This window comes from Xenopus laevis, chromosome 5S, assembly GCF_017654675.1.
Source record: "Xenopus laevis strain J_2021 chromosome 5S, Xenopus_laevis_v10.1, whole genome shotgun sequence".
Lineage (NCBI taxonomy): Eukaryota > Metazoa > Chordata > Amphibia > Anura > Pipidae > Xenopus > Xenopus laevis.
The window spans coordinates 142,381,657-142,437,590 of record NC_054380.1 but is presented as its reverse complement, the minus strand read 5'-3'; the positions used below and the strand labels follow the sequence as shown (position 1 = coordinate 142,437,590).

At 43.9% G+C, this 55,934-nt stretch overlaps 2 protein-coding genes across 5 annotated transcripts in view; both read right to left on the bottom strand.

Moving 5' to 3' along the window:
* Positions 1-960: 960 nt before the first annotated feature.
* mapre3.S (microtubule associated protein RP/EB family member 3 S homeolog) lies at positions 961-29,748 on the bottom strand. 4 transcript variants are annotated; one of them, NM_001089980.1, is given in 8 exon segments: positions 961-3,629; positions 3,901-4,053; positions 5,709-5,857; positions 6,146-6,347; positions 7,942-8,087; positions 8,331-8,461; positions 16,546-16,600; positions 26,136-26,159. In NM_001089980.1, coding segments are annotated over 6 exon segments (843 nt in total). In that variant the 5' UTR covers positions 8,455-8,461; positions 16,546-16,600; positions 26,136-26,159; the 3' UTR covers positions 961-3,560.
* A 7,530-nt stretch (positions 29,749-37,278) lies between these two features.
* Positions 37,279-55,934, bottom strand: part of dpysl5.S (dihydropyrimidinase like 5 S homeolog) — a 25,445-nt gene continuing 6,789 nt past the window's right edge. Inside the window, exons 2-13 of the mRNA XM_018266067.2 lie at positions 52,935-53,197; positions 47,700-47,858; positions 46,718-46,897; positions 46,428-46,496; positions 45,390-45,434; positions 44,439-44,514; positions 44,183-44,339; positions 43,717-43,858; positions 42,804-42,946; positions 42,382-42,589; positions 40,646-40,814; positions 37,279-39,830 (exon numbers count right to left, since the gene is read on the bottom strand). Of these exons, the coding sequence (XP_018121556.1) occupies positions 39,745-39,830; positions 40,646-40,814; positions 42,382-42,589; positions 42,804-42,946; positions 43,717-43,858; positions 44,183-44,339; positions 44,439-44,514; positions 45,390-45,434; positions 46,428-46,496; positions 46,718-46,897; positions 47,700-47,858; positions 52,935-53,195 (1,695 nt within the window). The 5' untranslated portion in view covers positions 53,196-53,197 and the 3' untranslated portion in view covers positions 37,279-39,744. The remainder of the gene's footprint in view (positions 39,831-40,645; positions 40,815-42,381; positions 42,590-42,803; positions 42,947-43,716; positions 43,859-44,182; positions 44,340-44,438; positions 44,515-45,389; positions 45,435-46,427; positions 46,497-46,717; positions 46,898-47,699; positions 47,859-52,934; positions 53,198-55,934) is intronic.

Here is a 55,934-nt window from a genome sequence, read left to right as displayed (position 1 = left end):
TGATTCCGTCTTGCATTGCTCACACAGAATGACAATTTTCCAGCACAAAGAGTAGGTATAGAGTTGCCACCTGGCTGGTATTTACTGGCCAGTAAAAATGATGCTTAATGCCAATGTTATTAATAGGGAAAAAACGGCAAGAATAAAGGAAGGCCGGTATTTTTTTCCAGAAAAGGTGGCAACCCTAGGTAGGTATTGGGTACATGGGTGAATAGAAATGAGGGGGTGGATCTATAGGTTTGCAGAGAGGGTTCAACACAAAGTTTCTGATCCATAGGAAATGTGAGTTAAATGTAAGGTCCTGTCTGTGTCTGTGCTGGAAGCTGATCTGAAGCTCAGAGATACAGTTACCGGCTTGTGGTTAAAATAACAATGAATTCTGATCAGATTTCCTTGTTGACTGCCAAGTACAGTGTATCAGTCTCGGCTTATGGCTTTGTGCCCGGCCCATACATCTATAAATGAAGAGTTAACCCACACTGGTGCCCAATCATTCGCTGCCATTCTGGTTATAGGATTGGTTCCGTATAAGTGGAATTGTGGGCTGGGGATACCTGCAAATGGGTGCCTGCTACAAAGTGCACTAACACCGGCACAATATTAGGTTAGAATATCCCATCAGCAGAGGGTCTCATTGGTGTGATGCGCCCCACTCACAACATGTTTTTGTTTTCCCCAGAGCCATACGGTCGGCCCATTGCCATCTGGCCCAGTGTGTTGGTGGCAAATCATGTCAAAATTGCCAAATGAGTATCTGGCTATCTACCTACACCCTAGGCTAATGTCTCTCTCTTCTGTTATGTCATTAAATCTACAAAAGCCCATCCAGTCAACCAATTCCCGTCATGCAAATATATCAGCCAGAACTGTCCGGCCAACATACCCCTATGAACTTGATTGTGTCCAGTACAACCTGCTGGTCACTGCTCAAAAACGCCGGATAAAAAACATCAGGCACAATTTTCAGGCACAAATGCAACACCTTTTTATTTTGATGGTATTGTTATTAACATGAAACTCAAGTTTATTGTGTTAGTTATTATGGGGGCACCCCCAGTGCTGCTTTGTCTACTCCATTCACAGCTTATTGATTTCAGCTTATGAGACCTCAGTTTCACATCATACAATGAACTGAAAAGATAAAAACGATTGACATACGAGAAATAAATATATTTTGGCCTCTCCTGAGGGCCGTGGCACAAGAGGAGCGGCGAGCGACGCTACAATTAGGTGCAGTCACAATGCGCAGCAGAATCATGATATTGTTTCCGTTGGATATTGTTTCCGTGCTACTGATATATTAGATAGATACATATAGGCAGCCTTTAAGCCAATTATCCTTGGCACCTGTAGGGGATCCTCTGCATTTTGTTGCCCTCAATCTCAATGCCCCATGTGCCACCACCCTGATCTTTCTGCAGCTACTGAGACCCTCTATGTATGGTTTAAAATTCACTAGCAAAGCAAAGTACTGCAGCCTCCTCTGCTGGCAAAACAACATTAACAATCAATAAATTAACAGAAAGACGACAATTTCCCAGTTTCACCCTCACAGAGGAGCCAAGGTTTGTGTGCAAAGGATCACTCGCTCAGCCGTCACACAGTCAAAACCCCTCCAGTACCAACTTGTGATCCAGTCGGAACCCCGACGACCGGTTGGATAAAGTGATAAAATATTAATTGAATGTATAAATAGCTTTAAAAAAATAATAAATTCGTATATTTTAAAGAAATGAGCCTCATAGGGCACCGCTAATACTTCCCGTCTGGTTGTTTCCAAGTAGGATTGTCTATAAACGAAACTTATTATCACTATAAAAATATAATATGAGTTCATCTAAAGCAAAATGCTCACATTTGCAGCCCAATCATATCCCTCCATGTAACGGGAATGGACTGTCTGAGGCTGAGTTTATGGCACAAGCTCCACTATGGTTTGTGTTGTTTGGGGTGGGGAACCTGGGAACAGAAAGTGCATGTAAAACCCATTCAAAAAAAAAAAAATATATATATATCCACTCTTAACTGGTCAGCCCTCCTGCTCTGGATGGGCCCACACGGCATGAGGAGACTCGGTGGCAGCAGGAAGGCTCTAATATATAATACAAGCAATAATGGCGGAAGGAGACATCAGGAGAGCATCAGGGTCAGACAGGAGTAGAGGTGGTGTATTTACCCAGGGTTCTGCTAGATGATGAGCAGCTCTACAGAGAACAATCTCATCTCGCCTGACTTGGATCGTCTACTTAAACTCTTTCAGCCTCGACTTGAAGAACTGCTTAGCAAGTATCCTCCAGTTCAGTGATCCCCAACTAGTAGCTTGTGAGCAACATGTTGCTCTATGACCCCTTGGATGTTGCCCCCAGTGGCCTCAAAGCAGGAGCTTGTTTTTGAATTCCAGGCTTGGAGGCAACTTTTAGTTGTATAAAAACCAGTTGTACTGCCAAACAGATCCTCAATGTAGGCTGACAATCCACATAGGGGCTACTAAATGGCCAATCACAGCCCTTATTTGGCACCCCGGGAACATTTTTCATGCTTGTGTTGCTCCCGTCTGAATGTTGCTCACGGGTTCTAAAGGTTGGGGATCCCTGCTCTAGTTCGATGACCTGGACTCCTGTAGATTTCGGAACAACCACTACAGCCCTGTGCTGCAAAACCAGATTATTATGAAGAGATTTCTGGTGTTTCGTTGTCTAGAGTAAGTTCTAAATGGAATATAAAGGAGGCTGTTTGATCACCATCTAGTTGGCACCTACAGAGCAACCGATGGGAGGTTTCCAAGATGGAATCTTGCAACACAGGAGGAAACCATCCCATGATAACATCAAGAAGCTCTGGAAAACTTCAGGGGTACCACATATAAATAAAATGTTAGCATCTTGGTGCTAGTGGACAGTATGATGGTTCCATGTTAGCCTCTTGTCAAAGAGGTTCTGTTTTTTTTACCCACTAGGATTGTGGTGAACTTATTCTAGATGCCACATAGGGTAAACCTACTGAGATGCCCTCTGGTGTTTGTCTTTCAGAGTTGATCCATGGGACAGGTCAACGTAAAGAAACAACAGTTTTGTAACCTGGGGTAGATACACCACCTCGCAAGTAAAGGTTGGAGGAGAAGGAGGGCCAAAAGGCCTTGTGTATATAAAAGGAAGACAGAGACGTACAGATATCATATGATCAGTAACCCCAGACTCCAACAGGCAGAAAAACTACCAAGGATATAAAACTCCCACGGGAAAAAGATTACCCTCCCGATAAAAGTATGAAGCTCCATGTTTAGCAAGCGTAAAAAGCCAACTCCAAAGAAACACCAACACCTCCCCATCCAGAGTTCCTATTGGATAGAAATGTCCGACTGGGCGAGACGCCTGCGCGACAGACACCCACAAAGCATCGGCTGTTTCTATGACGACGAATGGTGGTGCAGGAAGTGATCCCAAGCCCAAGGTGTCCTCTTCTCATGACTGATGGATAATGACAGGGAGGAGGATTTATATAGGATGCGGGGTGGGGGGGGGCAAGGAATAGGATGAAAAAAAGGGAGGAGAAAAGCCTTGTTAGTATTCATCTTGGTCCTCGGGCTGAAGTTCATCTTTCTCCTCATCATCCGGGGGAGCGAATCCTTCCTGCGCAAGACAGACAGACAGACAGGGAGTTTTAGGGTGAGGTCTTAATTGGATCAGCTGACACAAAGATTTAATACCATGGTGCAAATAAAGTCCACCTATTCACACTGACCAATCACTCGGGTTACTTACTCTGGGACATTTTAAACCCCTCTATCAGAACCTCCCTGGTGTCTAAGAATGATGCCTACGCTGGGGTGATTTCTGACATACAATGTAATTGGCCACAGAGGCCAGCTTGTATTCCAGGGGCCCCTAAGCTGAGACCCACCTCTGTGGCATAGAGGATGTCTATGATCTTGGAGAGGACCCCAACGTTCTCGCTGTCACTCTCCTGGCAGACCAGTTCAATGTCTCGCAGTTTGCTGAAGTAGAAGTCGCGCTCTTTCTCCAACCCGTCCACCGTCAGTTTCAGCTCCATCAACTACAATTGGACAGAACACAGAGACATAAGGCCCACCCCCATTCTATATTCCCTTATTTATTTTCCTTCCAAATAAAAACGATAGGTGAATGATAAACATAGGGCTGCTAAACACAAGGCATTTCCACTGGTGGCACAAAGATGCTGGGGTCATGCTCCAATTTTCTCACCAGAGCTTCTTTTTGGGGCATCCCTGGGTCCACACTTACTGGGGTCCCACAGGACAACAGTTGCAAGTAGGAAAATGGGGGAACAAAGTTTATAGTAGGGCAAGATGGAGTCAGCAGAAGAACATGGCAACAGTAGGATTAGATGAAAACAGTGATATTTTGTAGCAGGTACAACCAGGGCCACCATCAGTGGGTACATTTGTGCCGGGCCCAGGCCTAAAGAGGGGTCCGGCTGTGTTGCCCTTTGTGAATTAGCCGGGCCCCCTTGACAGTGCCGAAGCCGCCAAAAGACCCAAAGTCACGAAAGCAGCCTAAGGTAAGTTCCACTGAACACCAATGTGTTTTTTAATTTATAAAAACCCCTGGCCACCAAAGTATTATGTTAATACTATATAGGCCCCTGGCCACCAATGGGTTGTTTTTTTTTGTTTGGGGGGCCCTTGCGCCAATGCTTTTTTTTGTAACTTATAGGGGATGCCTTGGCGCCAGTTTTTTTTTATTTCAATTTTTAGGGGGGCCGTGCCCACTAATGTTTTTTTTAAAATGTTTATGTGGGACCCTGGCCGCCAATTTTTTTTCTTAAGTTATAATGGGGTCCTGGGGGGGAGGATTTACCATTTTACTGTGTTGTGTGGGGTGGGCAGGATTTGGGGTGGGACTTGGGGGCTGGGCTGAAATGGGTAGGGACCAGAGGGCACAGATCATTTTGTTGTACAGGGCCCTGTGATTTCTGATGGTGGCCCTGGGTCCAACAACATCTGAAGAGCCATAGGTTGGACAGTGCTTCTTTATGTAAATAATTAGGGTCCCACATGTTCTGCTTCCAACCATCTGTTCCCACCTATAGATGGAGCTGCTAAAATGTGAAGGTGAGGGCAACACTTGGGGGCCGATTCACTAAGGGTCGAATTTAGAAGTTAAAAATACTTCGAAATTCGACCCTCGGATTGAAATCCTTCGACTTCGAATATCGAAGTCGAAGGATTTAGCGCTGATCCTGCGATCGATCGATCGAAGGATTTTCCGTCCGATCGAACGATTAAATCCTTCGAATCGAACGATTCGAAGGATTTTAATCCAACGATCGAAGGAAAATCCTTCGATCAAAAAATCACAGGCAAGCCTATGGGGACCTTCCCCATAGGCTAACATTGACTTCGGTAGCTTTTAGCTGCCGAAGTAGGGGGTCGAAGTTTTTTTTAAAGGGGAAGTACTTCGACTATCGAATGGTCGAATAGTCGAACGATTTTTCGTTCGATTCGTTCGATTTCGTTCGACTTCGAACGAATTTAACCAATTCGATGGTCGAAGTACCCAAAAAATACTTCGAAATTCGAAGTATTTTTCATTCGAATCCTTCACTCGAGCTTAGTGAATCAGCCCCATGGTGTTTGTTAGTTATGACTAGTTCTCCCACTAGGGGTGCTCTCCAAAGACTTTGTTTTTCATGGAAAAAAACTAGGTATCCTCAGGTATCTGGCCCACCTGTTGGTTAAGCTCCACCACCTGCGAGTCCATGTCGTGCCCCCCATTTCTGATGATGGGTGGGTTTTTCCTCATGGGAGGGGCCGTGTTTTGCAACCGCACAGGGGCCTGAATGGTCTTGGGACCCGTAGGGGAAGTTCTTTGTGGGACTGCGAGAGGCAGAAGAGAAACACGTCATTCACTGCATACAAACACCTAATTACTATTGTGTAAATATGGAACACGTACATGAGACAGAGCAATACAATGAGCTGTGTGTATAACCCCTGGGAGACTCACTGAACCTACTCATCATCTTACACAACAATGTGGCACTATGGCAACTCCTACTGCTGAGCATTCAATAGTCTGGCAATAAAATCATTGGCACTACCCATACAGAGAATAAACTAGTGACCGGGCATCATGCTGATTGGCTGTATCAAGCATTACTATACCTGCTGTGCCAATGGGTTTCTTGGGCTTGATCAAACCGTGATCCCCAGGGTTAGGAGCGGGGGCCATGTCTTGCCCCTGTCTCGCCAGCAGCGGGTCGTACTCCTTCCCATCATAGTTGGCATCAAATAATTTCTTGAACCACTGGACAAACTCAAAGTTGTCCTGGAACTTCCCCTTTATTAACCTCTCTACTGGGATTATCTGCAAGAAATAAATATGTCACTTAAGAGAGAATGGGGTCTTACTGGTTCCAACAGCATACAGTCCTGGGGCCACTGGGGCTCTTCATCCATAATGTATGGTGTATGGACAATTTACGATTGGTTACACTGGAGAAGAGACAGTTAAGGGGGATATGATCACTATATATAAATATATAAGGGGGATATGATCACTATATATAAATATATAAGGGATATGATCACTATATATAAATATATACGGGATATGATCACTATATATATATATATATATATATAAGGGGGATATGATCACTATATATAAATATATAAGGGGATATGATCACTATATATAAATATATAAGGGGATATGATCACTATATATAAATATATAAGGGGATATGATCACAATATATAAATATATAAGGGATATGATCACTATATATAAATATATAAGGGGATATGATCACTATATATAAATATATAAGGGGATATGATCACAATATATAAATATATAAGGGGATATGATCACTATATATAAATATATAAGGGGATATGATCACTATATATAAATATATAAGGGGATATGATCACTATATATAAATATATAAGGGGGATATGATCACTATATATAAATATATAAGGGGATATGATCACTATATATAAATATATAAGGGGGATATGATCACTATATATAAATATATAAGGGGATATGATCACTATATATAAATATATAAGGGGGATATGATCACTATATATAAATATATAAGGGGATATGATCACTATATATAAATATATAAGGGGATATGATCACTATATATAAATATATAAGGGGGATATGATCACTATATATAAATATATAAGGGGGACTTGATCACTATATATAAATATATAAGGGGGATATGATCACTATATATAAATATATAAGGGGGACTTGATCACTATATATAAATATATAAGGGGATATGATCACTATATATAAATATATATGGGGGAAATGGTCACTATATATAAATATATAAGGGGGATATGATCACTATATATAAATATATAAGGGATATGATCACTATATATAAATATATAAGGGGGATATGATCACTATATATAAATATATAAGGGGATATGATCACTATATATAAATATATATGGGGGAAATGGTCACTATATATAAATATATAAGGGGATATGATCACTATATATAAATATATAAGGGGATATGATCACTATATATAAATATATAAGGGGATATGATCACTATATATATAAATATATAAGGGGATATGATCACTATATATACTGTATAAAGGAACCATACAATAAACTCAGATGCTTTATTCACCAGTAGCTCCTCCCAGCAGACAGGAGGGAGCCAATGAGATTAGAGGAGGGAAAGGGGTGTTACAGGCAGAGCTGGGAGTTGTAAATCAGTTGTACTGGCAGATACATTAGACAGGTACAAGGAAGGGTCTGATGCCTTTTAGTAAGAAAGTATTATTTCAGTGTATTGAGTGTGTCCTTATGTACACAAGCATATTGACAGTATAATGCACACTAGTAACACACTCAGGCACCAGTACAGTTGCTCCCATGCAGCTTCCCTCGCAATTGTCACCTACTTTGTCGACGCCCATTTTCTTGAAGGCCGCCTGTAAGACTTTGAAGTTTTGGATGGATTCGTGCTCCAGTTTGGCCTGGAATTTGACTCTCTTCAGAAGGATACAGCCTGGGAAGAGCATGTCCATGAACTGGCAGTAGGCAGCCCCTAGGGGGAGATCATCCATTAGTGAGATCTGATTGAAGAGGGGCCACGTGAAGGGGCAAAAGGTAATAAAGGGACAGTGATGGGTTGGAGGATTCGTTGAGTGAAGAACTTGCTGCAAGGTCAGAATTAGGGCAAGAAGCCCAGGGAACAAGTCAAAGGGGAGACATAATGGCGCTCACTTGATATCGTCTGCCTCCCCCCCCAGAAGGTAAAATAAGAAGCTGGGACACGAGGGCCACTCACCAGTGCAGAGTTGCTCAGTCTTGGTGTAGTTCAGCTGCAGGGAGTCGTTGACCCAGGCCAACATGTCATGGCGACTGAGGTTCTCGCCGCTGGTCATAGACGTGGAATAGACATTGACCGCCATCCCCCAACTGTTGGGAATAAAAGGGTGGAGTGAAATGAGGCACCACCCACTTCATTATTAATGTCTGTGGAACCACCAAATACTATTATAATCATTAGCACTGCCAATACCACACTCTGTTGTACCACTCGTCTCACCAGCACTCTGTGTGGCACTTCCCATCAGCACCACTGATCTCACTACCACTCCCGTGGCTCATCTCACTATTACACTCTGTGGTACATCGTTACATAGTTACATAGTTACATAGTAAAATTGGGTTGAAAAAAGACAAAGTCCATCAAGTTCAACCCCTCCAAATGAAAACCCAGCCCCATACACACACCCCTCCCTACTGTCACATAAATGATATATCCCCATATCTATACTAACTATAGAGTTTAGTATCACAATAGCCTTTGTATTATGTCTGTCCAAGAAATCATCCAAGTCCCTCTTATAGTCATTAACTGAATCATCACCCGGCAGTGCATTCCCCAACCTCACTGTCCTCACTGTGATGAACCCCCTACTCTGTTCCTTTAAATGAAACTTCTTTTCCTCTAGTCTGAAGGGGAGGCCTCTGGTACGTGATTCTCTTTATGGGTAAAAAGGTCCCCTGCTATTTGTCTATAATGTCCTCTAATGTACTTGTAAAGTCTAATCATGTCCCCTCACAAGCGCCTTTTTTCCCCCAGAGAAAACAACCCCAACCTTGTCAGTCTCCCCTCATAATTTAACTCTTCCCTCCCTCTAACCAGTTTAGTTGCACTTAGTCTCTGCACTCTCTCCAGCTCATTTATATCCCTCTTAAGGACTGGAGTCCAAAACTGCCCCCATACTCCAGATGAGGCCTCACCAGGGACCTATAAAGAGACACAATTAGGTTTCATCCCTTGAGTTAATGCCCTTTTTTATACAAGAACTTTATTTGCTTTAGTAGCCACAGAATGACACTGCCCAGAATTAGACAACTTGTTATCTACAAAGACCCCAAGATCCTTCTCATTTAAGGAAACTCCCAACACACTGCCATTTAGTGTAGAACTTGCATTTATATTATTTTTAGCAAAGTGCATAACCTGCATTTATCAACATTGAACCTCATTTTCCAGTTTGCTGCCCAGTACCACTGATCTCACTCCCGTGGCTCGTCTCACTATTACACTCTATGGTACCACTGATCTCACTATCACTCCCGTGGCTCATCTCACTATTACACTCATGTAATATGCAGTGAGGGGTTAGGGCCCAGCAGCAGGTAATACAGGAATGGAAACAAAAGAAAAGCACAATAATAAAACAATTACTGGAATCAGCAGGGCTCTATATACAGAGGCACCCAATCAATTCACTGATATTTGCACAGCCAATCACAATATCTGTGGCACTGTCCCTATTGTCCTGAGTCCTGTGTGGAACGACCGGTCCCATTACTAGAGATAAAGTAACGACACGAGTACCCGGAGCCCTGAATCACTTTGGGGAGGGAGTAGTAACTTTGCTCAGGCTAAATATGTCCAACAATATTCCCCCACCTATTTCTGCCATTAGAAACCCTTTCCCCATATCTGTTAGAGCTGAACAAAAGGATACGTTATACCCAGAAACACTAGAGGCCCCTATGCTGGGGAGATGAATTATTTATGGGGGGGGGGCAGAAGCTGCATCACAAGCTCTCTGGTTCTGCCCTTTGCCTCCCCACATCTAATCAATCATTAAATAGCCAATTAATAAATATCCAACTGATCATTAAATAGCCAATCAATAAATATTTAACTGATCATTAAATAGCCAATCAATAAATATTTAACTGATCATTAAATAGCCAATCAATAAATATTCAATCAATCATTAAATAGCCAATCAATAAATATCCAACTGATCATTAAATAGCCAATCAATAAATATCCAACTGATCATTAAATAACCAATCAATAAATATTCAATCAATCATTAAATAGCCAATCAATAAATATCCAACTGATCATTATATAGCAAATCAATAAATATCCAAACGATCATTAAATAGTCAATCATTATATATTCAATCATTAAATAGCCAATCAATAAATATCCAACTGATCATTAAATAGCCAATCAATAAATATCCAACTGATCATTAAATAGCCAATCAATAAATATCCAACTGATCATTAAATAGCCAATCAATAAATATTCAACCAATCATTAAATAGCCAATCAATAAATATCCAAACGATCATTAAATAGCCAATCAATAAATATTCAACCAATCATTAAATAGCCAATCAATAAATTTCCAACTGATCATTAAATAGCCAATCAATAAATATTCAACCAATCATTAAATAGCCAATCAATAAATATCCAAATGATCATTAAATAGCCAATCAATAAATATTCAACCAATCATTAAATAGCCAATCAATAAATATTCAACCAATCATTAAATAGCCAATCAATAAATATCCAAACGATCATTAAATAGCCAATCAATAAATATTCAACCAATCATTAAATAGCCAATGAATAAATATCCAACTGATCATTAAATAGCCAATCAATAAATATCCAACTGATCATTAAATAGCCAATCAATAAATATCCAACTGATCATTAAATAGCCAATCAATAAATATTCAACTGATCATTAAATAGCCAATCAATAAATATTCAACTGATCATTAAATAGCCAATCAATAAATATCCAACTGATCATTAAATAGCCAATCAATATTCAACTGATCATTAAATAGCCAATCAATGAATATCCAACTGATCATTAAATAGCCAATCAATGAATATCCAACTGATCATTAAATAGCCAATCAATAAATATCCAACTGATCATTAGCCAATCAATAAATATACAACTGATCATTAAATAGCCAATCAATAAATAGATAATAATGATTTCGCAAGATGCCACCAAGATCCTAAATCTTTCCTCTCACAATGTCACATATTGTCTCCTGTCTCTACTGATCTGTTGGCTGCACCCCCCAAACCCTGACACTCCCCTCCTCGTACCCCCAGTTCTCTCTGTATTACACTCCCCCCCTGGCACCCCCAGTACACCCCCTGCTCCCTCCCTAATACACTCACTGTTAGATGGAGGAGTGTTGGCCAAACAGAGCACAAAGGGTTAAACGGTATCATAAATTCTCTGCATTAATATCACTATCACAAAATAACTACAACTCCCAGCAGCTCTTGAAAGGCACAGGGGGGGCTGCAGTCTCACCACCACTAATTTGTGCAGTTTTATTTTCTCAGTATGGGGGCCCCTCGCAGCTAAATGGGCCCCTGGGCAGCTCACCTGTAGCAACGCTCCTCCCTGACCACATGTTTCCTGAAGGGAATGATTTGCTGCTGGTCTGGGATGCGGAGCCTGCGGGAGGGCAGGATTGGGGCCGGCATGACTGGCCAGTACTCTGGGAATCAGCCGCCAGTTGGGTGGGAATCAGGCTGGCATTCAGAGCAGACAGTTGGGTGGGAATGGCCGGCATTCAGAGCAGGCAGTTGGGTGGGAATGGCCGGCATTCAGAGCAGGCAGTTGGGTGGGAATGGCCGGCATTCAGAGCAGGCAGTTGGGTGGGAATGGCCGGCATTCAGAGCAGGAGAAGACTGGTACCTGAAGCAGCTCAGCACATCCAACCTCCTCCCTCCCATAGACATTAATTAGTAATTAGATGCTGATCTATAGTAAGGAGATGATGATTTATAGCAGTGCTGTCCAATTTATATGGTACCGAGGGCCGGAATTTTTCTAATCTACGTGGTGGAGGGCCGATAATGGAAGACAGTGTTAGCCACTCCCTGTTTTAGACCACACCCACTTTAAACCACACCTATGTAACCGCAAGACCAGATTGAGCACAGGAGCTCCTCAAGGATGTGTCCTCAGGCCGTTGTTGTACACATTGCTGACACATGACTGCACAACTAGACACAGCTCAAACCACATCATCAAGTTCGCCGATGACACAACTGTGGTGGGGCTCATCAACCACAACAACGAGTCGGGGTACAGAGATGAGGTTCAGCAGCTGGGGGTCTGGTGCAGTGAGAACAACTTGTCACTGAATGTGGATAAAACGAAAGAGATGATTGTCGACTTCAGGAGAACTCTCCCTGCTCACACACCACTCAACATCAACGGCTTCACAGTAGAGACAGTAAAGAACAGCAAAATCCTGGGAGTCCACATCTCTGATGACCTCACCGCAGTATTAAAGCCCGAACAACCAGGCGAAAGCTTTTTTCAGCAACTATCAGACTCCTCAACATTCCAGACTCACCTGATCTCCTCCCTACTTATCATATCACAGGGGAAGGATTGAAGGTCCATTGAAAATTGAAGGTCCATTGGTCTTCCTAATTGTAAAAGGAGGATTTTGACTTGGGTTCTGTTTTTAAGACTGGTATGGTGTCTGGATGTCTTCTCTCTGATTGTCAGTTCCATTCGGTGAGGACACTATATTTTTTGGTGCTGTTTATATGAGGAGGCTGCAGGATTGTGGGCTTGAGAGTGTTCCTTTACCATTACCATATCATTTACAGCAAGTCCATAGCCTACACAGATAATGTCACTCTGGTAATATCAAAACTTGAGGAGGAGGAGGGAGGGGAATGTTTTAGAGTGCATTAAAAGTTATTCTGAGGCATCAGGGTCTCGGATCAACCAGGAGAAAGCTTTTGGGGCTCTTGGGGGGGAACCAAGCTTGGAGAAAATCCCAGTAGACCCAGGTTTAGTTTAGAGTTCTGGGGGTTACATTTTTGAAGGGAGACCTTACAAAGGCAAATAGGGAAGACAACTGAATGCAGGTCAGGCAAAGGTTCAGTAGTGGAAGCAACAGAAGATGGCCAATGGAGAAAGTATTGACATAAGACTTTTTGGTTCCACTTTTTCTCTTTCTGTTGCTAAAATCTCTCTATGCCCGGATCTAAAGTCTAGTCTTCCAGAGGCTTTGGGGGGGGGGGGGTAGGTTCAAGCCAGTAAAAAGGGGGATCACATTCATGCAGAGGACAACATGAGGGTTGGACATGATGTGTCTTTGGACAGTTGGCACACGAAAAAGACTCTCGGTGGGAAATTGGTATTGGAGATTGGGCATCGCCTTTAAGAGATTGGTTAGTTGGTGGAAGGGTGAAAGAGGTCCAGATAAAAGGGGGCTGTACCCCATCTCATCTGTGGCAGTTAGTTAAGATGTTTAAAAAGTGAAATATTAGTGAAGAAGGTATTTGGTCCCCCTGCACGGGACAATTCTTTATCATGGGACAGGTTAAAAATCTTCTTAATAAAAGCTCCAGATTAATTCCCATACTACACAATAAAGATTTCCCACCAGGGCTGTGGCCCATTAACTTCAAAAATTGGCATCACTCTATGGGATTTTCACATACTAGAGGGCAGAGCACTTAAAGGAGAAGGAAAGCTACGGAGGCATTTTATTGCCAATAGATTAGCTGCAATAGTACAAGCTAGAATGCTATATTTATTCTGTAGAATGTTTTACCATACCTGAGTAAAAAGCTCTAGAAACTCTCTGTTTGTTTAGGATAGGAGCTGCAGTATTAATGTGGTGTGACATCACTTCCTGCCTGAGTCTCTCCCTGCTCTGGGCTCAGATTACAGTAGAGGAGGAAGGGGTGGGGGGAGAGGAGCAAACTGAGCATGCTCTTGCCCAGGGCAATGAGGTTTAAGCTGAAAACAGGAAGTCTGATACAGAAGCCCATGAGTACACAATAGAAGGAAAGAAATGTGCTGTTTGACAGGGGACTCAGAGCAGCATTACTTTGGGGGTTTACTGGTATATTTAGATGGACCTTTCTGATAAGGCTTACTTACTTTTAACCTTTCCTTCTCCTTTAAACATATAGATGATATCCTACGAACAGAAGATATAACATCACTGGACAGGCTCCGACTACGACAAACCCAGCAAAACTAAACGAATGCTACCTGCCCAGTATTATGTAAAATATTACTTGAATTGAACTGTATTCTGTAAAAGAAATATGTGCCATGACTTCAAATTGGACTACAATACGGCATATTACATAAGATGTACAAACCTGAATCGCTAACATATTTTATTGGTATTGAATGCAGGTAAACAAAATAAAGAATTTAAAAAAAAATCCCTCTCATATTTATAAATACAAATATATGGACAAGGAAAGTTGGAAGGATGGAGACAGTAGGACAAGATGGAGACAGTAGAACAAGATGGAGACAGTAGGACAAGATGTGAAAGTAAAGCAAGATGGAGACAGTAGACCAAGATGGTGATAACAAGACAAGATGGAGTAGATCAGGATGAAAACAGTAGGGCAAGATGGAGACAGTAGGACAAGATGGAGACAGTAGGACAAGATGGAGACAGTAGGACAAGATGGAGACAGTAAGACAAGATGGAGACAGTAGGACAAGATGGAGACAGTAGGACAAGATGGAGACAGTAGGACAAGATGGAGTAGATCAGGATGAAAACAGTAGGGCAAGATGGAGACAGTAGGACAAGATGGAGACAGTAAGACAAGATGGAGACAGTAGGACAAGATGGAGATAGTAGGACAAGATGGTGATATCTTGCCCAGCTGCCTGTCTCCATATCGCTGTTTTAAACTTTGTAATCCTCTTCTTATCTATAATTATTAATTTTAAGGCTCCAGTTTGTGTTACATCCTGGTCTATTGACCCAAAGAAGTTATATGCTGCGATTAATCAGATTACACTCATAATCTCTAGGGAAAATCTGCCCATGTATGTTGGACTCAAGGAATCATTATGCTTAATGTATGTACAGCATTGTATTGCCTTTATGTAACTCCCCTTTACCAGTGAGGATACATAGATTTCATATCTAATAGCTGTGAATTTTAATATATAAGAAAACACATTTTTTTGCTTCAGTGCCAGGTAATTACCATTTATGCTTATGTTTGTCAGTATGTAAGAGGCAATATTATATGGATAAGGACAAAGGGAATAAAACCATAGCTTATGGTAATATCTATTAAATTCTGTATTTATACCCTGTAACAAGGGATGAGTCATTGGAGGAAACATTAACTGGCAATAAATTCTATAATTCAGATGTCAGCACACTGCCCGTTGTTAGGTTCAATTAGTTGTTCCTGGTGCTTTAGTATATTCAATCCTGTCCATTGATCTTCTGTGTATTGACCCTTGCTTTGCCTGACTCTCCTGATCTCTCCAATCCTGATCTTTGGCTGCCTGATTATTCCGACTTCTCCGATCCTGACCCTGCCCGTCTGTGACTACTCTCATCTCTCCAATCCTGATCCTTTGCCTGTTCTGCGACTATTCTACATTCTCTAATCCAATTCCGGCCTGTCTGACCATTCTATCTGCTTGTGCTGCCCGGCCTGTTCCTGGTGGTTCTTCCTTCCAAGATCCTGGTGAGACAATCGTGTCCCTTTGCTCGTCCAGAACCGTTAGCTTTGCTCCTCTCTCAATTAAGACCTGGCGGCATTCGATTAGCCCGAGGTGAAAGGCGGCTGTTAGAGGCAGAAGTGAGAGCCGAGACCAGGGAACTTAGCTTGGGTTCTGGATATAGGGTGCTGAACGTGACACTTAGTATGAAAGAGAGTACAGAGAAGCAAGGATAGAGGAGGAACAGAGGGGGCATTAAGGTGGCCATAAACGGGCAGATAAAGCTGCAGATTTCAGTCGTTTGGACCGATTTGACAGCTTATCCCCCGTGTATGGGGGCTTCCGACGGGTCATCCCAATCAATATCTGGCCACGATATCGATCGGGAAGGTTTGATTTATAACCGACCGACCCGTCGGAGCCCCTTGGCGCATCGTAATTCGATCGTTTGGCCATATGGCCGAACGTTCGAATTACCCCCGATATAGCCCTGCCGTTAGTGGCTTATCAGGGAAAGATCCGCTCGTTTGGCGATGTCGCCAAACGAGCGGATCTTTGAGTCTATGGCCACCTTTACTGTTACTATGATGATTGGGTGTAATTATCCATTCAGTTCAGATTTCTCTTACTACTCAGTAGAACATTGCTGTAAATGTGGTGAAAGCAAACCTGCAGAACCCCCAAACCCCTCACAGCTCCAAATGGAGAGATTCCAGCAGTTTCCTTACCTTTCTGCCTATAGATGTGTCTACCAATCAGATGTTGCACAAGAGCAGTGGATTCCTGCAGAGAACAGAAAACATATGAGCGTGAGTTATAGATCTGCCTTGTACCTCAGTGCAACCAATTTACTGTCCCCCCAAATGCCCAGTCACAGTCACACACTTGGATTAGCAGGTCAGTGTGGAAATAAAATGACTGACTATAACCCCAACCCATCTGTTTGGTTCAATAGTGCATGTTTAAAACTTGGAACAGAAAGCCCTGCTAAGTGCCTTGGTCCAAGGTTGGGGGTGATATTCACTTGCGGGGTACCTAACAAATTGGCACCACCCAGTTAATTGGCCGTTTGTTGCCCTACAAGTGAATATTATAGTTTAATGCACATATATTGCATTTTTGGTGTTACTTCTCTCCACCAACCTGTGAGAGCCAAAGTGGGGTTCTAGTAGGGTTTGGTTACACTCTAACCTGTGATTGTCTAATATGTCAGGATGGGGGAGTTTTGGGAAGACAGACTACAACATTTTACAAGGGTCATCACTATGTTTAATGTATCCCCCCAATACCATGAGGCCTGCAGCTCTACTCTAAATACCCAGTAGTCCTAGAGTAAGAACCTGATCATTATAGGGCACTACCCTTAACCATCTTGGTAACCCCCCTGTCTCTCTAATAGCGTTTGGTGAGACAGGAATGTGATGGTATAATGCCTGGGGGTGCATCATGGACAGTTTCTTCTACAGTTATGTGGAGGGAACTGAAATATATTCTGTAGTTAAATATACATTTCATTTCTACTATAGTCAGTAGGTGGCAGTAGCTCCTAAGGTTGGTCTTTGATTAGGGCTCCCCTGGTAGTTTCTAGTGAAGAGGAAAGTCCAAATGTGAAAAACATATATAAATGGGCCGAGAGGGAGAAACAGCTGCCATAAGTAGGACTAGTCAGTGTTGATGTAGTGGCACCGGGAAGGAAGGTTAGTTACTATGAGCATCCCTGGCCCCAGTGGGGAAAGTGACCACATGGAGAAACTAAAGGATCCAGCTTGTAAGGCCCAGGTCTGGGAAGCACCAGTCATGGTTGACCACCATCTTGCCCTGTGGTCTCCATCTTGCCCTATCGTCTCCAGCTTGCCCTACTGTCTCCACCTTGCCCTACCGTCTCTATCTTACCTTACCGTCTCTACCTTGCCCTACTGTCTCCACCTTGCCCTACTGTCTCCACCTTGGCTGGAGCAGGTATTCCAAGATATTAAAGATAAGAAAGGTTGTTCTAACCTATGCACCCTCTCTGCTTGAGGCACCCACAAATTTAAATCTCTCTTTTATTACTCTCCCCCCTAGACAAAGCTTAAAGGGGATATAAAGGCAAAAGAATGAAATCCATTTTTACTTTCTTTAATGAAAAATAAATCTCTCTCTAATATACGGTAATTAAAAAAATTCGACCACTTTTATAATAAATCTGACTGTATGCAGTGAAATTCCCCCTTCGTTTATTTGTTCTGACTGCTGTGGATAGGAAACTTCAGACAGTCCCTAACTGATCTGCAGGGAAACAATCATACTTTCAACCAGCAGGAGGAGCCCTCACCTTATTTCCCAGAACTCGAGCAGCTTTGTTTGTTTCCCTGTAGAGCAGCCGATGACTGTGTAGAGATTTGTATTGGATTTTATTTTTGCCTTTAAAATCCCTTTCATGTATGTATTAAACAATACAAAAACTATAAAATCCACATTAGATGACATGACAACACAGGGCCCAGTGCAGTCTGTATATTCTGATTATTAATCAGTCTTGTGTATTGGCTTCTGGCAGATATTATTTGACCTCCCAACAGCACCACCCTGAGCATGTGCACAGTCTTGGTCTTGCAAAGATGTATAACAAAGTTACAAGATGGTGACCCCCTGTGGCCAACTTTGAAAGCATAAATCATTTGTTTGATTAGGCTTGTGGTGCAGTAAATTCATGTTTATGTTTAGTATACAAAATACAGCATTTCTAGCCTTATTCTATTTTACTCTTTACTTCCCCTTTATTGGGGCATCCAGAGCCTGATATTGAATAAAACCAGTGCAGTTGTGTATAAAGAGGGTGGATACAGATAACAGATTCCCGGCAGGGGTGGTGGGAATTGGAGAGATTGAATGAAATAGAAGGTTCATTCATGTCTGTAATCCACTGGCCTGGAGAGCAGAGAAGCTGAAATGTTTCCAGCAGCAGAGTAATAGAAGGTACCACCATGAGATTAATACTGGAGGGCTGCCAGCACAGGGCAGAGTGGGACCTCCAGCAGTTTTGGAATGAGACGTGCAGGAGACTCACTATCGCATGTGGGGCTGCATTGTGCAGTGTTTATCAGAGAAGCAGCAGGAACCTCCCTTGGGGCTGCAGGAACCTCCCTCGTTGTAGCAGGACAAACAGTGCAACAACCAATGGCAACGTGATGGAGACAGGGGAATCCTGCCTGGAGGCTGCACCAATCACAGAAGGCTGACAATTCTCTAACCTCCACCCCCTCCCATGGGGAGACTGAAAGAATGAGGACTCTGTGCAGTCAGTTTCTCATGTTTCCTTCTATTCCAGTGAGGGGCCCCAGTTTGGCCAAGAGCCCCTCTGCCTGCCGGCCTCTCACTCAACCCCCAACCGTGCCCCTCACTCCCCATAGCAACACAATGGTCGGCTCAGAGGAGAACAAAGGGGGGATTATAAGGCTGGGAAGCCCATAGCAAACAAGGCTGCAGAGGTTCGATACCCACAGTGGGTGCACAGTGGGCACAAGTAGTTGATTTAAATTAGGACTTGAGTTCAGAAGAGGAATGTGCAGAAGTCACAACTGTACAACTCCCAGCACCCTCTGACAACCAAGCCCATGTGAAGAAAACTACAGCTGCAATATGCTATGGATATGACATTCACAGCACAAGGTCTGGCCATATAGTGGTGAATTCCCAGTAGATACACAAGCAAGAGCACAATTGGCATGAAAATATATAATTAAAACTTACAGCCTGTGCTGGTGGACTACATTTCCCAGCATCCCCAGGCAGTAGATAGGCTGAAAGGTCAGAGATTTACCAAACAGCGCTCCCTGAGCCATTAAATCACATTCCAACTGCCACATTCCTAAACTGCTGACATGTCTTGTAACGTGTGCAGCCTCATTAAGAACATTAATTGCTGTCACTTATTGCATGGAGCACCCCCACCCCCCAATGTTCCAATTACTGGGCAGTGAACGGTGCAGAGTTAGAGAACAGGGCTGGACTGTGCATGGGACAAACTCTGCCCAGGGGCATCACAAACTGCCCACACTCTTGGGGAGTGGGGTAACTAATTCTGAGCCCTACAGAAAACACACTGTGAACCCCATTGTTGCTAAAAAGGGGCGCCAGTCATTCAGCTCTCAGTGTACGTTGCCAACTAGACCCTACAAGCCAGTGACAGAGGCCCAAAGCCAAAGTCCTGTAGTACCCATGTTTGTAAATATGCCCTTCCACTGTCATTGAAAGGGTCCTTGTAAAGAAGGACCCCCCATCCCCCATCAGGAAAGCAGGTCAAGGAATGGTGGGACAGCAGGTCGGCATCCCAATCCCCCCAGGCTCCTCAGCTCATGCAAATCAATCAAATATACAGAGACTTGTCCTTGTTCTTGTGAGGAACATTGGAAAACATTGTATCAGCTGGTAGGAAACGCCACCATCTCCTCTTACTATCTCCATCTTGCCTTACTGTCACCATCTCCTCTTACTGTCCCCATCCTTGCCCTATTGTCACATCTCCTCTTACTGTCCCCATTCTTGCCTTACTGTCACCATCTCCTCTTACCGTCTCCATCTTGCCGTATTGTAACCATCTCCCCTGTCCCCATCCTTGCCCTACTGCAGGGATCCCCAACCTTTTAAACCTGTGAGCAACATTCAGAAGTAAAAGGAGTTGGGGAGCAATACATGCATAGCAAATGATCTTGGGTTGCCAAATAAGTGCTATGATTGGCCATTTGGTAGCCCCTATGTGGATTGTCAACCTACATTGAGGCTCTGTTTGGCAGTACATCTGGTTTTTATGCAACCAAAACTTGCCTCCAAGCCTGGAATTCAAAAATAAGCTCCTGCTTTGAGGCCACTGGGAGCAACATCCAAGGTGTTGGAGAGCAACATGTTACTCACAAGCTACTGGTTGGGGATCACTGCCCTACTGTCACCATCTCCTCTTACTTTCCCCATCCTTGCCCTACTGTCACCATCTCCTCTTACTGTCCCCATCTCCTCTTACTGTCCCCATCCTTGTCCTACTGTCACCATCTCCTCTTACTGTCTCCATCTTGCCCTACTGTAACCATCTCCCCTAACCGTCCCCATCCTTGCCCTACTGTCACCATCTCCTCTTACCGTCTCCATCTTGCCCTATTGTAACCATCGCCTCTAACTGTCCCCATCCTTGCCCTACTGTCACCATCTCCTCTTACTGTCTCCATCTTGCCCTACTGTCTCCTTCTCCTCTTACTTTCCCCATCCTTGCCCTACTGTCACCATCTTGCCCTATTGTAACCATCTCCCCTAACTGTCCCCATCCTTGCCCTACAGTCACCACCTCCTCTTACCGTCTCCATCTTGCCCTATTGTAACCATCTCCTCTTACTGTCTCCATCTTGCCCTACTGTCACCATCTCCTCTTACTGTCCCCATCCTTGCCCTATTGTCACCATCTCCTCTTACTGTCCCCATCCTTGGCCTACTGTCACCATCTCCTCTTACTGTCCCCATCCTTGCCCTATTGTCACCATCTCCTCTTACTGTCCCCATCCTTGCCCTATTGTCACCATCTCCTCTTACTGTCCCCATCCTTGCCCTACTGTCACCATCTCCTCTTACTGTCCCCATCCTTGCCCTATTGTCACCATCTCCTCTTACTGTCCCCATCCTTGCCCTACTGTCACCATCTCCTCTTACAGTCTCCGTCTTGCCCTGTCACCATCCCCTCTTACTGTCTCCATCTTGTCCTATTGTCGCCATCCTTGCCCTACTGTCTCCGTCTTGCCCTACTGTTTCCGTCTTGCCCTACTGTCACCATCTTGCCCTATTGTAACCATCTCCCCTAACTGTCCCCATCCTTGCCCTACAGTCACCATCTCCTCTTACCGTCTCCATCTTGCCCTATTGTAACCATCTCCTCTTACTGTCTCCATCCTTGGCCTACTGTCACTATATCCTCTTACTGTCCCCATCCTTGCCCTATTGTCACCATCTCCTCTTACTGTCCCCATCCTTGCCCTATTGTCACCATCTCCTCTTACTGTCCCCATCCTTGCCCTACTGTCACCATCTCCTCTTACAGTCTCCGTCTTGCCCTGTCACCATCCCCTCTTACTGTCTCCATCTTGTCCTATTGTCGCCATCCTTGCCCTACTGTCTCCGTCTTGCCCTACTGTTTCCGTCTTGCCCTACTGTCACCATCTCCCTTTACTGCCTCCATCTTGCCCTACTGTCTCCATCTCCTCTTATTGTCACCATCTCCCCTAATTGTCCCCATCCTTGCCCTACTGTCTCCATCTTGCCCTACTATCTTCATCTTGCCCTGCCATTGAGCCATTATGTGCCCCGCAGGTAAATACTAGATAGTACATATCTCTCTACAGACACTTCTCTCCCCTATTTGCCTGAGCCTATTCCGACCTCAGATAACGTTTTACCATTGTTTCTTTTCTGATTTTCATGTTTATTTTCCTATTATAAAAGTACTTCTTTTTTTGCTATCACCCATGATTTCCCCATGTGCTCAGAGGGAGATTTAAAGGAATAGTTCAGTGTGAAAATAAAAACTGGGTAAATAGATAGGCTGTGCAAAATAAATAATGTATCTAATATAGTTAGTTAGACAAAAATGTAATGTATAACGGCTGGAGTGAGTGGATGTGTAACATAATAGCCAGAACACTACTTCCTGCTTTTCAGCTCTCTAACTCTGAGTTAGTCAGTGACTATAAGGGGGGCCACATGGGACATAACTGTTCAGTGAGTTTGTAATTGATCCTCAGCATTCAGCTCAGATTCAAAAGCAACAGTTATGTCCCATGTGACCCTCCCTCAAGTCTCTGATTGGTTACTGCCTGATAACCACGGTAACCAGTCAGTGTAAACGAAGAGATCTGAAAAGCAGGAAGTAGTGTTCTGACTGACATGTTATAGATCAAATCACTCCAGCCTTTATACATTACATTTTTGGCTAACTAACTATATTAGAAACAATTTTTATTTTGCACAGCCTGTCTATTTACCCAGTTTTTATTTTTACACTGAACAATTCCTTTAAAAAAAAAAAAAAATGAATTCTGTATAAACAAGACCCGCCCTTTTCCAAGCTGCTGTTGGTGTCTCCGGAGGAGTTCATGATACCAGGGGTTTAAAGAACTAAACCCTAAAAAGGAGTGTGCCTATGGCCAAATATTACACTCTATATTGAACTTAAACCTTAAGGTTCTGCATCTCTATAGCAGCAATGATCCAGGACTTCAAACTTGTCACAGGGGGTCACCATCTTGGAAAGTGTCTGTGACACTCACATGCTCAGTGGGCTCTGATTGGCTGTTGAGAAGCTAAGCTTAGGGCTCGTCACTAATTATCCAGCAGAAAATGAGCTTCCCTGGCTGTAATATAAGCTGATGCTACAGGTTTGCTGATTATTCAATTCTGATGCTAATTGCACTGGTTTCTGTGCTGCCATCTAGTAATTATGTGTATTAATTACTAATCAGCCTTATATTGTGACATTTCTATTCTATGTGTACTGTATATTGTGAGTGGCTCCCTAAGCTCAGTAAGTGACAGCAGCACAGAGCATGTGAATCAGTGAATCAGCAGAAAAGAAGATGGGGAGCTACTGGGGCATCTTTGGAGACACAGATCTTTACTGCTAAAGGGCTGTGGTTGCTTTGGGCTGATACAGAATTTTCTATAGGCACCCGAGGACTCCCCCAGCCGACACTGAAGGCCTACGCATGGGCTCAGTATAGATGGTGAGCTCTTGTGGGCAGGACCCTTTTCAGAATTGCATCTGCTCGCCTGCATTTCAGTCATAGTTTTCCCTTATGTATTGGTTTATTATGGGAGAGCTGGTGTTAAGAAGTTTAAAAATGTTCTGATCTCTATCTTAGTGTTTAATGGACAACCATTAATGGACCCTCCAAACACTTCACCAGAAATAAAGACTTTTTTCAATTTCTATTTTTTGTTTATGCCCATTTTTCCAAAATCTCAGTGTAACGTTGGATGCCGGTGCCTGTGGTGTGTGAGTGTGAGTGTGAGTGAGGCAGCTGAGTGATCCAGGGGCAGGTTTCAATTGGCTTAATTCAGGGGTGCCCAGACTTTGTTACCCTGAGATCTACTCTCAACGCCTGACCCCCATCAGGAGATCTACCTTCAAAAAAATAGTGAGTCGTCTATCATACAAGTATCCGAAGCCCATAAATTTGTTGGATGGTTCTCCAAATGGTTGTGGAAGATTCTATAATCCTTTATAATAAAGTCCAAGTGTCTCTGCGTCCAGTCCCTGTGTCCGTGGGATTGCGCTACTGCACATGTGCCCCACGGACCGTCTCTGGCGCATACCTCCCAACTGCGCATATGCTGCGTATATGCAGCCAATGAGCGCGCCGTACGATCCCAGCCAATGAGCGCGCAGGGAGTTGAGGCATGCGCAGTACCGAGTACAATGTCAATGTTACCGTTTGTGAGTCGGACTGCTCTGCGCCCTGCTGTGTATCTGAAGACATGGAGCAGGCTAGGGGTAGGCAAGCAACAGTGCACCAGGGGCGCAGCCATGCTAAGCTGCAGGTTGTTGGGCACTCACCCAAGAAAGGCGCCTATTGAATCCCTAAACACGGCTCAAGGGGCCAAGGACTTCATCTACAGCCTGCACGCCACCGAGAGGAGCTGCCTCCTGCGGGAACTGCACAAATTTGAATCTATAGCAATTGCACAAGGTCAGTGGAATGCGTCGAGCTACTGAATTTACGTTTCGTTTTTAGGAACACCGCTTTGCTTTTGCTGCTGAAGAAATGTAGCTTTCTGTATTTATTTTTCTTGGCATGCCAGGGTTATATGTGATCATTTTAAATTGAAATGTGCAACCTTCAGTTGTTGCTGAACTGCGGCCCTAGGGTTCTAGACTGTAGTGTGGATGTCAAGTTGTTCATTTGGTGCATATACTGTGCATGTCTGCGTGTGTGTTGGAGTGTTTGTGCTCATATCATTAGAGCTGTAAGGAGTCACATCCAAGGGTCAGTGCTCTCTGAACTGGGGCAGCTTTGCCTTGAATTAGCTCCTTGGAACAACTGAATGTTTCTGGCAAAGGTGCAGTAATGTCACATCTGGATATTCCCTTGGTATACAAAGCTCTTCTCTACAGTAAAGCACCGCTGAACTGTTGTGCTCTTAGTGCATAAGGATAGTGCATAGGATCTGCTGTGCCTATTTTATTGTAACTGCCGATGTCCACAATAGAAAGTGTCTAGGTGTTGGCTGATCAGATTTGGGGTGTTTGGCCAGTCATGTTAACTTAAAGTCACCCCTGCAAACTCCCCCCCCCCAAAAAAAATCTATGCTTAAAGGGATATGCTCATGGGAAAAATGTGTTTTTCAAAATACATCATTCAATAGTGCTAATCCTGCAGAAGTCTCCACTGAAATCCATTTCTCAAAAGAGATTTGTTTATCCTCTATAATAAAGTTGAAGTGTCTCTGCGTCCAGTCCCTGTGCAAACAATTTTGTCCCTCTTTCTTATTCTGAAATGTTGGGAGGTATGCTGGCGAATGTTTGGCTACATATGTTCTAGCGCCCGTTAATTTAACGGGCTTAATGTCTAGTTCTTTATATAATATGTTCGACATATCTCCATGTCTGTTTCCCAGTAAACCTCTTGCTGCTTCTATCTGTTGAGATTGTATTAGATTGTATAAGATTGTATAAGATTGTATAAGATTGTATTAGATTGTATAAGATTGTATAAGATTGTATTAGATTGTATAAGATTGTATAAGATTGTATAAGATTGTATTAGATTGTATTAGATTGTATTAGATTGTATTAGATTGTATTAGATTGTATTAGATTGTATTAGATTGTATTAGATTGTATAAGATTGTATAAGATTGTATTAGATTGTATTAGATTGTATTAGATTGTATAAGATTGTATTAGATTGTATTAGATTGTATTAGATTGTATAAGATTGTATAAGATTGTATTAGATTGTATTAGATTGTATTAGATTGTATTAGATTGTATTAGATTGTATTAGATTGTATAAGATTGTATAAGATTGTATAAGATTGTATTAGATTGTATAAGATTGTATAAGATTGTATTCTGCAGTTATGAGACTTGGCTTGTGCCCAGGGTCATTGAATACAAATATTACAAAGACGTTGAAGTCCTGGCTGCCAAAACATGACCAGGATAGTAACATTGCTGGTTTTTATCTGTTATTTATGTCTCTCCATAAACATTAGTCCCCAAAATGACATTAACATTAACAAAACATTATCTTTTAGCAATCAAGAGAGAGAAAATGAATGAGTTTGCCTTTTTCTATACCTTTCATCAGATTCTTTTTTCCCCTCCACTACTGAAATAAAAACAGGAGCAAGTTGCTGAGGATCAATAATAACAAAAGTAGAAATAGTCTGAAGTTGGAAACATGAACCGAAGCTTCAGAACCTGAATGGAAGAGAAAAACAATATTTCTCCATAAAGCCAATACTCCCGACAGTGAGAATTAATCCCTAATTTGTAAAAAGGCTCAATAAAGGCTTAATAAATACACGGACAGACAGAAAAGTCGTGTTGACTTTCGGAGCTGCAAATCGTTGATCATTTCTTGGTATTTTTTCCCTTCAACATTAGGTGATAAGTCAGAACACAAACCTTAAGGCTGAAGAAGCAGCAGGAGGAGACGGTCGGGTAGTGACGAGACGCGGCCTGGACTAGTGACACTCACACAGCAGCGACGCAGCAGAACAAGAACAGACACGAGGGGAGGAGCCACCGTGGGAAATGGAGGAGCGGTCCTAGAGCCTGCTGCTTGCGCTGAAACAGCTTCTGAACATTAAAGGGATACTGTCACGGGAAAAAATGTTTTTTTCAAAATGAATCGGTTAATAGTGCTGCTCCAGCAGAATTCTGCACTGAAATCCATTTCTCAAAAGAGCAAACAGATTTTTTTATATTCAATTTTGAAATCTGACATGGGGTTAGACATTTTGTCAATTTCTCAGCTGCCCCTGGTCATGTGACTTGTGCCTGCACTTTAGGAGAGAAATGCTTTCTGGCAGGCTGCTGTTTTTCCTTCTCAATGTAACTGAATGTGTCTCAGTGGGACCTGGATTTTACTATTGAGTGCTGTTCTTAGATCTACCAGGCAGCTGTTATCTTGTGTTAGGGAGCTGCTATCTGGTTACCTTCCCATTGTTCTTTTGTTTGGCTGCTGGGAGGGGGGGAAGGGAGGGGGTGATATCAGTCCAACTTGCAGTACAGCAGTAAAGAGTGATTGAAGTTTATCAGAGCACAAGTCACATGACTGGGGGCAGCAGGGAAATTGACATTATTTCTAGCCCCATGTCAGATTTCAAAATTGAATATAAAAAAATCTGTTTGGTCTTTTGAGAAATGGATTTCAGTGCAGAATTCTGCTGGAGCAGCACTATTAACTGATTCATTTTGAAAAAACTATTTTTTTGACATGACTTTGAATCGAGGATTCGTACGATTTTCGGATCGTGTGTGGAGAGTGCCGACATCTTTCGTCTGGTGGAGATCGGTCGTTTGGTCGATCGTTCAGGTTTGATTTTGATCCGACTGATCCCGCCGGAGCCCATTGTAATCGGATCGTTCAGCCATACGGGCGAACTTTCAGATTACCCCGATATAGCCGTGCTCGTTAATGGCATATGAGGGAAAGATCCGCTCGTTTGGCAATGTCACCAAACGAGCGGATCTTTGCGTCTATGGCCACCATTAGTTACGCCGCTGCCCAAGTGTTCCACGTCCCTTTCTCTCTGGTCGGTCACAGTCTACCAGGAACAATACAGGGATCTACTAGTAAACCACGATCAACGTCCTGGGCACCCCTGCATGAGTTGGTGCATGAGTTGGTGCATGAGTTGGTGCATGAGTTGGTGCATGAGTTGGTGCATGAGTTGGTGCATGAGTTGGTGCATGAGTTGGTGCATGTCTCAGTCAGATCTATGGGGAATATAAGTGTAACTATTGTATCAAGTCTAACAGTTGCCTTTAATGTCACTCAGGGATTCTGCTCAGCAGGGACAAACACATCGATCAACTAAATGTATCAATTTACATCAGTTACAGAGTCGCCGACCCGCCCATCTCTCAGAGCTGCTTTGAAACATAAAAAGGCGAATAATACAACTTTATACTTCAATATTAGTAAAACAGTCACACATAGAAAATAGAAAGTAATTGGAATTGTTTCATTCACTTCTTCCCTTTAGGCTGTAAATGAAATACTAAATGGTTGTTATGGTCACTAACACTGGCAACCAAAAAAACAGACTGAGTGTAAGCCCCGTGCAACACACACATCCCCCGCATAGAGAAGCAATGTGGGAATTCTGCACAAGAGAAAAGCAAATTTGTCCACTAATAGAACTTTACCAAAAGTGCAACCCTACTCACTGCCCCCATATCCCACACTTGCAGAATATAAGGGGGTGTCTCTGTAGGTACAAGAGGAGGAGATACAGTAGGAGAGTGAGTAGTTACTAGTGGTACATTGGATACAGTAGGAGAGTGAGTAGGTACAAGAGGAGATACAGTAGGAGAGTGAGTAGGTACAAGAGGGGATACAGTAGGAGAGTGAGTAGGTACAAGAGGGGATACAGTAGGAGAGTGAGTAGGTACAAGAGGGGATACAGTAGGAGAGTGAGTAGGTACAAGAGGGGATACAGTAGGAGAGTGAGTAGGTACAAGAGGGGATACAGTAGGAGAGTGAGTAGGTACAAGAGGAGATACAGTAGGAGAGTGAGTAGGTACAAGAGGGGATACAGTAGGAGAGTGAGTAGGTACAAGAGGAGATACAGTAGGAGAGTGAGTAGGTACAAGAGGAGATACAGTAGGAGAGTGAGTAGGTACAAGAGGAGGAGATACAGTAGGAGGGTGAGTAGGTACAAGAGGAGATACAGTAGGAGAGTGAGTAGGTACAAGAGGAGATACAGTAGGAGAGTGAGTAGGTACAAGAGGAGATACAGTAGGAGAGTGAGTAGGTACAAGAGGAGATACAGTAGGAGAGTGAGTAGGTACAAGAGGAGATACAGTAGGAGAGTGAGTAGGTACAAGAGGAGATACAGTAGGAGGGTGAGTAGGTACAAGAGGAGGAGATACAGTAGGAGGGTGAGTAGGTACAAGAGGAGATACAGTAGGAGAGTGAGTAGGTACAAGAGGAGATACAGTAGGAGAGTGAGTAGGTACAAGAGGAGATACAGTAGGAGAGTGAGTAGGTACAAGAGGAGATACAGTAGGAGAGTGAGTAGGTACAAGAGGGGATACAGTAGGAGGGTGAGTAGGTACAAGAGGAGATACAGTAGGAGGGTGAGTAGGTACAAGAGGAGGAGATACAGTAGGAGGGTGAGTAGGTACAAGAGGAGATACAGTAGGACAGTGAGTAGGTACAAGAGGAGATACAGTAGGACAGTGAGTAGGTACAAGAGGAGATACAGTAGGACAGTGAGTAGGTACAAGAGGAGATACAGTAGGAGGGTGAGTAGGTACAAGAGGAGATACAGTAGGACAGTGAGTTGGCACAATTGGAGATACAGTAGGAGGGTGAGTAGTTACTAGTGGTACATTGGGTGCAGTGGGGGGGGTGCGAGTGATTTTGGTGCAGGTGCGACAGTGTCGGTGACAATTGGGGGATGGGGTCGGGCAGTGGACGTTACAGGAGGGGTCGGTAGAGGATGTGACAGAGGGAGCGATACAAAGGGATCAGATCGGCAGATACAGAGAGAGACAATGGGGAAGATGAAGTGTCAGTGACTCACGTTTCTCGGTCACCCCCATAAACCTCCGATACGAGCGACTCCCAGCGAGGCCTCCGCAATGTGTGACTGGAACACGCCCAGCAGCCCCCGCGCATGCGCAACAACTGGAGACACCGGGGGGATTGGGGGACGTTACCCCGGACTGGACTGCGCAATCACGTGACACAGTCATTGGGGGGGATGTCTCAGGTGTGTCCTACTGGTGTCACGTGTTGTCTCTGTGACTGACAGCTCAACCCCAGGCTCTTTCTATTCATTCCCTTCTATTTGCCACTCGCTTATTCTTCCCACTCACTGACGGACTGACGGACTGACGGACTGACTCTTGTGCTGGAATATTTCTTACTTCACTGGCGCCACCTGCTGTATCATCAGAGAACACTTGTCTATCAGAGAACACTTGTATCATCAGAGAACACTTGTATCATCAGAGAACACTTGTATCATCAGAGAACACTTGTCTATCAGAGAACACTTGTCTATCAGAGAACACTTGTCTATCAGAGAACACTTGTCTATCAGAGAACACTTGTATCATCAGAGAACACTTGTCTATCAGAGAACACTTGTCTATCAGAGAACACTTGTCTATCAGAGAACACTTGTCTATCAGAGAACACTTGTATCATCAGAGAACACTTGTATCATCAGAGAACACTTGTCTATCAGAGAACACTTGTATCATCAGAGAACACTTGTCTATCAGAGAACACTTGTCTATCAGAGAACACTTGTCTATCAGAGAACACTGTGTCTATCACAGAGAACACTTGTATCATCAGAGAACACTTGTATATCAGAGAACACTTGTCTATCAGAGAACACTTGTCTATCAGAGAACACTTGTCTATCAGAGAACACTTGTCTATCAGAGAACACTTGTATCATCAGAGAACACTTGTATCATCAGAGAACACTTGTCTATCAGAGAACACTTGTCTATCAGAGAACACTTGTCTATCAGAGAACACTTGTCTATCAGAGAACACTTGTCTATCAGAGAACACTTGTATCATCAGAGAACACTTGTATCATCAGAGAACACTTGTATCATCAGAGAACACTTGTATCATCAGAGAACACTTGTCTATCAGAGAACACTTGTATATCAGAGAACACTTGTCTATCAGAGAACACTTGTCTATCAGAGAACACTTGTCTATCAGAGAACACTTGTATCATCAGAGAACACTTGTCTATCAGAGAACACTTGTATCATCAGAGAACACTTGTATCATCAGAGAACACTTGTCTATCAGAGAACACTTGTCTATCAGAGAACACTTGTATCATCAGAGAACACTTGTATCATCAGAGAACACTTGTATCATCAGAGAACACTTGTATCATCAGAGAACACTTGTCTATCAGAGAACACTTGTATCATCAGAGAACACTTGTCTATCAGAGAACACTTGTCTATCAGAGAACACTTGTCTATCAGAGAACACTTGTCTATCAGAGAACACTTGTATCATCAGAGAACACTTGTCTATCAGAGAACACTTGTATCATCAGAGAACACTTGTATCATCAGAGAACACTTGTCTATCAGAGAACACTTGTATCATCAGAGAACACTTGTCTATCAGAGAACACTTGTCTATCAGAGAACACTTGTATCATCAGAGAACACTTGTCTATCAGAGAACACTTGTATCATCAGAGAACACTTGTCTATCAGAGAACACTTGTCTATCAGAGAACACTTGTATCATCAGAGAACACTTGTATCATCAGAGAACACTTGTATCATCAGAGAACACTTGTATCATCAGAGAACACTTGTCTATCAGAGAACACTTGTATCATCAGAGAACACTTGTATCATCAGAGAACACTTGTCTATCAGAGAACACTTGTCTATCAGAGAACACTTGTCTATCAGAGAACACTTGTCTATCAGAGAACACTTGTCTATCAGAGAACACTTGTATCATCAGAGAACATTTGTCTATCAGAGAACACTTGTATATCAGAGAACACTTGTCTATCAGAGAACACTTGTCTATCAGAGAACACTTGTCTATCAGAGAACACTTGTCTATCAGAGAACACTTGTCTATCAGAGAACACTTGTATCATCAGAGAACACTTGTCTATCAGAGAACACTTGTCTATCAGAGAACACTTGTCTATCAGAGAACACTTGTCTATCAGAGAACACTTGTATCATCAGAGAACACTTGTCTATCAGAGAACACTTGTCTATCAGAGAACACTTGTCTATCAGAGAACACTTGTCTATCAGAGAACACTTGTATCATCAGAGAACACTTGTCTATCAGAGAACACTTGTCTATCAGAGAACACTTGTATCATCAGAGAACACTTGTATCATCAGAGAACACTTGTCTATCAGAGAACACTTGTATCATCAGAGAACACTTGTCTATCAGAGAACACTTGTATCATCAGAGAACACTTGTATCATCAGAGAACACTTGTCTATCAGAGAACACTTGTATCATCAGAGAACACTTGTCTATCAGAGAACACTTGTATCAGGGGCTGGAGGGCAGGTGTACAGTGCAGAGTCATTTGGTGCATAGGAGACTTAGGTACAAGGAGACCATTCATCCCAGGGTCCCAAATTCCTTAATATTTCTTCTGTGTTTTTTTTTAATCTTTGAGGTCTGACATCATGTTGAGATTCTGGTGAGTTGCTAATGTGGTGCCGCTATTCAAAAAAGGATCCCGTTCTTAGTCTCAAAATTATAGGCCGGTTAGTCTGACACCAGTGGAAGGAAAGGCTTTGTAAGGGTTAATAAAGAATTCAATACTTGACAACATTGCAAATCATAATCAGTTGTGCAGCATGCTTTTATGTGTAATAGATCTTGCCTGACTAATTAAATTGCCTTTTATGAGAAGGTGAGCAGAGACCTGGATTCTAGGATGGCAGTGGATGTGATTTACTAAGACTTTGCTAAAGCATTTGATACAGTGTCACACAGAAGGTTAATGGTTAAATGAAGGAATGTTGGCCTGGAACATAGTATTTGTACTGAGTTTAGGATAATATTTTTGCAGATGAGACTAAATTGTGCAGAACTATAACTCCCATGCAGGATGCTGCCACTTCGCACAGTGATTTGTCACAATTTGATATCATGAAGTATAAGGCAGTTGGGAGCCTGAAGACTGGGGTGTGACCATACACAGCATTACACAGATCCAAATCCATGATAATGGTGAAATAATTTTTAAAGGAGTTGTTCACGAACTTTTAGTAGAATGTAGAGAGTTCAAATTCTGAGACAATTTGTAACAGGTTTTTGACTTATTTAGCTTTTTATTCAGCAGCTCTCCAGTTTGCAATTTCAGCAGTTTGGTTGCTAGGGTCCAAACTACCCTAGCAACCATGCATTGATTTGAATAAGAGGCTGGAATATGAATAAGAGAGGCCTGAATAGAAAGACGAGGAATAAAAAGTAACAATAACAATACATTTTTAGCCTAACAGAGCATTTGTTTTTTAGGTGGGGTCAGTGACCCCAATTTGAAAGCTGGAAAGAATCAGAAGAGGAAGGCAAATAACTCAAAAGCTAGAAAAAAGAAAAAATGACCAATTGAAAAGTTGCTTAGAATTGGCCATTCTATAACATACTAAAAGTTTCCTTAAAGGTGAACCACCTATTTAATAAACGTAGAAGTGATAGAAGTCACAAAGTATAGACAAAGTAGTAGTAGAAGGTGTCAGGGATACAGTCCAGACACAGGCCAAAGAGTAAGGGCAGAGGCAGACAAACAAAGTCGAGGGTCAGGTCAGGAGTCAGAACCGGGGAATCCACAAGCAGAGCAATGAGGGGCCACTAGGGAACAGGAAGTTGGAAGACGAATTAAAGAAGAATTTAATGAACAGGGCTCAAGGTCAAGCTTATAAAGGCTCAGGATTGGATCATGATAATGAGATGGGTGGAGAGGTAAAGCGCAAGACTGGAGAATATCACAAATAAAGAACAAGACTAAGGACCTCCAGTGGTTAAACAGGTAACTTAGCGCAAAGTCCAGAGTTCGAAACCGAGCAATTCCTGACAACTAAGGTGCAAAACTGCAAAATGAGGTTCAATGTTGATAAATGCAGGTTATGCACTAAATGGCAGTGTGTTTCCTTAAAGGGGAAGTAAAGTGTAAAATAGAATAAGGCTAGAAATGCTGTATTTTGTATGCTAAACATAAACATGAACTTACTGCACCACAAGTCTAATCAAACAAATGATTTATACTTTCAAACTTGGCCACAGGGGGTCACCATCTTGTAACTTTGTTATACATCTTTGCAAGACCAAGACTGTGCACATGCTCAGTGTGATCTGGGCTGCTTAGGGATCAACATAAATGATCAAAACAGCACAAGTGAAATAATATCTGCCAGAAGCCGATACAGCAAGACTGATTAATAATCAGAATATACAGACTGCACTGGCTCCTGTGTTGTCATGTAATCTAATGTGGATTTTATAGTTTTTGTATTGTTTAAGATAAACTTTCTCCAACTCAAAATAATCCTCCAAATAGAATCCCAGTTTATCTGTTCAAATCTGGCTCCATGATCTTTGTCCCTGCAGCTGGAGTTGGAAACAGTAAAGGGGATGTAAAGGCAAAAATAAAATCCAATACAAATCTCTACACAGTCGCGACTGCTCTACAGGGAAACAAACAAAGCTGCTTGAGTTCTGCATGGCTGGGAAGTAAGGCGGGGGCTCCCCCTGCTGTACATAAGTATGATTGTTTCCCTGCAGAGCAGTTAGGGACTGTCTGACAATTCCTATCCACAGTAGTAAATGAAGGGAGAATTTCACTGCATACAGTCAGGTTTCTTATAAAAACGGTACACATTTTTTAGTGTATAGTATATTGTAGATAGGTTTCTTTTTCATTAAAGAAAGTAAAAATGGGATTTTATTTTTTTGCCTTTACATGCCCTTTAAAGGAACAGTAACATCAAAAAATGAAAGTGTTGCCCTGCACTAGTAAAACTGGTGTATTTGTTTCACAATCACTACTATAGTTTATATAAATAAGCTGATGTGTAGCCACGGGGCAGCAATTCAAAGGTTACACAGCACATAAACTCTGTAGAACATAATGGTGTTATCTGTTATCCACTATTTATCCTGTGCCATATAGGCATTTTTCAATTTCCACCATTGCTACACAGCAGCTTGTTTATATAAACTATAGTCGTACTTATCTGTTATCTACTGTGTATCCTGTGCTTGAATGGCTGCCCCCATGGTTACACAGCAGCTTGTTTATATAAACTATAGTAGTACTTATCTGTTATCTACTGTGTATCCTGTGCTTGAATGGCTGCCCCCATGGCTACACAGCAGAGTGTTTATATAAACTATAGTAGTACTTATCTGTTATCTACTGTGTATCCTGTGCTTGAATGGCTGCCCCCATGGTTACACAGCAGCTTGTTTATATAAACTATAGTAGTACTTATCTGTTATCTACTGTGTATCCTGTGCTTGAATGTCTGCCCCCATGGTTACACAGCAGCTTGTTTATATAAACTATAGTAGTACTTATCTGTTACCTACTGTGTATCCTGTGCTTGAATGGCTGCCCCCATGGCTACACAGCAGCTTGTTTATATAAACTATAGTAGTACTTATCTGTTATCTACTGTTTGTCCTGTGCTTGAATGGCTGCCCCCATGGCTACGCAACAGCTTGTTTATATAAACTATAGTAGTACTTGATATTAGTACTTATCTGTTATCTAGTGTGTATCCTGTGCTTGAATGGCTGCCCCCATGGTTACACAGAAGCTTGTTTATATAAACTATAGTAGTATTTATCTGTTATCTACTGTGTATCCTGTGCTTGAATGGCTGCCCCCATGGTTACACAGAAGCTTGTTTATATAAACTATAGTAGTATTTATCTGTTATCTACTGTGTATCCTGTGCTTGAATGGCTGCCCCCATGGTTACACAGCAGCTTGTTTATATAAACTATAGTAGTATTTATCTGTTATCTACTGTTTATCCTGTGCTTGAATGGCTGCCCCCATGGTTATGCAGCAGCTTGTTTATATAAATTATAGTAGTACTTATCTGTTATCTACTGTGTATCCTGTGCTTGAATGGCTGCCCCCATGGCTACACAGCAGCTTGTTTATATAAACTATAGTAGTACTTATCTGTTATCTACTGTGTATCCTGTGCTTGAATGGCTGCCCCCATGGCTACACAGCAGCTTGTTTCTATAAACTATAGTAGTACTTATCTGTTATCTACTGTGTATCCTGCGCTTGAATGGCTGCCCCCATGGCTACACGGCAGCTTGTTTATATAAACTATAGTAGTACTTATCTGTTATCTACTGTGTATCCTGTGCTTGAATGGCTGCCCGCATAGCTGCACAGCAGCTTGTTTATGTAAACTATAGTAGTACTTATCTGTTATCTACTGTGTATCCTGTACTTGAATGGCTGCCCCCATGGCTACTCAACAGCTTGTTTATATAAACTATAGTAGTACTTATCTGTTATCTACTGTGTATCCTGTGCTTGAATGGCTGCCCCCATGGCTACATAGCAGCTTGTTTATATAAACTATAGTAGTACTTATCTGTTATCTACTGTGTATCCTGTGCTTGAATGGCTGCTCCGCATGGCTGCACAGCAGCTTGTTTATATAAACTATAGTAGTACATATCTGTTATCTACTGTGTATCCTGTGCTTGAATGGCTGCCCCCATGGCTACACAGCAGCTTGTTTATATAAACTATAGTAGTACTTATCTGTTATCTACTGTGTATCCTGTGCTTGAATGGCTGCCCCCATGGCTACACAGCAGCTTGTTTATACAAACTATAGTAGTACTTATCTGTTATCTACTGTGTATCCTGTGCTTGAATGGCTGCCCCCATGGCTACACAGCAGCTTGTCTATATAAACTATAGTAGTACTTATCTGTTATCTACTGTGTGTCCTGTGCTTGAATGGCTGCCCCCATGACTACACAGCAACTTGTTTATATAAACTATAGTAGTACTTATCTGTTATCTACTGTGTATCCTGTGCTTGAATGGCTAGTAGTAGTGTTTCTGAAGCAAAAGATCCGTTTTACCAACATAGGGCAACACCACATGATATTTTTATTACTTTAAAACACTTTTGGTGTTACTGTTCTTTTAAATGAGAAGGATCTTGGGGTCTTTGTAGATAACAAGTTGTCTAATTCTGGGCAGTGTCATTCTGTGGCTACTAAAGCAAATACAGTTCTGTCTTGTATAAAAAGGGGCATATGTTTATTCTGTTGCTCTGTCCTTGGCTCCTTTTCCCCACAGTCACTACCTAAACCTATTCCATGGGATTCTGTAACATTACTGGGTCACTGGAAATTCTTTGTACTTATAGTTATGGGGACAGGGGTCACCTTAGTCAGTGCAGTGTCACTTCCATAGAGAGGCGTGTCCAGAACACCATCAATGCTCCTGAGCTCAGCTCTCAAACTGGTTACATGTTTGTTCTTGGTTACATGTTCTTGGTTACACGTTCTTGCTTAGATTACATATTCTTGCTTACATGTTTGTTCATGGCAGCGCTGCCTAGCCCCAACCTTACCAGTCCCTGTTGCTAATTGTAAGCTCTTTGGAAACAGCTTTGTGCCCCACAACATGAACACAATAACTAGACAAGAATGTGAGACGTGACACGGGGGAATAGTAGTAACATTTTAATGCAAATTGTACCAGATTCCATTATTTCTAGCCCCACACGAGGAATGTTGGGTTTGTGACAGCGACGCATGGTACATGCAGCAACATATGGACCAGTGGGCAGAGAGGTTAGTGCAACTGGGTGATAGCACCATAGCATGGGGGAGGGGAGCATCACTACGGAGAGAGGGAGGAGTAACAAAGTAACAGTGCAACGTGTTGTTTATGTGCCCCGCCCCCATCCAAATGCGCAAATAAATAAATAAATACAAAAAAAGTCATCCGATTACTGTACAAGGGGCATGGAGAGCTCATTACAGCAATCCTATCACAACTTGTACACAACACACACACTTTGTTCTTCGACACTAATGACACACAATATTTATGGTGTTGGAGGGGCACCCGGGTTTAAGGAGATCCCTCAGTCAGGGGCAAGTCATTTTGGGGTGAAATATGTCCAGGTTTCTCTGAAAAATTAGGTTTTTGTTTGGCTTTGTGCGGGAGCCATGTTTGGCCACCCTAATAAACAATTAGGAATTAGGGTGATCCTACAATCTGTTCCAACCCCAATGTTGAGGCCGTTTCTTGCCCAATGTGGGAAATTGTTTCCTTTTTCTTCTTCAGTTCCAAATGGAACATCTTTAACACCAATAAAGAAGTTGAGAGAGAGAGTTGGCCAATGACTGGGCAAAGCCCTTAAGCGCTACATTGGCATTGCTCAGAAGGTTGGTTACAATGGGTGGCAAATCATTTGTGCTTCTAAAAATGTGGGTCAAAGTAACTTTATACCACCAGCCAATGAGAATCCCTTGCCCAACCCAATGTCATCCCTGCTGGGTTTATTTCTATGGAAACAAAAGTCACCAAGCCATGGCGGTCCCACAAAACATGAAATCAAGTTATACGGGGGCAAGGTAGGGGTTATTGCTAAGAAAAGATGAGAGAAAGCTGGTCGGACTCCAATACTCAGGGGATTTAATGATGATTGGGGTGTTGCCGTTGGTTTTCCGTGAAATAGGAGTAAGTGAGGGATGGAGAAAGCCAACCCCCCTATCCAATTAAACAGTGAGTTCTACAATATGGACTGAAACTTGAGCTTCCTTACTCCATGTTACTGCTCCATCTGGAAACTGGCCAAATACAGAAGGGTTTGTTTACTAACACAAGTGCCCAACACTAGAGAGACACAACAGAGAGCTACTTGCATTCAAACATGCTCCTTTGTGGGCAGCGCCAATGCACCGTGCCAGATTGCTATGATGGATTATGTGCAACTGGCGCATGGATGCAAGGAACCCTGGGATTATCAATAACTTAGACTTGGACTTCACAGTAATGTCAGGGGTTCCTTGAGTCCATACCTACTACTGACTGGCACTGAATGTGATGCCCCTCTCCCTGCAATAACATTGTAGATATTTACTGCACCTGTCAATGGTCAAACTCTCCCTCTGGAACCTGAACTCATTACAGTAACTGCTGCAGCCCCACAGCTTGGGGGTATAGGACATTTGCACCCAATCCATAAATGCCATAACTTACTGGGGACAAAGTACAAGAGAGGTTCGGGCTAAAGCTGGGGGCACCCTGGTAGTCTAAGCTCCATCCAAAGCCTCAAGAAACTGTTGAAAGCTGTTCCCCCCTTAAAATTAGAAAATGTCATTAATAGCAATGCTGTGCATGCTGGGAAAACATGGGCACATAGCACCGGGGGCAGGAAAGGTCAACCCTTAGAAGCCAGGAGTCAGGGATGGCCTTTGATTGACACCTAGAGGGTTGGGTAAATGGCCCTACCCCAAATCCTTGTCAGCACTGCCTGTTACCTGACTCTCATAAGGCTGTGTTTGAGTCACAAAAGAAAAGGATGTCCCATAAAACACTGTGGAATCCTTACGCTCATAAACTGAGGGTGGCAAGAGACTTAAATGGCAGCAGTGTGGGTGGGTCATGTTGTTATCTGAAGCTTCCAAATCTTACAGGAGTATTTCTGGATACTCAAGAGAAAGAGGTTCCACCTGTGTCCATGTTGGGCTTCACAACCACAAAGTAACATCCGCTCACACGTGAAACTATTTCTTACAGACATACACAAATAACAAGAGTAGTGCACCCCAAACTAATCATAATATTACTACTGTCATTAAAGGGTAAGACATCAACACCAATCCAACTATCGCAAAAACAGGCTCTTCAGACACATTATAGTAGCAGAGTTCAAGGCGGCCAATGGCAAATTAACTTGTGACTTCAGACTCCAAACTGGAGGAGCGGGGGGGGGGGATTCCGAGGCTCTGCAGGAATGTTCGGAGATGAGACGTTGTGTTGAGGCAAAGTGGACCCTTCTTTCTTACTTAAGTTTATGTGATGGGTTTGAGACGGGTGTAGAAGTGGTGGACTCTCCCAGGAGAGTAGGACGCAGAAGACCTGTGATATAGTGGGGGCAACAGAAAACAGGTTGGTTCAGATTACCAGATTCCACTGGATCTTCCTCCAGGAGGGGCAAGGATTCTGGCCGAGGCTCGCTTTGGGACGTGATCATCGATCTGAGCACCTGAAACATGGTAGACCATAATTAGTGCAACTTTTTCGTTTTAACTCATTAATAAAACCAAATGACATAAACCTAGTGCTTTAACCCAGGAACAGAACTCCTAGGACTTGGTGGAGACCTCATCCAATGATTATCAAAATGCTACACAGATTTGGGAAAGCACCGATACCAGATTAGGCAATCCCGCCCATGTAACACAGGTTGAATTGAAGGAGATACAGATAAAAACGACAGTGACTAGTTTATAAGATAACTGTGAAGGTTTATTTGCTGTATAGAGCTACATGTGTTGCAAGTCTTCCACTTCTGCTTGCCAATCTGTGATAATGTCAACTGTTTTATAACTTACATGTTCATACGTGTGCTTATACTATGCTTGTTCAAGTTTTACGGATAATAAAAATCTTTAAATAAAAAAAAAAAAATGCTACACAGATCCATTCTTATTCTGGCTGATGGTTGATTCAAACTCATATCCATTCTCAATGGAAAGGGAGACAATGGTTGCAGTGGCTAGAACATAGCAGTCTAAGCAATATATTGGACTGTAGCTCCAGGCTACTCAGCAGAGAATTTTGACCCAGTCTCACAGCCAGAGATAGTCATCATAAACCAGAATGGTTACGTTGCTGCCTTGTGCGTGTTTGTTTGAGACAATCATCTCTAACAGGTTGTTGTTTCTTACTGATTCCCAAGGATAAATTTGGATTATGCTCCCCTGAAAGGTATGGCACAAGGTATGGCAAATAAGAATAAACCATAAAAAATGAATTTGAGACAGTGAATGTGTTTGGTCTGTTTTTACTGTCTCTTACCAGAGAGGCTGAAACCTGACTCATGAAGGTCCCTCACGCCCCCATGACGAGTGGATGGTCGTGTTGGAGTGTCTGCCATTGGACTGCCTGTTTCCTTCTTACCAGAATTTACAACCACAGCAACTTCCCCCTGGTACGGAGTGCGGTCTACACATTTTTGGTTTGATGTCTGAAAAGAAAAGTGAGATAATGTGTGAATAATCTACAGTACAACCATAGCTGTAGGTGGGCGCATACTGTACATTACATTTGGTTAATCAAAGACCCCCCAATAGTTACATTTTATTATGGTCAAGCAACCCACCTTAAAAAGGCCTCTCGAGAACCCTTACTTCTACTTTCCCTATGTTTATACTCTACTCTTCACATAGGACCCAATCCTTACATTCAACCTCTGTAGAAACCAAACATTTTCTTCTTCTCAGGTTACCCTATGCTTATACTCTACTCATATCAAGGGACCCAATCCTTAAATTCAACCTCTGGAGAAGCCAATCTTCTTCTTCTTCTCAGGTAACCCTATGTTTATACTGTGTTCTTATCAAGGGTACCAATCCTTACATTCAACCTCTGGAGAAACCAAACTTCTTCTCAGGTTACCCTATGTTTATACTTTGCACATAGGACCCAATCCTTAATTCAACCTCTGGAGAAACTAAACATCTTACTCTTCACAGGTTATCCTATGTTTATACTCTTATCAAGGGACTCAATCCTTACATTCAACCTCTGGAGAAACCCGACTTCTTCTTCTTCTCAGGTTACCCTAAGCTTGTACTCTACTCGTATCAAGGGACCCAATCCTTACATTCAACCTCTGGAGAAGCCAATCTTCTTCTCAGGTAACCCTATGTTTATTGTTTGCTCTTATCAAGGGTACCAATCCTTACATTCAACATCTGGAGAAACCAAACTTCTTCTTAGGTTACCCTATGCTTATACTTTACTCTTCACATAGCACCGAATCCTTAATTCAACCTCTGGAGAAACCAAACATCTTATTCTTAACAAGTTACCCTATGTTTATACTCTACGCTTATCAAGGGACTCAATCCTTACATTCAACCTCTGGAGAAACCAAACTTCTTCTTCTCAGGTTATCCTATGTTTAAACTTTTCTCTTATCAAGGGTACCGATCCTTACATTCAACCTCTGGAGAAACCAAACTTCTTCTTCTCAGGTTATCCTATGTTTATACTCTACGCTTATCAAGGGACTCAATCCTTACATTCAACCTCTGGAGAAACCAAACTTCTTCTTCTTCTCAGGCTACCCTATGCTTATACTCTACTTTTATCAAGGGAACCAAACCTTAAATCCAACCTCTCAAGAAACCAAACTTCTTTTTCTCAGTTTACCCTATGTTTATACTGTGCTCTTATCGAGGGTACCAATACTTACATTCAACCTCTGGAGAAAACAAACCTTTTCTTCTCAAGCTACCTTATACTTATACCAAGAAACCAAACTTATTCTTGTCATGATTTCCTATGCTTACACTCATTCAAGGGACCCAATCCTTACATTCAATTTCCCTTAAGTAATCGAATTCTCGTTCTACCCTATTTTTGGTGAATCCAATGTAGACACTCTTCTCCTTCATAGCCCTTACTCCTTCAAAAAGTCTACAATATAGCTACTTATTTTGAGACACACACAGTCATGACAAAGTCTCCTAAGAAACACTATAGTTGCATTCATTCCAACTATCTCAAAAGTCCAATGTTTGCTTCACCTTCTCCTTCTGCACCATCTTCTTGTAAAGGAAATCTGGGTAAGTCCTCATGGGGAAGAAACAGCCAGATCCTTCAGCACACATGAACACTCCATTCTCATAGACTACACGGCCATGGCTAATGGTAACCAAGGGGACTCCGTGACATCTCATACTCTCATACAGATTCACATCTCCACCTTGGACCTGGGTGCTGGCAGAGATAGTCCTAAAGTAATAATGGGATTAGGTTATAGACAAGTGATTTATAGAACAGTGCCATCACCCACCCCACCAATCCACATTCAGTCATCTTGTCTCTAATAAGGTCTTTGTTCTTTTATATGGAAAGCCTCCATGGCAGAAACAACACGAGGAGGGTAAAACAGCAGCCACAGAGGAAAGAAGCAATGAGAGGCGAGCTCTATGTTCCAGTCCCTTACCTGGTGGCCTCAGGATCCCACACCACTATGTCGGCATCAGCACCTGGAATAATACGTCCTTTGCTTGGGTACATGTTGTGGATTTTGGCTGCATTGGAGCTGGTTATTGCCACAAATCGGTTCTCATCCATCTTTCCCCCGACCTGTGTGCCAAAGAAACAAGGGTTAATATACAATCTCTGGGTGCAGCACTTGGTTCAATGATCAAAACCAAATTTAATAATTGCTCCTACTCACACACACCATGTGGTTTCCACCATTGCTCCATATGGGAATGGCGCCTGCACCTAAACTTTAGGCAATACTTCCATGACTTGAGCCCATAAGCAGGTCCGGACTGAGAATTAAAATAGGCCCTGGCATTTCAGGTACACAGAGGTCCAATCAGCCCACACAGAGGCACAAACAGCCCCCACCAGCCCACTAAATACTGTCTTTCTATGGGACCTTATAGCAGCCCCTCTGGCATTTGCCAGAACCCACAGATTGCCAGTCTGGTCTGCCGATAAGCCCTACAAAGTAACAATACATATGCAACCACATATAGGACACAGGGCAGATTGCACCTCCTGATTCAGCACAGGTGAGTTAGTCTAATGGGGGAGCTAATGATGGCCTAATGCCTGGGGCCATGTGCCTCCCCTTCGCAGTGCCAAGAAGACCCTTTTCCTCAAAAGCTGATCATTTCTTGAGGAATCCAAATTCTGAGAACAACTGTCAGGCCAAGTTGCCAGGCACCAGAACATTACTGTGCAAATGGGTGATTCCAATAACTGATGTGTGAGGGTTTATATACTGAGAATGATGTATTATTGGATCCATGACTCGTTGGCCAATAGCCAGGCTGCAGTGGTCAGTGGTTGTTATTATGCTTTAAAACTGAACCTTCTCCGCAGCCCTGTCTGGAACATACCACTCCTCTCTCCCAAATAACACTCATCCGGTCTTGCACCCCTCCCACGCCGTGAGGGATCTTGGTGAAGTCCTCCTTCCCCATGGCTTTCTGTTTGCTTGTGAAGGTTCTGTGATCCGAAGACACCACATTGAGCGAGTCACTGGGAAGGAAAAAGAGGGGAGAAAACTGATTTTTTTTTTTTGTTCTAAGGGAGGTGGATAAATTCTGCCCCAACATGTTCCAAGTAGGCGGAGCTGGCAGTAAATGTAGATGCAATGAGGTTCCCTGCAGATTGGTGCTCATGTGCTTTTTGCTTAAAGGTCCAGTAACAACAAATAAAGTGATGCTCTTGTGCAACCAAACTCATCTCTATCCTGCTTAAAGCAGACACTCTGTGACTTCAGGGGAGCCTTAGATTTTACATATTCATGACCTGCCACCATTTGCATCCCTGTTTGTGCCTGATGCTCCCCAATCCACTTACTTGGCCAGCAGGCTCATGAGGTAGTTGGGAGTGTTGCTGTCCAGGCGCAGTGGTGGGACAGTAACGTAGGCGGCGGCGTGAGACCACTCCTGGTGGTAGTAATGAAGCCCATTGAAAGTAGAGTGGGCTGTGGTGGTCTCTCCGTACACTGATTTACCTGAGGGACAGCACATCAGACACATAAATAAGAAACCCAGTAGTGCTCCAGGCAATTCTAACTCCTCAGCAGCATCTGGGGGGCTTCGTGGCTTCTTACCTTGCATTTTGGCTGCAGCAATAACGTCTCCTGCTGACATACTGGAAACATTGACCAGGTATAATGGGCAGAAAGTCTGAGAAGCAGAAATAAAGGGGAGATTAGACGGAGATGCATTGCGGGTAATAAGTGTAGGGACCCATGGATGGAAATCCCCTATAAGTGCTATTCCCCTAGTTACTAGGCAGAGGCCTCTGTATCTATTTCATTTACACATTGATGTTATTGGCCCATAGATATAGAGACCCTGTCCTGTTACACTTTAATAAAGTCATTAGAGAGAGGTGGTTCTTCCTTTTTTGGTCTCCATTGTGTGACCCAGGTGTTTGGAGAGTCTGGTGTCAGTAAAGAGTTCTGCCCTAGAAGGACAAAAGTGGGGGAACAGGGAGTGAATATTAGTCACATATAGGACGGGCTGTGTCAGGAGAACATTCTAGGAAGGTGAGATAGTCAGGAGTAGCTGGAAAGAGCAGCCTGTGCTCCACCTAAGGACTAATAGTTGGAGGCGCCATTGGCCTATAGTGATGGGAACAGAGTGCAGAGGGGATTCAGGTTTAGAATATTCTTCTCTGAACAGATTCCACAGGAGGGAACTGGACCACTAGCTGGGTGCCTAAAGGTGCATCTTTAACCTTGTGTAGTTACACAACAGCCTCCCCCTTCCTCTTGCACTTAGTAAGGGTCCATCTGGTTAAGAGAGTCGAGTCCAGTGTTGACCCATGTTCCCCCATCACTTGCTGAAAAGTCATTTTTAGGCCAAGACAAGATCCCTGCACACAACAAGCAGCAGCCCATCCAATGCCAGACAGATAACCCGGGCACTATTTCTAGCCACAAGCTAAACGCCCTAGAGGGGACTACAATGATATAAAGAGCAAATACCCCACAGGTACTATTCCTAGAGACAAAATGCCCACAGAGAATTAGCCCCAGTTACAGACCAGACCGTACCCTGTTAGCGATGGTTATTGCTCGATGTACGGCCTCTGCTTCCAGCTGCATATGGGAAACAAACATGGAGAGACATTGCAGAATAATATTGTATAAAGTCATAAAAGCCATTGGCAAGAATCCCATTCTGCTCACCCCCTGGATGACTTAACTAATTACAGAGCTCAGATTCTCTGTACTACCTGCTCCTGGGCTGTTCTCTTTCCCATGGTCAGACAGGAACCTCCCCCTGGGTAAGTGAATCTCCCCCAGTACTTACCCAGGTACAGAGCTCTGATTCTCTGTACTTCCTGCTCCTGGGCTGTTCTCTTTCCCATGGTCAGACAGGAACCTCCCCCTGGGTAAGTGAATCATATCTCCCCCAGTACTTACCCAGGTACAGAGCTCTGATTCTCTGTACTTCCTGCTCCTGGGCTGTTCTCTTTCCCATGGTCAGACAGGAACCTCCCCCTGGGTATGTGAATCCAATCTCCCCCAGTACTTACCTAGGTACAGAGCTCTGATTCTCTGTACTTCCTGTTCCTGGGCTGTTCTCTTTCCCATGGTCAGACAGGAACCTCCCCCTGGGTAAGTGAATCCAATCTCCCCCAGTACTTACCCAGGTACAGAGCTCTGATTCTCTGTACTTCCTGCTCCTGGGCTGCTCTCTTTCCCATGGTCAGACAGGAACCTCCCCCTGGGTAAGTGAATCCAATCTCCCCCAGTACTTACCCAGGTACAGAGCTCTGATTCTCTGTACTTCCTGCTCCTGGGATGTTCTCTTTCCCATAGTGAAATGGGCCAAAAATCAACCTGCTTTATACTGCCCATCAATCCCATGGGAAAGCTCCAGCCGTGGGCCCATGTTTTACCCCCAGTTGGACAGGTCACTTTTTTGGTGATAAATCCTTAGAAACCCCTCAAATAAATATAAATAGATTGAGGCCATTAAGCTGCTGTCCTGGTGTCTGCCACTAGAGGGCACTATACAGTGCAGGACTCATACAGGCATTTGAGGGGCACACGAGGAGCAGAGGGGTAGAAAAAGGGGTCTCTTACCTCTTCGGGGCGACTGATCTCAATTCCCTCAGGGCCAGTGATCCCCAGTTCCAGCACCTCCTTAGCCCCCTGCAAAAGACACATATTGATTGGATTTCTATTGTTATTGCTCTCATTCCTCTCCCCTCCCCCAGTCTGGCATTCATACTGCTGCCTTGTTGCTACGGTGAGATTTTTAGAGAAGATCCAGACTGTGGGTGGGGTTCAGCACACAAGCAGATAACAGGGCCTAGACCAGAGCTTTTATTGTTGGTTATTGGCCCCACAATGGGATCCAAGTGACCCCTCACCTCTGCCACCAAATCCCCATTCTCCGCATGGACACGAGCCACGGCCCCCAGATCTTTGCAGTGGCGGAAGACTTGGTAGAGCTCGTGGTCCCTCAGCATGTAGAGCTCCTTGTAGGTCATGAACATCTGGAAGGAATTCACCCCTTTCTCTCGCACCAGGGTCTCCATCTCAGCCCTCACCTGCGGGAGTGAAACAAAAGGGGGTTCAGCAGAAATAGGGGGGAGGGCAGTTGGGGTGTCCAACAAACAAGGGCACAGGCTTAGGTGCAATAAAAAGTGCAGAGGTAAAACCATAATAATATGTGGGGGTGAAGCCGTTGCCCCTATTTGTACCAATGAGACCACCATGAGTTACAGCTGAGAAACACTTTGATGCTTTGACCAGCAGAGGGCGCAGTGTGTAAGGATTGGGTATAAAGACAAATATGCAAATGATTATTAGTCTGTGGCCAATCATTGTGGGAAAATAAAGTGACTGACACTATCTGGGCAGTACCAGAACCCCAGACCCATAAGCAGTGAAACCCCAGTGGATTGCGGAGGTCGCAGACACTCGGCTGGGAGTTGCCTTATTTCTTGTTGTGATATTGAGAAGTCGCCGAGGTTGAGTCCATCATTGGACTGATTTATTAAGTGCTGATCCAGCTGTTTTCTCTGCGCTTCTCAGGATCCATATTCCTCCCAGTCCCAGTCACTCTGTATTAATTGGGCCCATCTGCTCCCACCCCCTCCCATCATGTTCCTGTAATAGGGGCCGTTCTATTCTACAAGTAACCCCATGGCACTGGGGAAATCTGGGTACAAATCCGTTATACCCCCTGTCATTTGGGGAGGTGACATTATGGGCACATAATATGGACTGGCGCTCGATTCTGATCACCCTAATGGCACGGGGTTGTTGTTTAGCGGGGGCCACACTCTCTGACCCGGACACATAAGCGCCAGGGTGGGGTTCAGCACACAATACAGCTCCATGCATTACCTTGGGGCTCCACCAGGTGACCCCCATGTGCAGGGAGTAGTCACAGCAAACCTTGGGGTCGGCCAGGCTGCGGCACTTCTCATAGGCGTCGAGGAGAGACACGTCCTTGTCGGGCAGAACATGTCCAATAATCATGGTGGTGCCGCCCATTAGTGCCGCCTACAGGGGCAGAGCAGAGACATGTTACATGTGATGAGCAGAGATGAAGGGGTTACAAGTGATGATCAGAGATGAGAGGGTTATGTGTGATGAGCAGAGATGAGAGGTTTACGTGGGATGAGCAGAGATGAGAGGGTTACATGTGATGAGCAGAGATGAAGGGGTTACATGTGATGAGCAGAGATGAAGGGGTTACGTGTGATGAGCAGAGATGAAGGGGATACGTGTGATGATCAGAGATGAAGGGGTTACGTGTGATGAGCAGAGATGAAGGGGTTACGTGTGATGAGCAGAGATGAAGGGGTTACGTGTGATGAGCAGAGATGAAGGGGTTACGTGTGATGAGCAGAGATGAAGGAGTTACACGTGATGAGCAGAGATGAGAGGGTTACACATAATGAGCAGAGATGAAGGGGTTATGTGTGATGAGCAGAGATGAAGGGGTTACACATGATGAGCAGAGATGAAGGGGTTACGTGTGATGAGCAGAGATGAAGGGGTTACGTGTGATGAGCAGAGATGAAGGGGTTACACGTGATGAGCAGAGATGAAGGGGTTACGTGTGATGAGCAGAGATGAAGGGGTTACATGTGATGAGCAGAGATGAAGGGGTTACGTGTGATGAGCAGAGATGAAGGGGTTACGTGTGATGATCAGAGATGAAGGGGTTACGTGTGATGAGCAGAGATGAAGGGGTTACGTGTGATGAGCAGAGATGAAGGGGTTACGTGTGATGAGCAGAGATGAAGGGGTTACACATGATGAGCAGAGATGAAGGGGTTACGTGTGATGAGCAGAGATGAAGGGGTTACGTGTGATGAGCAGAGATGAAGGGGTTACACGTGATGAGCAGAGATGAAGGGGTTACGTGTGATGAGCAGAGATGAAGGGGTTACGTGTGATGAGCAGAGATGAGAGGGTTACACATAATGAGCAGAGATGAAGGGGTTACGTGATGAGCAGAGATGAAGGGGTTACACATAATGAGCAGAGATGAAGGGGTTATGTGTGATGAGCAGAGATGAAGGAGTTAAGTGTGATGAGCAGAGATGAAGGGGTTACGTGATGAGCAGAGATGAAGGGGTTACACATAATGAGCAGAGATGAAGGGGTTATTTTCTACAATTGCCCATTTCCCATCAGCCCCAGTGAGTCATTGGGATTAATAACTAATCAATATTAACCCTTTATGCCAGTGTTCATGAGTCGCGTGTGTGGGTGCACATTATTGTTCACAGACTTACACTATGGGGCCCGCAGTCATTATAATCAAGGCTTGCAGGGAGTTGTAACTGGTTAGTTAACCCTGTACAGCACATTAACCCTTCCCTCTCACTGGCACATTAGGATCAGACTCAGCAATGACAGTTCAGCACTATGATGAGTGTCAGCTCCCAAGTTCAGTCTGAAAGGGCCCCGGGGCCACAGGTACTTGTCTCTCCCCATGTGACTCTGCACTCTATTCACTGGGAATCTCTAGCGCTCTAGAACTCTCTGCAGACAGCTGTTGCCATGGAAACAAGGCCAGCCCAATCATCTGAGGCCCCTGTTAGGGGAAAGGGCAGGAGGGTCGCTGGGAGTTTTTGGAGCTGCTGAGACCTGGATATTATACACCCCAGACACAGGGGGTCTGATTTCCCACAATCCCTCTGCTACAATTGTCCCCTGACATTACACTGCATTAGATTGTAAGCTCTTCTGGGCAGTATCTACAAGTGCAGGTCTAAAGGGCAACAACTCCTTCCAGGTCACTTCTGAGAGTTGCGTCACAAAATAGGAGGGGCTTAGCAGAAAGTGGGCAGGGCTAAATGCAGACAAGCGACCCCTGCTGGAAACAAGTGACTCATGCTGTGAGCCCCAGAGAGGCAGTAGGAGCTGCTGGTTGTGAGTGTGAGTGTGGGGGAGGGATGAGTGAGTGCTTGTATCACGAGTGACACCCCAATGTTTCTATATATCTGTAACCTTGTTATGAGCTAAGGGGGCCCAGTCTGAAGGTCAGTTAGGGGGAGATTTGGGGTGAGTGCTTATTTGTACCCTGGGTACCCCTGGAACTATAACAGGGTGACACCCCAATGTTTCTATATATCTGTAACCTTGTTATGAGCTAAGGGGGCCCAGTCTGAAGGTCAGTTAGGGGGAGATTTGGGGTGAGAGCTTATTTGTACCCTGGGTACCCCTGGAACTATAGCAGGGTGACACCCCAATGTTTCTATATATCTGTAACCTTGTTATGAGCTAAGGGGGCCCAGTCTGAAGGTCAGTTAGGGGGAGATTTGGGGTGAGTGTTTATTTGTACCCTGGGTACCCCTGGACCTATAGCAGGGTGACACCCCAATGTTTCTATATATCTGTAACCTTGTTATGAGCTAAGGGGTCCAGTCTGAAGGTCAGTTAGGGGGAGATTTGGGGTGAGTGTTTATTTGTACCCTGGGTACCCCTGGAACTATAGCAGGGTGACACCCCAATGTTTCTATATATCTGTAACCTTGTTATGAGCTAAGGGGGCCCAGCCTGAAGGTCAGTTAGGGGGAGATTTGGGGTGAGTGCTTTTTGGTGCCCTGGGTACCCCTGGACCTATAGCAGGGTGACACCCCAATGTTTCTATATATCTGTAACCTTGTTATGAGCTAAGGGGGCCCAGCCTGAAGGTCAGTTAGGGGGAGATTTGGGGTGAGTGCTTATTTGTACCCTGGGTACCCCTGGAACTATAGCAGGGTGACACCCCAATGTTTCTATATATCTGTAACCTTGTTATGAGCTAAGGGGGCCCAGCCTGAAGGTCAGTTAGGGGGAGATTTGGGGTGAGTGCTTATTTGTACCCTGGGTACCCCTGGAACTATAGCAGGGTGACACCCCAATGTTTCTATATATCTGTAACCTTGTTATGAGCTAAGGGGTCCAGTCTGAAGGTCAGTTAGGGGGAGATTTGGGGTGAGTGTTTATTTGTACCTGGGTACCCCTGGAACTATAGCAGGGTGACACCCCAATGTTTCTATATATCTGTAACCTTGTTATGAGCTAAGGGGGCCCAGCCTGAAGGTCAGTTAGGGGGAGATTTGGGGTGAGTGCTTTTTGGTGCCCTGGGTACCCCTGGACCTATAGCAGGGTGACACCCCAATGTTTCTATATATCTGTAACCTTGTTATGAGCTAAGGGGGCCCAGTCTGAAGGTCAGTTAGGGGGAGATTTGGGGTGAGTGTTTATTTGTACCCTGGGTACCCCTGGAACTATAGCAGGGTGACACCCCAATGTTTCTATATATCTGTAACCTTGTTATGAGCTAAGGGGGCCCAGCCTGAAGGTCAGTTAGGGGGAGATTTGGGGTGAGTGCTTTTTGGTGCCCTGGGTACCCCTGGACCTATAGCAGGGTGACACCCCAATGTTTCTATATATCTGTAACCTTGTTATGAGCTAAGGGGGCCCAGCCTGAAGGTCAGTTAGGGGGAGATTTGGGGTGAGTGCTTATTTGTACCCTGGGTACCCCTGGAACTATAGCAGGGTGACACCACAATGTTTCTATATATCTGTAACCTTGTTATGAGCTAAGGGGGCCCAGTCTGAAGGTCAGTTAGGGGGAGATTTGGGGTGAGTGTTTATTTGTACCCTGGGTACCCCTGGAACTATAGCAGGGTGACACCCCAATGTTTCTATATATCTGTAACCTTGTTATGAGCTAAGGGGGTCCAGTCTGAAGGTCAGTTAGGGGGAGATTTGGGGTGAGTGTTTATTTGTACCCTGGGTACCCCTGGAACTATAGCAGGGTGACACCCCAATGTTTCTATATATCTGTAACCTTGTTATGAGCTAAGGGGGCCCAGCCTGAAGGTCAGTTAGGGGGAGATTTGGGGTGAGTGCTTATTTGTACCCTGGGTACCCCTGGAACTATAGCAGGGTGACTGTTACCCCAATGTTTCTATATATCTGTAACCTTGTTATGAGCTAAGGGGGCCCAGTCTGAAGGTCAGTTAGGGGGAGATTTGGGGTGAGTGTTTATTTGTACCCTGGGTACCCCTGGAACTATAGCAGGGTGACCCCCCAATGTTTCTATATATCTGTAACCTTGTTATGAGCTAAGGGGGCCCAGTCTGAAGGTCAGTTAGGGGGAGATTTGGGGTGAGTGTTTTTTTGTACCCTGGGTACCCCTGGAACTATAGCAGGGTGACCCCCCAATGTTTCTATATATTTGTAACCTTGTTATGAGCTAAGGGGGCCCAGTCTGAAGGTCAGTTAGGGGGAGATTTGGGGTGAGTGTTTATTTGTACCCTGGGTACCCCTGGAACTATAGCAGGGTGACCCCCCAATGTTTCTATATATTTGTAACCTTGTTATGAGCTAAGGGGGCCCAGTCTGAAGGTCAGTTAGAGTGTTTATTTGTAGGGGCATCTCAAGGCAGAAATATAGTAAAAAAAAAAGGGTAACTAATCCTGCAATGTGGGTTGTGGGAGATAATTGCTGCTGAGAATAAGGCTGGGTAAGGCTTGTGTTTTGTTACCAGAATGGAAGGAATATAAAAATAACAGAAGTAACATTTTCCCATTTTACACTGATTCACACCCTGTTTTCAAAGAAACCCCTATTACTATTACCCAGCACAAAAATGGGAGGCGCTGGGGGTGCTGCATGGACTATAATTAATTTCTGCCAGGTAAACAGTTACCCCAGGAAAGGACACAGGAGGTTTGGGGTCGGGTAGAGGAATTCTCATGGAATCTCTGCTTTTGCCACAAGAGCTCACAACCAACACCTTGCAGATGGCAAATGCTCATTCCAAGGGTAATTAAGCCGAAGATAAATTAAATAAAAACACAGACTTGGCAGAGAGAAAAAATAACTTCATTGTTATAAACAGATAAAATTCCCCGGGGGGGGGGGGGGGTAAATTCCTTCCACTAGAGACAGACACAGAACCAACAGCCTAAAGATTAGAAAGGTAATGTAATACCAGTCAATCACATGTGTTATTCAATAGTGAAAGTCAGTGAAAGTTACCTGCTGACTGGTTGCTATGGGTTACAAGACCAGTAGCCAAGATCACACCTGCTATGGCTCCGCCCACCCTCAGGCCACATGACTCACCTTGGTCCCATTGTAGAAGTCGTCCATGCAGGTGGCATTCATGAAGGTTTGGTGGAAGTGGGTGCTGGTGTCTATTCCTCCCGGGATCACAAGCTTCCCTGTAGCATCAATAACCTTGGCTCCACCAGGGATCATCAGCTCCTTCCCGATCTGCTGGATTATTCCATTCTCTATATAAACGTCAGCCTCCTGGGTACAGTCATCGTTCACTACTTTCCCTCCTTTGATGAGTATCCGAGCGCTGGCAGGATTGGCGTGCATGTCTGTATGAGCAGAACCAATAGATCCAGAGTCAAATAGATCCAGAGTCAAATAGACACAGAGTCAAATAGATACAGAGTTAAATAGACACAGAGTCAAATAGACACAGAGTCAAATAGATACAGAGTCAAATAGACACAGAGTCAAATAGATACAGAGTCAAATAGATCCAGAGTCAAATAGACACAGAGTCAAATAGATCCAGAGTCAAATAGACACAGAGTCAAATAGATACAGAGTCAAATAGACACAGAGTCAAACAGATACAGAGTCAAATAGATACAGAGTCAGAGTCAAATAGACACAGAGTCAAAAAGATACAGAGTTAAATAGATACAGAGTCAGAGTCAAATAGATACAAACAAATCTCACAGTTTCCTTATGATTTAATAGACTTCTCTTCCCCGGGGAGGAGGAACATTACATTGACAGATTTGTCTCATAACTAACTGGAGTTTTTGTTTATAAGCAAATATGTTTGGCTCAGGCCCTCAGTTCTTCTGTATATTCCTATCAGTATATATTGCTGGGAGCTGCCATGTTGCTTCCCATTCTGCCGACAATCAGCTCTCACATTCCTTACACTTGTCATACAGACCAGCCACAGACAGGAATAAAGGGCCCAGCCATGCGTTTCATTCAATTCATAATAAAACCCCTCAATTCGCCCATTGGAGCTCCAGCCGGCAGCAGTGGGGCACAAAGAGTCTTTATTAACCAGCCAGTGTCTGGGGATGACAGAGAGAGGAGCAAACTGTCAGTTACTGAGCAAGACTCGCCAATGTGCCAAGTGCCAAGATGGGAGCAGGAGAAATGCCGCAGCCGCTCGTAGTGAGATGGAGCCCAAGTCTGATACAGGCGAAGGGGAAATAAAAACTCACAAATGTACAGACTGTGAATGATTTTATAGATCTTTATAGAGGGGAGTGAACCTGCCTATTAGTACATGTAGTAAAGAGGCTGCCATACTGCTTATCTGCTGAACATAAAATAGAAATGAAAAAGCACCTCCAAATTAGATTGTAAGTTCTATGAACAAGGAGCCGGGCCTCCTTCCTCCTTGGTTTCCACACTGTCAGGTTCCCTCCCAGGCAGATTTGGGTGCACAGGCCTAACTCTTTATATAGCGCAGCCACAACTCCCCGCAACCCTGAGAGGCAGAGTCTGAGGCCAGGACTTCTGTCAGTTCTCTGGTGTCGATACTTAGTAACCCCTTCCCTCTGTCATTAGTTTCCCTTCGTCAATAATGATTGCGATGGATTATTTACTCTTTCACTGCTGGACTCCCAGCTCAGTCCTTACACAGCCTCCTCCATTACTACTGTGAGTACATAAGGCCTGACCTCTGTCATAAGGAACCCACCAAGCTGGACAATCCAACCCCGAAGGAGTGAGCTGCCGTAACTGCCCCTGTATAAAAATGCAAGCTCTTGGCCACAGACTTAAATTATTAGTAGGTGCTGCCCTTTTTAATCTGGCCAGTTACCTAAACAAAATGAGTAGGGGGTAAAGACATTTTTGCCTTTATCTGGTTGCTAGGGTTGCACTGTCCCTAGCAACTAAGCATCAGTCTGAATGGCAGGCAGGAAGATAAGGGAGAGAAAACACAGATGCCCGTGGCAGCTGCAGCGTTAATGTCCCACTCCCAGAATCCCTTTCTCCAAATTCCCACACCTTATATATTTACACTGCTGTTCAGTGTAAAATAAAGTTGAGATTATTATGGGATTCCAACATCTGCTGAATGGAGGAGTCTCTGTCGCCCCCAGATAACGACCCCGGCAACAACACAACTGGTTCCCTTTGGGCCAATGGAAGTGGCATGTGACTAGTAGAGCTGGCAAGTAGATCAGCCATGTGGCATTTACACCACCCTTCCCCCAAACGCATATTCACAAGCTCCTCCCAGTTACTGGCAGGGATGGAGGGCCACAGGCTGGACACATTAATGGGGCCCCTCAGACTCAGTTAGACCTTTACAATAACTGCATTTGGCCTTGAACTGACGCTGTTGTCAAACTTGCCCTTTAAGTAAGTCACAGGCTCATAGGAAGGGTCTGGACTGGGAGTCGAAAGAGGCCTCGGCATTCCAGGTACATAGAGGCCCTATCAGCTCCCAGTAGCCCACTAAGTAGTCGCTGTGTCTATGGGACCATTAGCCACGAGCCACAGGTTGTCAGTCCAGGGCTGAGCTTGTGAGTGAGACGTTAGTGTGAGATATTGGCACAGCAGTAAATGAGCAGTGACACAAGTACAGGACACACGGACCAATCAAATGAAGCTGGAGGGCCCCCCCCACTGTGCCCCCCTTTTTATTACATCAATGACAAACTCACCAACCAGTTTAATAAACACCAAAAACTGAACTGGGGGGGGCGGGTATAAATCTCCTGCCGCTCACTGTAGCCTGATGGGAAATTGCACACGGCCCGCACTAGTTTAGGGGAGTGTTACCTGCTGCCCCCAAAGTATCTGACACCCCCAAAACTATCTGATGCCCCCAAAAGTATCTGACGCCCCCAAAAGTATCTGATGCCCCTTATACTATCTGATGCCCCCAAAAGTATCTGACGCCCCCAAAAGTATCTGATGCCCCTTATACTATCTGACACCCCCAAAACTATCTGACACCCCCAAAACTATCTGATGCCCCCAAAACTATCTGACGCCCCCTATACTATCTGACGCCCCCAAAATTATTTCAGTTAGAAACAAAAAGACTGATAGGAGGGGAATCCC

What these genes read in the sequence shown, in the direction of transcription:
- mapre3.S (XM_041563930.1), bottom strand. Translation starts at nt 8,454, where the DNA reads ATGGCGGTCAATGTCTATTCCACGTCTATGACCAGCGGCGAGAACCTC. An exon ending in AGAAAATGGGCGTCGACAAA is followed by an intron (nt 6,348 to 7,941) that starts GTAGGTGACAAT and finishes TATTTCTTGCAG; the next exon opens with ATAATCCCAGTAGAGAGGTT. An exon ending in TGGTGGAGCTTAACCAACAG is followed by an intron (nt 4,054 to 5,708) that starts GTGGGCCAGATA and finishes GTCCAATTGTAG; the next exon opens with TTGATGGAGCTGAAACTGAC.